General features: G+C 37.9%; 2 protein-coding genes and 1 long non-coding RNA gene across 3 annotated transcripts; 1 reads left to right on the top strand and 2 right to left on the bottom strand.

Annotated features, from left to right (window-relative positions):
* Positions 1-3,179: 3,179 nt before the first annotated feature.
* Positions 3,180-5,000, bottom strand: LOC145046114 (receptor-like protein kinase FERONIA). Its single transcript, XM_078994398.1, has 3 exons — positions 3,963-5,000; positions 3,622-3,684; positions 3,180-3,542 (listed from the first exon to the last, which is right to left on the bottom strand). Exons 1-3 carry the CDS (start codon positions 4,942-4,944, stop codon positions 3,304-3,306), a joined length of 1,284 nt encoding a protein of 427 aa, XP_078850524.1. The 5' UTR covers positions 4,945-5,000; the 3' UTR covers positions 3,180-3,303.
* A 13,893-nt stretch (positions 5,001-18,893) lies between these two features.
* Positions 18,894-20,007, bottom strand: LOC144997047 (uncharacterized). The gene is made up of 2 exons (XR_013659698.1): positions 19,870-20,007; positions 18,894-19,675 (listed from the first exon to the last, which is right to left on the bottom strand). It is a non-coding gene; the product is annotated as an uncharacterized LOC144997047 (long non-coding RNA).
* A 40-nt stretch (positions 20,008-20,047) lies between these two features.
* LOC144997046 (putative E3 ubiquitin-protein ligase LUL4) lies at positions 20,048-24,277 on the top strand. The gene is made up of 3 exons (XM_078956863.1): positions 20,048-20,517; positions 22,384-22,909; positions 23,885-24,277. The coding sequence occupies exons 1-3, from the start codon at positions 20,048-20,050 to the stop codon at positions 23,996-23,998; spliced, it is 1,110 nt and encodes a 369-aa protein (XP_078812989.1). The 3' UTR covers positions 23,999-24,277.
* Positions 24,278-60,948: the final 36,671 nt, after the last annotated feature.

The following is a 60,948-nucleotide window of genomic DNA, read 5'->3' as shown; positions in this document are numbered from 1 at the left end:
ATTCCTGATTCTATTTTGATTAATTTTTTGGTTTCTCCTAGTATCATTAAATCTACTATTAAAAGTAGACGATTGAGCTTTGAAGTGGAAGAAATAAGAGACCCATTCTTTTGACGAGATTCTTCTCTTGATTCAATAGAACAAGTAAATTTTACATTAGGTAAAGGATCCATTAAAAGAATATGACTTTTGACTTGATTAAAAGAATCATCAAGACCACTCAAGAACTGCATGAGTTTCATGAGTTTTTAGTGGTCACTGAATTTGGTTGCAGCCTCGTATTTACACTCAGTAAGATTAGCAACACCATTAAATTCCTTCCAAAGAGAGTAAAGTTTATTAACGTATTCAGACAAAAGAGAACCATTTTGAGTTAGTGAGTTAATGTGTTATGAATGTTGAAGAGAACATATCCACCAACCTTATTATATGTTTCAAATAGTTCATTCCAAATTTCTACTATAGACACAAAATAGGCATGGACAAAATATATTGATTAAGACAAAGAACCAAGTATCCAAGAAGACACACCATCATTAGCATGTTCCCATTTAGAAGATTTAGTTTCATCACTAGTATCTTTTAAAACATGTAACATTCCAACTCCTAGGTATAAACTTTAAAGCTTTTAAACTCACATTACAGAACCTACTCAACAAGTTGGTTGGCCCCAACTCGTCGTGTAGAGATTGATCAGGCCGTGTGATTTATGGAACCTACACGACGAGTTGGAGGACCCAACTCAACGAGTTGAGGATATTTATGAAAACCCTAATCTTTAGGGTTTGTAGACTATTTAAAGGACCTCAAGTCCTCCCCTCCAGCCTCCTTACCACCTTTCACATCCAGAGAGTAAACCCTAATCGAGCTAACCATATTTTATGTGTGTTTGAGGCTTAAAGTGTATATTTGGTGCATTTCTTGAAGATTTGGAGGCTTGGAACAGGAAGAAGCTTGTAGATCCAACATCTACATCGTGTTGGCATCCATTTGGAGGTAAAAAGTCTTTACCTTGGCTTTCAATTCCTTAGATCTCTTCTTATACAAGTTTATGGGCGTTTTGGTGCAAAATGGGGGTCATTCTTGGGTTTGAGCTTGTCACAAGGACATGGCTTCAGATCTGGACTCCTATAGGCCCTCTTTGACATAAAGTCTCAAGCTTTGGCCTTTCCCCATTCCCTAGACTTCTTTTAGACTAAGTTTTGGTGTTTTAAGCCTTTTGAGACCTTGCATGCACGTAAAGTTAGCAACCTTACGTGGTAACTTCACCCTAGAAAGCTTGATCTGGAGTTTGAAGCCATGAATTCGACTGGAATGAGTTGAATATGAAATAGCCGAAGGAACTCGACGAGTTGGACGAGGGCTTCCCGCTTTTTGGATTCTACATGAACTCGGCGAGTTAGCAAGGTGACTCGAAGAGTTGGTTAGGGTTTCCCGAAATTATGAATGTTGATGGACTCAATGAGTTACTTGGTAACTCAGTGAGTTGATAGGGGTTTTCGCGACTTTATGAGTTCTGGAGGAACTCGACTAGTCTGTAAGTTACACTCAATGAGTTGGGTCAACATGGACTGTTGACCTTGACCGATTGACTTTGACTTTGACTAATGGTTGACCAATTTGACTTCTGAGGGTATTTTGGTAATTGGGAATTTATGGACTGTGATCAATGGTGGTTGTAGGTGTTGGTGTTTGGAGTCGTGATTCAGGAGTTTGATATTTCAGTTCCGATCAACATTGTGAGGTGAGTTTTCCTCACTATACTGACAGGGACAAAGGCACCAATATCGTCCCTTCTTTTTGGATTGTTATCCTGGTTATTGCCTGATGATATGCTATGTTAGTGACCTGTTAGGTCGGTATCCTAGTATATAAGATGATGCTATGTTAGTGACTGGTTAGGTTAGTATCCTGGTATATAGGATAGTGTTATGATTAGTGATTGGTTAGATCGGTTTGACTGTTGTACATGCTAGCTAGCTTATGATTATGTGTTGATTGTGTATGTGGGGTTGGGTTGAGGCAGACTTGCTTTGTGCTGAAGGCCAACAAACCCAGGGCGGACTAAATAGACTGCAGAACCATTAGGGCATATCAGTCAGGCCGAAGGCCCAAAGAACGGTCCAGACAGGCTGAAGGCTCGGATGGGCGGACCAGACATGCTGAAGGTTTTGAGAGTGGGCCAGATAAACTGTACGCCCGGTGAGGGCAATCCAGTCTACTGTAGACTCTATATGAATGATGTTTACTTGCTATGATGTGGTTATGATTTGTATGGCGTTGGTATTTTGGGGGAACTCGCTAAGCTTCAGGCTTATAGTTTTGGATTTTGTTTCATGTACTTCGAATGATCGCGGGAAGGAAAAGGCTTGATCATGCACCTCTTCCATTTTTATGATTTGATTTCTGGGATACTCTGATATGACACTATTTTGAAAACATTTTGTTATAAATAATGGATTTTGAATGGTTGAAAAAGTTTTAAATTTCATGAATTTTATGGATGTTACAAAACAGACCCATCGACAAACCGTAATTTATTACGAGCCTTAAGACTCCTAATCATAGAACTACGCTACACATGACAATTTTCAGTACCAGTCAATTTAATAGTAACTATAGTGGTAACAATATATCAGATTGGTGAATATACAAAGGATCATCAAAATTAACAGTCTCATTTTTCGTTCCACTGTCATCTGATTCATTAGTTGGACCAGCCATTCAAGAAACACAAAGAATCAAGAAGCAATTACTCAAGACAACACATACAACTGTAACGACTATATAGTCCAGAAGGTCACCATAATATGTTGGGGCCCAAGACTAGTCAATCATAGAGTCGAGGAAAACAAAAAAAAAAAGTTAAGCAGATGAGAAATATATCACAAATAATTGGTTTACTCAAGAAAACCAGGATCTCGCACATCAAGAAAACAAGATCTCTTGGTTTTGTTCCCTACTAGAGTTAATTGGTGATAAAATTTGTTCTCTAGCGGACTTATTTAAGAACAATCCAGATATTAACCGATCGAAGAGCAACGATGTTAGATCCTCACACTGAGATATGGAATCCACATATCTAAAAAAAGTACAAACACTTTGCAGAGATCTTAAGAAGATAAGAACAGATCTTCCGATTTAGAGTTCACAAACAGAGAAACCATAAATTGACTCAAAGAACCCTAGATTTCAAACTAGTATGTAATAATGTGAATTTGGAAAGTAATTAATATATGGATGGAATGGCATTATTACATAATTTCTATTTTCACGCCTCCGAGCATAATATATGATTATCACTTATGAAGTGTCCTCTTCAATGTTTTGATCCTGGTACCACTGTGTCCTGTCCCTGACAATAGGGTGCTTTTCTTTGGTTCTCCTCAGTTTCTTAGATACCACCCCAAATGACTGTGTGAGTAAATTTGAATCCATCGTCTGTTCTTTTGCAATTTTGACGAGTTGGCTCTCATCATAAATTTGCTGTATTTGGTTGACAAACTTTTCTTTAATCATCTCAGACTTCAACTTTGATTTTTCTATACAGTGGAAACCAAACATTTTATTATTGTCAAAGAACTTTTCAGTTGCAGTTATGTTAATCGTTCCAAACCCAACCTGTATAATAGTTTCTGCTAGCATTCAAGATGGGACCCAGCTCTGCAACAACTTGCGCCCAACCTGCGTAATAGTTTTGTTTTATGAGTCCAAAGATTTTAACGTACTCTATGAATCTACGATCTGAGGTGGTACACAAGTAACACACACAACACAGTTGTTCAAAAAAAAAAAAAAAAAAAAGACTGAAAGCACATATGTTCTTCCAATAAATGTATGTATGCATAAATCCACCAGTTTGTGTGCTTCTTCATGAGATAAAACAAAGAAAACTAGAAGAAAAAACATAATACTAGATTTTTCCACGTTGGACTAAAATGAAAACGTTAGCGGTTTATTACCAAATTTTCTCATGCGTGCATGGTGCAACTTGTTACCGGCTTTCTCCTGTAACGCTAGCACAGACTCAAGACAAACCACAACTTCAGCCATTGAAGGCCGTTGCTTGGGATTTCTATCCAAACACCAATCTGCAATACGTGCAAACTCCTTTAAACATTTACGCATGATTTCGTCCTTTATATTTAAATCAACTATTTGCTCAAGCCTATCTTCTTTGACAGATTCTTGAGCCCATCTTGCTAAACCCCAATGCTCCTCTCCAAGACTTTTATCCACTGCTCGTTTTCCACTAAGGACTTCAAATAAAACTACCCCAAAGGCATACACATCAGACTTTCTAGTCAACCTACCTGTTGTGAAGTAGTCTGGATCTAGGTATCCAAAAGTTCCTTTCACAACAGTATTTACATAAGTGGAAGGTTGATTTATTGGACCTAGTTTGGACAAACCAAAATCTGAAATCTTAGCATTCCAGCTTTCATCTAACAATATATTAGAGCTCTTCACATCGCGATGTATAACTCCATGCTTTATACCCGTACCAGTGTGAAGGTAATCTAACCCACGAGCCACCCCTATACATATTTTGAGTCGTTGCACCCAAGATAAAGGAGTCTGCAAGTTGTGGAGATGATCTTCAAGTGTTCCATGGGGCATATATTCGTATGCGAGGATCATTTCTTCCCCATCGTTGCAATAACCAATCAGAGGCACTAAGTGGCAGTGTCTTAACTTAGTGAGAATCTCAACTTCAGCCCAAAACTCTGTTTCTCCTTGTTTAGAAGTTGAATCCAGCCGCTTGATGGCAGCAACTAAATGAGTTGCTCCATTTGTGATGGTTCCTTTGTAGACCATTCCAAAACCCCCACGCCCGATTACCAATGACTCATCGAAGTTTTTGGTTACAAAATGAATCTCGGAAATTGTAAGTTGACGGAATTCTTGATTCACGGCTAAGGATGAGGAGCATTCAGCTTCCATACCGGTAGGAAAGAAGATGTACTTACAAATATGAACTAGGACTAGGATTTGCAATGCATTTCCACATATATGATTATATACTGATAAGCATTAAGGTCATGTGTGAGTGTGAAAGCATTCTTGATTTTCAATCGCTGATAATAGTCAAAAAATACAAATTCAAATACATTCAATTCATTCAACTTTTTAAAATTAATTAATAGATTATTGAATCGAATTTTACTTTCTGTAGAATTTCATCGTTAAACATCTACAATATATTAACTTTTAGCGATATTCAATAAACTCATCCCACATCCTTTTTTAATCATTTCAAGTTTATTATTATATGTATATCATTTTATAATACATATATTACTATACATAAATTTCAAATATTACATTTTATAATACATATATCACCACAAAAACCATTTTTTTTCTAGAATCCCTATTCTAATAAATGAATAAGTTTATTCTCCTATTTACAAGTATCAAAATATTAGAAATCTTCATTAATATTATATGTCACGTATCATGTCATATGTCAATCTATTACTTCTTCTTTTCAAAATTTAAAATTTCTCATTCTAATTACATTAAATTAATAATTGATTTTTCATTTAAAATTTTATATTTTAAATTTTACATTCTAATTACATTAAATTAATATCAAAGGGCTTCTAGCCCAACGGTATTAGGTGGTGTCCTTTCTCCTTGAAATCGAGGGTTCAAGTCCCGTGGTGGACATAAGTGGAATTAGGTGTTAGTTTAAGAATAGATTATTATATTTGTATTTTCCGGTTCAAAAAAAATTACATTAAATTAATAACATTAGATTGAAAAATAAAATAAAATTAATATATATTATAAAGTTATATAATTTTATGTATTTATTTAAATCAACGATTATAATTTTATATAACTAAAAAAATATCTCTTAATTAATATTTTTGGAAATAATTAATTAATAATTTTGAGTTTAATATGAAAATTTAATTAATTTTATAATCGTGGTTTTCACGGGTTATAAACTAGTTTAAAATAAATGACCGCAAACATGATAAACATTAATATTATCATCTCTCATGCAGTCACTAATAATGGACATCACTTAAGACAAGCAGGATGAACATCATACTAATCTCTATTTAAGATAATTATGATGATAATCGAGGTGTTATCATTGAATAAAATTGATGAGTAAAATTTTAACTAGAAAATCTTACTAGGAAATCTACTAAGTGAGGTAGAGATGAACCTTGAAATCTACTAAGCGGGGTAGTGATGGACCTTCTAATTGTCTTTGTAATATATGCATGGAAGACCATCAGAGAGCCCATGACACCTGGATGTAAGACCATATAGAGAATCCATGGCTTTCCTATTAAAAGACCATGGGAGAGCCCATGGCAACCGAGTGTAAGACCATGGGGAGAGCCCATGGATTTCCTATTAAAGACCATGGGAGAGCCCATGACACTTAGGTGTAAGACCATATGGGGAGCCCATGGCATCCTGGAGTAAGACCATGGGGATGAGCCCACAACATCCTTATATGTTTATATGTAAGACTATGTGATTGATATGGATATGTGATTGACATGGTTTATGTAGCTGTTACAGCTAATATGATATGTGTTATGTGGATTGTGTGTGGGTATACTCTGGGGGACTCACTAAACTTTGTGCTTACGGTTTACATTTTTGGTTTCAAGTATCATCGATTTGGAAATAAAGAGCTCGAATTGATCGCAGTGCACACACCAATGATTTCCGCAATAAATGATTTTGGGATAAACTATGATAACTGTTTTGCTTGATGATGATTTGAAATGTTTGAAATAAATGGTATCAGTGTTTTAGCAATATTAAAAATGAAATTTTCACAGTTGATTTTTCGGTCGTTACAAGTTGGTATCAGAGCCTTGGTTTGAGGGATTTAGGGAAACCTCCGGGTGTGTCTAAACTCAAACTGAGGATCTGTAAAGCTTTCAAAAAAATTTAAAAGAAAATGCTTTCAAGGAAAAGGTTTTCTAAGACAAGAAAGGGTATGGTGCATGTAATCAATCAAGCTCAAGTAAGTTTCCCCAGAATACCCACATTTGCTACCTATTATGATTGATTATGAATATGTGAATCACATGCTAGTTAGGGCTATGGGAGATGCTAGTAAATGTTGTATGAGCTAGTAAACTTGTGTTCTAGTGTTGAGTATTCAAAAATAGTTTGGCCTGATATGTGGTGCTTGTAGCCATGAGAATATTCAATGCCATGCTGGAATGAGAATGATAAATGGTATTTGTAATTGCTATGTGTATGCTTTCAAAATTGTATACGGTTAGGATCTTATAGCCTTAGAATAATTGATTGACCTTATTTTCTGTTCCTTGTCTGGTTGTGGTTCTAGGGTAGAGTCTATTATTTGACAGTCTATTAGATCATGTTTTGTGTATAATTTGCATGCATAAGGCAGCCGACAACGAAGGTGGTTGTGGACAACATGGGTCGTGGTATATGGGCCGAGTGTTCTATGATATTTTGTGGATCAGAGATTACCCAAAGGTAAGCCAAGGATGAGATTAGTGACATGGGTTACCTGATTGTGAATTGGATGTATATATAGAATTGTTTGATTGGAATATGTTGGTTAGTTTTCCGTTGTCTGAATGCTGCTTGCTTTGTGATTTGTGGGACTTCTAGCAATGTGAGCTAGCTACCAAGTGAATATGCTAGGTCACATGTGGCACAGGCCGGATAATCTCAAAGTGATGGATTTGGCCATATTGCGCATCTCTTGTTTGAGTCTAACTGTTCTAGGATTAAGTCTGTTACTCAAAGGATTATCTAATCTCTGTTGCATGTGGCTATATTCATAAGGTAGCTAGTTGACATTATTAGGGATCTTTCAGCGGCTAAGCACTGGGTGGGTTGGGAACCTAGGAGAGCCTAGGATATGCTCCAGTAAGTTAGTGGGGTGATTCAGTGAGGTTGGGGAACCTATGAAAGCCTAGGAGGTGCTTCGAGGGATATTGTGTTGCCGTTTAGCAGGCATTTAGTATACCGGTGGAGTATGTGACTTAGAGGATTCATGAGGATTATTGAGGAAAGTATGGATAGGTGTGGAATGTACTATTGGGCCCGTACTACTGAAAGCACAGGATCCATACTCGAATCAGTGAGAGTCTTGGAGAAGTTGAGAAGCTTATGGGAAGGAGAATTATTGGTTATGCCTTATTCGTGGGAAAAGCTATTTTGTATATTGAGGATGTGCGCACATGGGTAGGACTGGGGCTTGGTCCCAGCTTTGGTGGTGACCAGTTAGTGGAATGACTGCCAGGATTTCGAGTTCGCCTTGGATCTCTTGTATTAGGTGGCAAGGGTTGATTGTGTGATTTATTGCGCCTTGGGATTGGAAACTATGTCTTGGGAATAGTTTATAGCCAGATTAGAGCAGAGATTTGTCCAACTACTATAGTTCAGCCGTTGGCGATTAAACCGGTGAGGGTGTCAGGGTGCGAGACCCTGAATGGTATGGATCTCAGAACCAAGGATGGGAGATTGATTAGGAGTACCTCAATGAGAGAGGTTCAGGTCAGGTGAATTTATTGGAGGGTCTCGGGCGGAGACCTAAGAGTTTGGATCAACATTTGAGAGGCCAGCAGGGTCAGATCCAGTGTAATGTTTGCAGAAACTGCATGGTGAAGTTTCGTTCCAAGGGTTTAGGTTGTCACTGGGATCGGAATAAGGTGTTTCATCAAGTTCTCAGGGTGGTCGAGGTATCACAGAAGGTGGTCAGGATTCCCTCGGATGTTGTGGATATGCTATCTTCGGCCATTTCCGGTGGATATCGAGTATTTTTATCGCTTGGGAATTGTGATAAGTTGGATTGCAGGTTGATTTTCTGCTTTTTTCTAGGTTAGCAAGGGTTGTCAGATGTCATTCAGCATGTTGATGAATCTTTGAGAGATCTTCAGACGGATGTACCTCGTGGAGCGGAATCCGTGTGTACCATGATTGCTCCGAGTCGTTGTTGGAATTTGTTCAGTGATTTGGGTTGCTATGGGTGTAGCAGGTTTTGACACGTTTTCAGGGATTACCCACAGGGGGAAGCCCGTTATATTTTTTTCGATCAGATGGGTGGAAAGGAGGTCGACCGTTCAAGAATTAGAGAGGAGCGGTAAGTGCATCCGCTCTGGCTATTTTGAGGATCACCATTGGACGAGAGGGTAGAGCCATAGCCTAGAAGAAAGGGACCCCACTTTGCAGGGTCAGATTGGGAGATTGGAACTCCTGCAGGCAAGGGTGCAAGGTATGTGCCTTTTGCCTCCCCACCAGCGCTGCCGGTATCTAGTAGTAGTCATTTTTCATCAGCATGCATAGGTGTATCCTTGGATGTTATCTCTGGTGGTGGTTGAGTTATACACACCTTCAAGAAGAGCTATATGCCATCTGCATATTGTGAATTTGGGTGGAATAGAACGGGATCATCTCCCGATATATCGTGGATTTTCCAGCATTCGAGTGTCATTTTGAGTATGGTCGGAGTTGGTTCAAGGGTTCGTACGAGGGGATTGTGACTAGGTTTCAGTAACCTTAGTAATTATATTAGCAAAACCCCTCAAATTTGCCAAAGGAGAGAGAGAGAGAGAGAGAGAGAGAGAGAGAGAGAAGTTTTCGTTGAAGTATTGTAGGAGCATCCGACCTTTGGACTCTGAGATCTGAAAGTGATATTAGTGTGAACAGCTAGAGTCATTGGCAGTGTTGGGACACAATATGTGTTAGTTGGTTTTTGAAAATTATGTTGTTTTGGAAGGGTTATTCATGGTGTTCTAGCTTTGGTAAGCACCGGCCGTCAGCAAGGTGAACATTGGGACGTAATGAGGATTGGAAATCCTTCAATTTTTGTGCGTCAGGCGGAATTAGTTGAATCTAGGTGGGGGAGAAACATCCAGGTATCCAGGACAGAAGCAAGGGTGAAAGTGTTGTAAGACTATAGGGGATCCGTAGCATTCACTAATGTTCACTTAGGGTGAAAGTAATGCAAGACTACGGGGTAGTCGTAGCATTCACTAATGGCCAGTTAGGGTATAGTGTTGTAAGACTCCGATCAGAGTTAGATTTTCTCGACACTTTTAATTTTTGAAATCATTTGGTCGCGTATTTTCTAAATACACTAACCATTTTAACTTTTTTGATTACCTTATTTTCGACTCAACTTTCCATATTATCCTTAAATATGGGAAGTTTTTGTTTTTATGAGTTGAACCTAACTACTATTAACAATTAATGACAACAAATTCTCAATTCTTACAAAGAAACATGCAATGTCTCTTGTTAAAGGTACCATAGTGGAAAATTATTCAAAGTTATGGTCCTATGAGGAGATAAAAAAAGTCTAATCCAAGGTCAACAGTCAAGTTTTCTGTGAACTCCATGCCAACTGGGAAAACTTACTTTAGCGGGATATATATGTTTTGATGCACTAAATTAGGGTTGCAGAAGTGGTTGTAGAGGGATTATAAACTTGGATGGGTGTTTTTTTTTAAAAGGAATGTGTATTGGTTAGTTATTATGTGATTTTGGGAGGGATGAAAACAATCATATATACCCAATAGCTTAGGTTGTGGTTTGTGTTGAAAATAAAGATAATTAGAAATGGTTTCTAGAAAATCTAAAAGAATATATGCATCTTGAAGGTGGGTATGGTAGGACATTGATGTCGAATCAACATAAGGTATGTTTGTGTTCATTATGCCACGCTTTATGTTTTAAAATTATGAATACTTTGAAACAAGAAACTTATAAGAGTCATATGGTGTTGATTTGGAAAAGAAAACATGTACTTGTAGGATATGACAACTAAATGAGTATGGTTGTGTACATTCAGTGACATCCATTTCTTATGTAAATAGAAATTTAAAGGAATTTGTTGATCCTTTATATCATGCTTGCATATATATGAACACCTACAAGTACTTAATAGGAAGCATGAATGGGTGTGTAATGTGGCCCCTAATAGACTACATAGAACCATTGCTACCACTAAAAAGGAAGATGCCATAGAGACCCACTATAAAGAGAAAGAGGGACAATACGAAGGTTAATGGATCACACATAGTATCAAAGACAGGAAAAAGGATTATATGTGGTGTTTTGTCACACCCCAAAACTGAGAACGGCGGAAACGTTCTGGGGCGGAGGACGTCATGTAATGTATCACAAGAATGTAAAGTAGTAAACAAGCAACAACATCATCCATTGCATTAATAGTATAAGTTTCAAGTACATGTGTGTTCTTTCATAATATACAACAATAAAATGAATAATCAGAAAATAAGACGAGTCTGGATTGCTCCGTCTTCACAAAACCTGGTCGTCGTACCTGTCTATTTGCGACCTGAGAATACAAGTTATTTTGAATGCGAGTATCAGCCAAAAAGCTGGTGAATTCATAAGTATTAATGTGTTTTTGATTTGTAAAAATTGTAATGAAAGACTTGATATTGTTCTAAAAGAAAGTTCGTATAAGTGTGGAAATGTTTGTAAGTAATCAAAACCGTTTGGTAAACCCTAGAAATCCCTATGATTCCTATTAGTATAGATGAAATCTTCTACCAAGACCTAGTTGTTTTGAAAGTAGTCTTCTACCAAGACCCGACTGTTTGACAATTATTATTAATATAAGAAATTGTATCCTTTGGTACTAGGATACTCAAATACGATTCACCTCATTGGTTATGTGGATGAGTCACAAGATAATGGTAATAATATAACTAACTTACGTATTATCCCTTTATACTAGGATAACTAACTTACGTATTATCCCTTTATACTAGGATAACTAAATTACGTATTATCCCTTTATACTAGGATAACTAACAGTGTTAACTTTAGACATCCATAGATGTATATTTACCTCTGTTGCTAACAGCTGGGTGTAGGAATAGTTAATCCCTTAAAGTATACCTGTAATGGTATCAACCGAAGACATCCGTGGATGTGCATTTACCTCTGTAGCTAATAGAGATTCTAGGAATGGTTAATCCCGTAAAGTATCCTTTGGTACTAGGATATAAAGTCCAATCTATCTCGTCGATGATGTGTTTGTATCACAAGGTAAAGATAGAAAGGAGAACTATATAACAGTATCTAGACATATAATATGTAATAGTAATTTGCCATATAATGTCTATCTAAAAGTATTCATGTGTAAGTATTCATGTAAGAGTATTCATGTAAACGTACTCATGTAAGCGTATCTATGTAAGAGTATACCTATAAATATATCCATGTAAGAGAAATCTCTGTAAGAGTATCCCTTCATATAGCAAGCAGTCTAGACTCATGAATGAACTGACTCTGGTGTAATTTCTTGTAATAGGAATAATGTTTTGTATCCCTTAAACTATTCCTATAATAGTTTACTAGAATGTAATTAATGAGTGTCCAAGTAGATTTATACACCCTTGCTACCCAAGAGCATCAGAATAGAATTAACTGACGGAACATTTATGACTATATATGTACACATGATATATAACTAATATTTAAACGACCTTCGGACGGGTACCTGATATCCCACCAGACCACATCCAAATCGAGGAAAAGGAAATAGGGTGGATAGTCTTCCTAAGTCTTTTAAACATTTCTTATATAACTATACATATAGAGGCATGCAATTTATAATATAAAAGCATAAAGAAGTTTTGTAAAACCGTTGAAAAGTCTAATAAAGAATTTGTGACTTGATGTTAGTTTATAAAACGATTGAAAGTATTTTGTTTGATAAGACAGTTTAAGTACACAGAAAACCACTGTTTGAAAACACCTTTGTAACCGAGTTTGAAAGGAAGCTTACAGTGTGTTAGACAGTTTGATAAAGAGCTTTAATCATGTAAAAACGTTTAAGAAAGTCATTTGAAGTAATATGTTTAGTAAAACTACTAAACTTGTAGTAAATCCATTTGTATACTAGTTATAAATCCCATATGATTGATTTATTAACAACAAGTATCCCAAAATATTGACGTTTTTCGTGCCAAAATAATCGTATATTTGTTGTACCAAAGATGGACACATATACATACAGTATAAGCAGAGTGTTTGATTCACATATATATATATATATATATATATATATATATATATATATATATATATATAACAACACTTTTCGTTTCAAAAGTTATGATGCTATCGTGATATATTTTTCATACGAAAGTTTCCCTATAATTGTTATCAATCACATATGATTCCGTTGATAAAAAGCATATAATGAACTTTATTATATAATACACGACAATAATCGAGTATTTTACTTGTATCCCCCCCCCCCCTTAAAAGCATATAAAAGTATTTATAAAACATTTAAAAGCGGAGTTTATAGGGGTATGAACTCACTTGATTGATTGAAGAAAGCGTGACGAAAACCGAGCAGAACTTCTACTCGAGAAAGCGGATCTCTCGAGATTCTAGGGAAATCTCGGGAGTCTCGGGAGTGTAAAACTTTCTTCCCACCTTGGATATGAAAACCGGGCCTTTGGGATGACTCCGAGGGTTGAAACGTAGAGCTTCGGCGCGAGAAAGGAATGAAATTAGCAAATATGGCCGGCACCCTCTCATCTCTATTTATAGGGGTCTGAGAGGTCTCGTTACGCGGGGCGTACGAGAGTACGCGCTGCATACTCATGCGTCATGCATGAGCGCATCCTTGGTCGAAACATCGGAGTGATGTGGACGAACCGAAACCTAGCATCCGAGTACGCTGGGCATACCGGGGATCGGACCGCTGACTCGTTCTTCGGATAATACCGAGCCTTAATTAAATTTATGTTTTAATTAATTAGTAAACTTCAAAAATTCATATCTTTCTCATACGAACTCCGTTTTCGACGTTCTTTATATCCACGTGAAGGCAAGACTACGATCTACAACTTTCGTTTAGACTCCGTCGGCTTGTTTTGACTTTATTTTTAATATTATATTTTTAATAGGTCGGGACAGGAAAAGTATGTTAAAGTTCCATAGCTTCTTCATCCGACGTCCGTTTTCGTCAGACTTTTTACCGTTGCGCTAGTATTGTTGAGCCTTTCGATTCTCATTTAGATTGTGTTGGCTAAAAGTCTCTCAATCTCTATTTCGAGTTTTTAGCTGTCTACTATTATACCTGTAACTTAGAAAAATCACAACTTCCTCATACGAAGTCAGATTTGGACGTTCTTTTTGTGTACGTTTACGGTTTGATGATATCTAAAACTTTCATTTGGATACCTAAGGCCAAAAACTATTGTATTGAAACTTCGCGTTTTACGTTTATCAGTATTGTCGGTTTTGCCGAGAATCTTCGATTGGCCATAACTTCTTCGTTATAACTCGGGTTTTAGGGTTCTTTATATGTATGAAAACCTTGACACGATTCCTACTACTTTATTTAACCCAAATAAGATTCTAGGAAAGTTCAATTTTTATCTATATTTGATTGGTGTTATATTTCATTGTCTCGAAATATCGGGTTATCACATCATCCCCCCGTTAGAGGGAATTTCGTCCCGAAATTAGAGTTTAAGCAGAATTGATACTACGCTACGGATAGAAGTTTTATTTGATCTTTGCGTTCCTAAGTGAATTCAGATTCCTCGCATGGCCTTCCAGCGAACCTTTCACTATCGGCGAACGACTTTGTTTCTTTCGTTGGCCTTACTGGTGTGATAACTCTTCTTGGTCGAATGCATGTTGGATGTTTTGTGGACTGTGAAATTAGTACACCTTGTACCCTACAAGTAGTGTGTCCAGATCTTCAGAGCAATTATCGTTGCTCCTGACTCGGAATCATGTGTTGTATAGTTAACTTCCTGTGTCTTAAGCTGTGTTGAGGTATAGGAAGTGACCTTTCCTCTTGCATAAGAACAAAACATATTCGTACTTTGTTTCATCTGTCTCTCTTGTCCCGATCGGCGGGAAGAGCATGTGTTTCGATTCTAAGTTTATTCGTATGGCAGCATGATCACTTGTAGTCTTAAGCAGTCTCCATCCTGAAGTTCTTAATAGAACTCATACCTGGTTCATCAATTACAGTTTCGCGTATACGAGTCGTATATAATTAAGGTTGAAAAGGTAGTTGAATAAATGATTCTTCTTTAAGCCCAAAAGAAGTTAAAGTGGAATCATCAATTCTAAACCTATAGAACCTTGATTATATACTACCCCTATGTATACATTCTTCAATGATAGATCAACAGTATGGGTCTTTGGATTGAACTTGACGTGCTGTACGAGTGGTAATTCGGGGAGGTTTGCTGAGTTTTTCTTCGGAAGGATAAGAAACATGAGGGACTCTATGCATGAGTACCTCGGAGTTCTGGAATGACGGCTTCACCGATTTCGGAGAAAGAGATGTGCGCACGAAACTGGTATTGTAAGGATTGAATTGAGTCAAGTTGTACGATGATCAGACTAACTTGGAAATAAGGGCATTAGATTTGATCATAAGGGTGTTACAGACAAAAGACAACAGTACAACTTTTAAAGGAGTTATAGTACTTTAGTTTTACTATAAGACTATTGCTGCGAACAAAGTATACTACAAAAGGCAAGTATACGCAACACGAGCATCCCTATACCGAAGGGATCCCACAAAAGATAAGAATCTAGTTGCACTAGTTTTAGACATGCTTTAAAAAGACATACATAATACTGACGATTGTAAGTGAACCTATACGATAGTAGGGACCTTCGTTGCTTCTTTCCATTCTGAGGTCAAACTCCTCCGGATTCGCCGTCGTCCTTCTCTGTTGGGTAGTCCCTCTTGAAGTGTCCCATTACACCACCTAGATGGCATATTCGAGAGATTTCGACATTGGTGTTTGAAGTAATGTGTTGGGTCCGAGTCCTGGAGCAATTTGTAGTATGTCCGTTCTTGTTGCATTTAAAGCAGTGTAATGGAAGACAACCACCCAGATGATGGAAGCTGCACTTATTGCATTTCGGTAGGTTTCCATCATACTGCCGAGCTGGTGTAGGGATAATTGGGATACCAGAAGAGATGGTAGTAGGAGGTACAGATGTCGTGGCTGCGAAGGTTGCCACATGTTGTTGTCTTTTGCTCGCCGCTTGGGGTGATTTTCCTTTACTTTAGCCCAAAACTTTCGTTTGTTATTCTTGGGCTTGGGATTCGGGGTTTTGTGGTATTTTGTTGCCCGTTGAGGTATTTTATTGTTACTTGGATTGGAGTTATTGTTAACAATCCCGCTAACATTCACGTTGTTAGCGTTAAGGTGCGTCAAAACAGCTGACACGGTAGCCGAGACTACAGCTTGAAAGGTAGCTGCATCAATCTGAAGAGTTAGTGTTTGGTTGATGGGTTGATCGTTTTTCTTCGGCAACATGATTCTGTTGCATGGAAAGAAAATGAATTTGTGAGTGAGAATGGTTGAACATGGATGTACTTTGATCGCTTAAGTAAAGAGTAGAAGTATGTTCTTGAAGTTTTGACCTACATCTCTATGATGCAGTCCTAGTACAAATTACAAGTATGTTCATGCTAGTTTGACCTACATCCCTATGATGCAGTCCTAGTTCAGAGTAGAAGTATGTTTGTAGAATGGTCTTTAAACGTTTATCGTTCAAGCCGAGGTATTATAGGTTGGTGGATAATATGATCCAACCTTTAAAAGAGGCTTGAAAATGATTTTGGAGTTAAATTACCATAGTCCAATAACTTGACTAGATGGGGTTTCAGATAGACTCCAACGGTAGTAAAAAGGAAGGTATTTGAACAATGAGTAACATGGAAGTTAGTCGACTTTCGATATCATTGATGTTTAAAATGTAATAGGTTTGGGGAAATTGACCTTGTTGTAGGTCATACATCATATTCGGAGTAGAAAAGTATTTGACAGCATAAAGACTTAACTAAAAGTACTTATAGTACAAGGTAGTCACATAAAAAGTACTACACAGAACATAGATAGGAACACGGTTCTTTAAAACAAAGAAGGAAGTAAGGTATCTCCTACTGGCGACGGTCACCCCTATGGTGAACCCTTAGTTTGGTTAGTTGATGTTTCATATCAAGCAGGTATCTCTCGTACACCCTCTGGCGTACTTGGAGCTCTATGATTTCGGCTCGGGTTTTAGCTAGTGCTTGCAGCAGGGTCTCATGGTTTCTCTCAGATCTCTTACTGGTGATCAAGGTGATTGGTGTGAATGGTATGCATTCTTGCATTGGCATTAACCTCTTTGATACGTTGAAAAGTCGTCCTGCCCTGAATTTCGTTTTGGGAAACTCTACGGATTATGATTTGTAGAACTCTATCTGCTGAGATTCCTTCACTTGAGTGGTAGAAGCTTCGGTATCCATTAAATGACATAGGTTGATTTTGCTCTTCACTCCATGTTTCCAAGCATTCTACCCAAGGAGGCGTCGGGTCATGAAGAGCTGGACAAGGGTTAGGGTTTGAATTGGGAGCTACTAGGGGTAGGTTCTCATCCTCGGGTTCGGAGTTCTCATCATCCGAAGGTCTTCAGCATGGTGATCATTCAAAAGGGAGTGGATGATCATTCTTTGGTTCTCCTCTGAACCATCTAGCACTGCCTTCGTTCGGGAAGTACGGGTTGTAGTGGGGATGGAGTCTAGCCATGTTATCTACACAGTTATATGAAATCAAAACATGATAGACTTTCGAATAAGTGAACTCAACTCCAAATTCACAAGGAACCGGGGTAAAGCAGAATTTCACAAATTCTAAGTCTATGACATTCTAGTTACAGATAACCTTAGTATATCCACTTAGCAACCATCAACTTAGTAATGAAGATCCTTTTTAGTTCTCAAGTAAGTAATTATAGTAACACAAAATACTCCTATAGTATTTTATACTTAGGTTCTGTTATAATGTTCTCATTGTGGTAGTGTTGGTAAGTTTTTAGACTTGTTGCCACATCACAACCATTCTTGGGCATATGCTAATCACTCCTCGGACCAGCATAGTTGATCAGGCTATGCCATTCCCAGGACTGACCATACATCCCCGAGCTTACCTGTGATATTCAACACTCATAATACTTTTGCTCTTGTCTTTGTGACACGGATTTTAGTATGAATGCAGGCACGTATACTTACTTAAATATTTTATTATTTAGAAGTATAAACTCTAAGTCAGAGTATTTTTAATCCCATTGTATTTATAGTTAGTATATCTTTTATGGGTTGATATACTCAATTCACTATATCTTTTATGGAAGAAATTTCGGGTTGTCACAAAAAGGGAAAAGGGTTGAAGGTGAAGGTGGAAGTGGAAGTGGTGTCAAAAAGGGAAAAGGTGAATGAGTGGTGTGAATAAGAAGAATGGTCAACAACAACAACGTACAATCAAGTTAATGAAAAAGTTAGAGAGGATAATAAAGAAGAAGTTGGCAAAAAGGGTTGAGGGCAAAAATGGTAAATGAGATATGTCATCTAAACCAATGGACTTGGATTAAAAGTGTTTTGTTTATGGAGTATGTTTGTTAGGGTTAGATGTCTTTCTTTCATGTTTGTTATGGTCTTGTTAAGTTTGTTAGTGTGTCCTTAAAACACTAAGTAATGACATGAATGAATGAATGTTTGTCGTTGTAAGACAAATATAACAACATACTTTGACATAACATGGATGCTTGTTTGTGATTGTAAAACATATATGGCAACGTACTTTAACATAACATGAATATTTGTTTGTGATTGTAAAACATATATGGCAAAGTACTTTGACATAACATGAATATTTGTTTGTGATTGTAAAACATATATGTCAAGGTATTTTGACATAACATGAATGTTTTTTTGTGATTGTAAAAACAAATACGACAAGGTACTTTGATTGTACAAACAATGGTACAATCCACATGAACAAATCAATCAACAGTTAACAAAACAGTTGGTACTACGACAACATTAGTAAATACTAGCGGACATCATATGAAAACATTGGTTAATAGCAACTAGATTTCATTTCCTTCATCAAAGTGACCATACATTACAAATGAGGTTATCGTGTTACCAAATCCTCCCAAAAGATGGTTCTGAAATCCCTAACATCGTCAAAACTCACCACTGATCCAAATAACCAATAAACATCGCCTAAAACGCATAATCACCAATAACAAAACATACCCTAATACATACATATTATACTAGCAGATGGAGAAGTTAAACAAAAACAAACAACCTTCGACAACCCCGAAAACGCTAAAATCGCCATCGTGCTACCTACCAACATAACTATACCCACCAAAATCCCTACCCATATCATTCGACGCAACCATGAACCCCAATCATTGACACCACTGCAACTCCAACAACAACTATTACGATCACGATCTTTTTCAAGTTCACATTTCCTCTGTAAACTCTCCTAGCTGTTGTCGCATGTCATCTCTCATTTCCTCAATCTGCACTTGTGTTTCCATGGCGTGAAGCTCGTCAGTTGGTATGTCCAGGTCCGATACATTGAAACCACCATAAGAGACGTTTTGTTCTAAGCCCAATAGTAGCCAAAAGCATAAAAGATCAAAATTAGCTGTATTAAGCAAATGATACGATTAGGGTAACAAAGTGGGTGGGGAACACTCGTTTAGGGTACCCTTCAATTTATAAGGAGGATCATCGAGGATGACTTGGCAAACTTGGAGACAAAGATTAGAACAGTACTAGTCGATTCACGTTCCACTGTTAAGACCACATCATCAAAATATCATTTAAACCTTTTACAATCTGTAAAAGAACATTATTAAACAATCATATCAAGAGTTAGTTTTGCTAATGTGCAAAAAAAAAAAAAAAAAAAACCAACCACAACAAGTTGAAGAGCTAACATGACATTAGCCCGAACTAAAATTAACATAATACGATCCAATTTGCTATGCAAAAGAGGTAGGAGGATAATCACAAGGGATAAAGGCAAAAACCTCTTGGAAATGTCGTCTCTAAACCGTGTCTGACAAAATCAACCCTGTTGCTGTCGTAAATCAGAACCTTCCATTCTCGTCAAACCAAAACCAGATCTGTTTTCTTCTCTAGACTTTCCTCCCTAAACGCCCCTTTAGATTTTCCATCCCAATCTCCCCCAGTTTTGCAGAAAGATCGATGGGTTTATCATTAAGCAGCAACAGAAGAAGAAACAACCATTATCCCCATCAACACCCACCTTCTGCCGACCCTTATTCTGCACCACAATATATTTACTCTGCTCCTCAACCGCCACTACCACCGCCACCGCCGCCACCACCGGCACTCCCACTGCCCACGCCCCCAGTGTTCCACCCCTACGATGCCAGTAGTTACCCTAATAACGCCTTGAATGTCAGGCCCAATTTTTGGTCTTATAGTCAACAGCAAGCAAATTACAATTACGGGTGGGCGCCACAAATGCGTCTACCTTCAATGATGCCGGCTCCACCACCTCAGCCTCCGCCAGCGTATGTCGAGCATCAGCAGGCAAAGAAAGTTAAGAGTCATGTTAACGTGCATAAGGATACATTGAAGGTTGAAATCGATGAGGAGAATCCTGATTGTCATTTAGTTTCCTTCGTGTTTGATGCGATGTTTGATGGGAGGTTAGTAATCCGTGTAAATTTGCTACTACTTTACTGTGTATTCTACATATAGCTTATGTATGCCAATGATCATGCATTATCTTTTACATTTGATGAACAATTGTGTTAGAAACTTCGATGCAACCAATAACAGGATCGTATCACTGTTAGGCCTAATTTGGGTTGTCAGTGTAGAATTGTGCAATTGTCTAAATAATCTGTAATGGTGAATAATCCACTCTCTAGATATTTATATTAGAAATTAAATTATTCAACTGTCTAGATATGATATAATCATGTTATCTACCTCTTGAAATTAGATCAATGTCAAGTTGTTGTCTCATTTCATGCATTTTAGTATCTCAGTTTAGGTCTACCTTACACTACACTGAACTAAACTAGGGATCTGTTTCTTCTTTTCTTAGATAAATGATGTTTAAGAAAAAGTTAAGTTGTGCCCAACACACTAATGGAAATGAAAGGAGAAAATAGACAAGGGTAAATTTGTAAAATATTAAGACTCTCTCAAGTCTCAAGGGGACAAAAAGTGTAAGTATCTTGAGATAGAGTTTCAAGACAATTATATGCTAACAAAATTTTATCATAATAGGTTGTTTTTCGTGCATTCAATTATAAGAGTAACTTGGGTTTATGTATTATTTGGATAGATATATATACTATATCTAACAAATAACACTAGGGATAATCCACTATGCAACAATATGGTTTGCTTAGATTCAGCCTTTTCAACTATTTAGTGCACGAGTCATCATTGTTTTATTTTGTAATTCTTTTCAAATGGATAAAGATTTTCATACTTTGTTATCTTTTATGAATTTTTCAAGAACTAGTTATAACAGATATGTTGATGTTAGGATTCTACAACTAGGTTTACAAACATGATTGAATATTATATGAATCATAGTGTGCACATAGAGAATCCTCTTTGAAGTGAAATTGTTCATCATAAAAATGGACATCTGTTAGTTTTGTGATTATATATTTGCCAAATTTAACAAATATCTTCATACTTTATTGGATTTTTGGATTCAACAAGATTAATGTGAAATGTACAAAAACACACATTTTTTTTGTCCCACCTAAAAAGGTGGGATAGGGACTTGCTATTGATCTCTTGTCTATCCAAAAAGACGTGAATGCCCTCATCCTCAACATGGAAAATAATCCTGTAAAACAGGTTTAATGACTTGTAAATAATCTAATCCTTACAAAATTGAGTATGCATTCTGATTTCAGATGATAGATTTCACATAAATGCTTATCAACATAAATTTCAATCCAAAAATATAAGGATATAAAAAACAACCTTATATTTTGTGGTTTTTCCGGATTACACCTCAAATTTATTTTTTGCCTGAAAAAGCCTTGTATTTTTTCATCTTTCCCGATTTGGCCCTTTGTCATTTTTTGCCAAAAAAAATGTAAAATGTAAGGTTTTTTTTCGAGAAAAACTAAAAAAGTTGAGGGTTTATTTGGAAGCATTTAGAAGGTTGAAGGTTTTAAAAAAATACAAAGTTGAGGGCTTTTTCGGAAAAAATGAAAAAATACAAGGTTTGTTTCACGCTAAAAGTAAATTTGAGGTTTAATCCGAAAGAAACACAAAATATAAGGTTTTTTTGAGACTAACCCAAAATAAAATATTCAAATGTCCGAGTAAAAATGACTAAAATACCCTCATGTAAAATCTAAGCAAACAGCCTTCAGTTAGCAACATCCATTCTAGGGACCATAAACTTGCATTCTTTTCTTGGATGATCTGTGTTATCGAATCTTTATGAACATTTTCTATAATAATTTAAAGACTTCAACTTCATCTCTTTCCTTAACTAATTTTTTTTCTTCCTTTTTTGCCCTTGATGTCTACAGCATGACAATCTACTACTTTGCAAAAGAAGAGTCCGAATGCAAGTTTTCCCCATTATACCCCGAAGCATTTCTACCTGTAAAAGTCCCATTTTCAAAGGGCCCCGGACAAAAATTCAGACAACCACCAGGGACTGGAATTGACTTTGGATTCTTTGAATTGGATTCCCTTTCAAAACCATCATCCGGGGAATCCATATTTCCACTTGTAATATGTGCAGAGACGATTTTACCCTTGTTATCTCCCAATCAACATCTTTATGATCCCTTACCAACTACAACCCCTACCCCTACCCCTCACATGCAAATCACACAAGCTGTTTTGGAGAAGAACAATGGGGATGGTTTTAAAGTTAAAGTGATAAGACAGATTTTGTGGATTGATGGAATTCGTTATGAGTTGCGTGAAATCTACGGAATCGGAATTGGACATTCCGATGAGAGTTTTGATAATACGGGGTCTGGAGAAGAATGTGTTATATGTATGACAGAACCTAAGGATACTGCTGTTCTTCCATGTAGGCATATGGTAAGTTCTTGTTGGATTAATTCCCAAAATAATACGACTTTTTTGTTCAAAAAAAAAAAAAAAAAATAGGACTTTATCAAAAAATTTCCCAGTATAATGAATTAATGCGACTTTTCTGCATAAAACCATACAATCAATTTGGATATGATTAAATTTTACGTACTTTCTATATTGCTTTGATGATGAGAGTAGATAGATGAAGCGTATGACTCTTAATGGCTAATAAAGGATATGCATACACAATGTATATTTATTCTTTCTAAATACAAGAAATAACAAAATAATTTGATTTGTTTTAGTATAGCATCCTACTTCCGTTTATTTCTATTAAAATGTTCCACTTTCAGTTTATTCTAATTAGCGCATCCCACTTAAAAAATCAACCAATTATGACATTAAACGCAGAATTTTTTTTTTAATTAAAACATTTAGTTTAAAAAGTCAACCTTATATAAAGAATAATGTTATAATATAAAAAAATGAAGGTTGTATGCTATAATAAAGAAATCACGGAATGTATGTTGCTATTTTCTGCATATGACCTTATAAATTATGCTTCTGTTACATATAATCAAATATGCATATCCTTGTTATCAAATCATGTTATTATAGTCTATAAATAGGGTGGGATACGAACTTGCTCTTGAATCTTGATCTCTCAGTGCAAAAGACATGAATGCCCTCCTCACTTTCATCATTGAAAATCCCCCTAGAAAGTTTGGAGAAATCGAAGAAAAATTAAGGGCAAATTTGTGAACAATTAGGACTTAATGATTACTTGACTTTCTCTATTAAGTCATTCTTTCTGAACTAAATAAAAAAGAAACACTCATATATAGCTTACCAGATTAAGTCCATTAAGTAAAAAATAACCAGTCTGTAAGAATCGAGGGGTCACTTGTTGAAGAATCTACGTTATGTTTTCTTGACCTTTTATTTATTTATTTTGATTTTAATCGTTTTGTATGATTTCAGTGTCTATGTAGCGAGTGTGCTAAGGCATTGCGAGTTCAATCAAACAAGTGTCCAATTTGTCGTCAACCTATCGAAGAACTAATGGAGATCAAAATTAGTACAGTTGATCGTTGATATATCTTTTTTTTTTTTCTTATTAATGAATCAAGAATCACATGTTACAAAGTATATTCTTTTCCTCTTGTCCAATCTTGTGATGTAGTTAATGTTATAATATTTGTGTAAAAGCTGTTATTTTTCTCCTTGGGTAATAATTCATGTATAGATATCAAACCATGGTTTCTTCCTTTTCTTCTTGGGCTTGCTTTTCTTTTTCTTTTTCTTTTCCTTTGATGATGTAACACAATTGATTTAAGTTTGGTATCTTTTTTAAAAACAAGGGTTCAATTGTCAGCCAACTTTGTATGAGTTTTAATTTCAATACGTTTTTTTTACCTGATTTACACATGATACTCATTAGGGATTATTGGAAAAATAACCATTTTTGTGTGTTTTAAAGTCGAGTAAATGAATCTGACCTTCGAAGAACTGCTTATCACATGCATTTGATTGTGATTATTGATTGGATTGTGATTATTGATATCAATGAAACACATTGCAATTTGGGTCCCACACTTAAAAAGTTTGACAAGGACTTATCAGAATTTGTTTTTTTGGGAAAGGACGTGAATAACGCTTTTTATAACAATGAACCTTCAAGTGAGCTTAATCAACAAAAACGTTGCAAGATTCAATAAGACAAATTACGTTTTCTGTCTTATACAAAAATGTGTGACATGAAGCGTATATTGATATATTGTTTGCATAAAAGACATAAATGACATCCTCTCTTTCACAAAACATAGTCTTAAAAAACTTACCAAGTGTCTTAAGGAAGTAAAGTAGTTCACATGACAAGTTTCTTTCTTTTTTTTTTTTTTTTTTTTTTTTTTTTTTTCTTGTTTTTGATTGTGAAAGACTAGTTGTCGCGTTTATGTCAGATCTTAGGAGTTACCAGTTTAACACCACTATACTTTTCATCTTTAAGATTGGAATTTAACCTTTGCTTTATCCTCTCTTTACTCTGTTTGTCTTCTTTACTTTGTAGCCTTTTAGTAATATGTCTATCCTTGTCTGGAGATATTTCAAGTTCATGGGAGAAAGCATGAGTATTGAGTAGTTGAACTTTTATACTTTACACCCCTTAGTACTAGCTATTATCACTTTTACCCCCCCTAGATTTACATTTCAAAAGATGAGGCAATGAATGAGAATATTTAGGGAATCGGGAAACCCATGGGGGCTGACCTAGTAGTCAATCTGTGGGCCCTTGTGTCCAATGTGTCATACTTTTCATGTTCGACTCCGTGATAGGTGCTAAAAGTTTTTTTTAAAGCCATATTTACTGATTAAAAGACATAAATCGTCCCATACTTGTTGTATTTGGCATATTTTCAGTAAGACTTTATTATATGGGTCATGATAATAAATAGGGTCAAACATTATTCAATGATAAGGGAGGGGATTTAAGTGTCAAAGACTTTGTTCCATGGACACCAGTCTTGTTATATGTATCACAATATACGTCAAACACAATAAGTGAAGAGGTGTGGTGGTGAGTTGGTACAAAACAAAATGGGGTGAAAAAGAAAAAAAAATATAAAGAATATCACATGGGGCTATGTCTCCAATGTGTAGGGTATAGAATGTTGGATTGATGAATATTGTAGCGATAAGAATGGGGGGTTATTTTATAATTTAAAATTTGAAAGACAGAAATGAAGGAGAGAATATTTGGCATGGAAGTTAGCACTGGGAGAGGGCATCTGCAGAGCTTTTTACAGAGGTGAGGACAATACAAGATACAAAATTGGTGCAGTAATAATATTGACTTTCTGAGCTTCTTGTTAATCTTGTTCTGCGTATAATTGTAGATTGGGGACCATCACTTGTCTCATTCTTGCCTGCTACATTTTTAGCTTAAAACCACTTCATAACTTCAAAAAAAAAACATGCTTTTCTAAACTATATATATATATATATATATATATATATATATATATATATATATATATATATATATATATATATATATATATATATATATATATACTATTCTCATTCTTATTTCTTTTTTTTTCCAAATTTAATGCAGTTATGTTTTAACTTGGATTATTTGATAATTTGCTATTTATGCATTTTTTGTATATATATATATATATATATATATATATATATATATATATATATATATATATATATATATATATATATATATATATATAGAGTGGGATTTAACCATTCCATTAGAGGTTCATGTGAGTGATTTGAACAACCCAAACTGTTTTCCTGATTTCTTAATTCCACTAAAAGAGCTTTGTGTTTGCCACATTTCTTAATCCACTAAAAGAGATTATTATAATAGAGAATCAATGGTCAACAGTACAAATTTGAAAAAGTAGTATATATATATATATATATATATATATATATATATATATATATATATATATATATATATATATCCAATCATTAACTAGTGATAATTCATAACTAAACATAAATATGTTCATAGTTGAACAAATGTATGTAATTATAATAATTGATAATTTTCATATGTTTCTATGGTTTTATAGTTAATATTGGATTATATATATATATATATATATATATATATATATATATATATATATATATATATATATATATATCCAATCATTAACTAGTGAAATAATTCATAACTAAAAATAAATATGTTCATAGTTGAACAAATGTATGTAATTATAATAATTGATAATTTTCATATGTTTCTATGGTTTTATAGTTAATATTGGATTATATATATATATATATATATATATATATATATATATATATATATATATATATATATATATATATATATATATATATATATAAAGCTAATTAAAACATGATTTGAGGGAGAGTATATATATATTATGTGCAACTAGTGGAATAACATCAACCTCGATAAAAATCACATGCATAAGACGATGAGTCAAAGGTTACGGTTTTAAATTAACAAATAATAAAGAAATAATTGCTGAAATGTCGTTTCTATGGACAAAATAAACACTTATTAATAGGCCAATGGGGTCGATCCTCCTCATTTATTGCTTTCTCCCATAAAGGGATTGGACCTACAGATTGCTTTTTCCAACGTTTTCTAATTCTTGTTTAATTTATATAATTATTACTTTTAACTATTAATCTAATTTATTAACAAAATCTTTTTTAGAAATTTCAACACTTCCCCACTCCATATTTCGGTTTGGCAATAGAAACTACATGAACTAGAATGATACAAGAAATGATGCTTACTTTCATCACAAACTGCTTCACCTTAAAGCCATTGTAAGATCAGTTTACCATGGCCTACAAATCATAAGTGTTTTACACGAGCATCCCTGATCTCTTTGCTTGGGCATGTTGATGTTGTCTCATTGGTGAGCATGCATATTTCCATTCACATTCTCTTCCATATTCATAAGTATGCTACTTGTGGATTTGGCACTCCATCGTTAGGTTCCATGCATGTTACTAGCCTCTTGGTTATCCATTCCACGTGCATTCTCAGTTCTTGTATACACCATTATCATAGCAAAAGAAATTAGTGCATCAATATGCAAGAAGCTGCCAAAAAATACTCCAAATAGATAAAGATTATGTGAACTATTAAAAATTAGCATATCTATTTCTTGGTTTCTCACTCTCGAGTTCGCATCATAGATCAACTAAAGCTTGCTTTCCAACCAAAATAGTTTCTTAAGACTATGTTTTTGGTGATTTGGAGTGATCAAATTAGCAATAAAACAAAAATATTCTGCACAAAAGAAGAATAAAAATCAGCCAATCTCCCCCAAACTAGATCGTGCTATCCCTCCTAAAACATTTAAAGACAAACATTCAATTAAGTCCTATATTTTGATATCATATTGAATTACGTTATTATTATTATTTTTTTTATTAGGATTTGTATTCAGTTAAGTCCTAAATATTGAAAATTTTATTCACTTTGTTCATTTTTACTCGCTCAACAAGTCATCCATTTTAAAAATTTACACTTTTGGCCATGATTTTAAATTTTATTATAAATTTGATCCAAAATTTATATTTTTTGTCCAAAATTTAAAATTTCTTACAAATTCATCCTAAATTTAGTATTTTTACAAAGATTTTAAAAGATTTTTGTTAAAAAATATTCTTAAATGTGAAAAATATGTTAAAATATTAAGAAAAAACACAAGAAAGAAACAGTGGTCACATACTATTTTATTAACATCAATATATTTGTTATTATTTTTCTCAAAACTTATAAATATCACAACCTCTTCGTAACAATTCGACTTTATGGGTATGTTCCTTTTAACCCCTATGTGTAAAAATTCCTTTCATTATTGGTCCCTAAAAGAGTACGCTGGGCATACTGGCTCGAAGAATGAATGTGGAGGCACCCACGTACGCTGAACGTACGTGGGAGTATGAAGGGCGTACGCTAAGCAGGGACAAACCCTAATTTTTAGGGTTTGTGCCCTATTTAAACAACTTATTTTGTCTTGGTTGCATCTTATAGTCAGCCTCCACTCCTTCGAACCCTAAGAACGAGACCCTAATTTTCATTGAGTGTTTGTGAGCCTTTGTGTGAACTTTTGTGGTGTTTTTGTGCCCATTGAAGGAAGCGAAACTTGGTGGACTCAGAGCTTGAAGATCATGGACCTTCATCAAGTTTGCAAGCTATTTGAGGTATAAATCTCCTAACTTGATGTTTTCTTATGCTAGATCTAGTTTAGGGCCTTGTTTATGGATTTTTGGGTCAGTTAAGCCTTATTTGGGAGTATGGGCTACTCCAACAACTTGAGATGATAGATCTAGAATTTTCTAGAGGTCCCTTGTACATAAAAATGATAACTTGATGGGTTTAGTTAAACCATGCAAAGTTGATGTTCTTCTTAATGGAGTTAAGATGCTAGAATTGGTCTTTGGAGTGTTTTTAGCCATGCAAAGGCTTAAAGTCTTAGACTTTATGGTTTAGGACTTTAATACGATGTTAGTTTGTAGGTTGGATGATAAGTTCTTAAATGGTTAAGACGTTTGGCTAAGGACTTGAAATCAGGCCAGTACGCAAGGCGTACTCCTAGGTACGCTGAGCGTACTGGGTGTGAGCCCCGTCTCTGGAATCGATCGCGTACGCATGGCGTATTAGTTTGGTACGCTAAGCATACACTAGTTAGTGGGCCGCAGGAATCTGGTCTTGGTTTATTTTGGGCTATGTTTTGATTGGGCTTGGACCCTTAACTTATATGGATCATTTTTGGACTTTGGGCATTCTTGGATTGGGCAATAATGTGCTTTGGGTACCATTTAGGATTTTGGGCTATACTGGGCTTTGGAGTTTTGGGTTGGGCCGTAGTTATTAGGGTAAGTGAGGAAATGGTAAAATATTCTTTTACCCTGGAAGTTGGACTGATGAATGAGATTCACAGCTTTGGTTTATGGCCCAATTTATCAATTAGGTTTTATTTGATTGGTTAGCGCAAGGATTTTTTGGATCAGCAACCCGAACTTTTATCTGAGATATTCATCAGCTTGAATTGAGTTTCCTCACTGTACTTAGCGGGTCAAAGGCACCAATGCTGGCCCATGGTTTATTATGCTTAGGATGCTAGTTGTCTGCATAACTCTTGCATGTATGATATTGATATGTATACCAGGCAGGGCCCGATGCCAAGCAGGGCCTGATAAGTATATAGTATGTTATTTATCTTTGTGATTTCTTGCATGTACTTATGTGATTATATGTATACCAGGCAGGGCCCAATTCCAGGTGGGGCCTGATGAATAAGATGAGGTAGGACCCATCTTATATTTTTGACAAATCTGTTCTGAGCAGGGCCTGATGCCGAGCGGTGGCCGTTGTATGCTTGCTATGTATGGTATGTGGAATTTTAGGGAATTTAATAAACTTTGTGCTCACGGTTTTCAGTTTATGTTTCAATTACTTCCGGATTCAAAGGGTAGAGTTCGGGGTGACTGCATCGCACACACCATCTTATTCCGCATCTTATTTGACTATGATTTATTTGGATGTATTGATTAGACTTTGATTCTATTATGGTTATGTGAACATGTTTTGAAAGATGGTTTTATTAATTGAAAAATTAAAATGTTAGGTCTTGATTTTTGGGACATTACAAGGTTGTATCAGAGCCTTGGTTTGAGGGATTCAGACATACTCTTGTGTGTGTCTAAACTTAAACTGAGGGTTTGGTATATTTTTCAAAAATAAATATTTATAAAAGAGTTTTCTAATAAAGAAAAGGGGTGTGGTGCATGCAATCGACCGAGCTCAAGTAAGCATTCCCAAAATACCCATAAATGTTTTTATGATACGCTTTGATTTGTGAATCTATGAATCGTAAGCTAGTTTAAGGCGAAGGATCTACTCAGGATTTGCATTATAGAATGCTAGGAGAGATACCTTTGTATGCCTACTATATGACCTTGTAGACTTGCATGCTAGTACTGATCAGTTAGTAATAGGATGACCTATTTAGGTTATGCTTGTTCCGATTACTCAATGCTCGAATGTTGCTTTCTTTGTGCTTTTTAGGATCTTCCATTAACTTCAAATAACTAGTAAGTGAATATGATAAGTTACATATTATCGAGAATAAATAATTTTAGAAGGTTAGGTTTTAACTCTATTGCATAGCTCTTGTTTGAGTCTAATCGTTGTAGTGTAAGACTGTTCATTCAAAGAATTATCTAGTATCAGTGATATATAATTATATTAGTGATCTAGTTAGATGGTGTTAAGGGGAGTTCCTTCTACATATGATGGCGGGAAGTAGTGTTGTTGTTGCCCCAGGAAGGCCTAGGAAGATATTTAGTGTTGCGAGCCTTGTCTTTTTGAGGATTGTATGTATGGATAAAGGAGTGACTTGGAGGACTCGAAACAGCCCTTGAGGAAAGTATAGATAAATGTGGAAGGTACTATGGACCCGTACTACTGAAAGCAAAGGATCCTTACTCGAGTAAGGAAAGTTACGATGATACCGCAAAGCTTGTAGGGTATGTGATCATTCGATGTATATATATTTTCGTGTGTTCTGATGGTGGTCACTCGAGGAAGAGCTGGTAGTGGTTCTGGTGCTGGTGAGGGTTCATGTTCAGGTTTTGGAGCAAGACAGCTGGATGATCAGATGTGGGAGTTCATTTCGTTAGAGATTACCCACAACATACTCGAACAGACTCCTATAATCTTTGGTACAATCAAGGAGGGTATCATGGAGGTTTTAGAGGAGTGCTTCCACTCATTCTGTTCTGAGATGGTAGCGATGATGGGAGCTCGCACTTTGACTGTGCGTGAGTTCTGGGCATGTAGAGCCCCGAAAATTTTCAGGAATAAGGACCTAATTGTGAGCAGATGTTGGTTAGCGGATGTTTCTAATTGTGAGCAATTGGCATAGGAGTTTCAAGATCTCCACTAGACTACTGAGACGGTGGCTGATATCACCACTATGTTCCGTGAGAGGGTGTTGATAGTTCCGTAGTATGTGGCGAATAAGGAGATGAAGAAGGCGAGATGCCATGAGATGTTGAGGAGTAATATCCGAGAGTTTGTGAGCCAATCCAGTTTCAGGACACTAGATGATATGTGTGTGTGTGTGAGAGAGAGAGAGAGAGAGAGAGAGAGAGATTTAGAGATGGAGAGGAAGAGGAAGCTATATCAGGTTCAGGGTTCAGAGGGTTTGGGCAATAGGCCTAAGGTTTTTGACTCGAGATTAAGAGGCCAACAGGTCCAGGGTCATTAGGGCAAGTACAGAAAGGTGCACGATGGGAAGTGAATGGTGGGTTGTTCTGGCTGCTTCAAGTACGATAGGATGGGTAAAATTACCAGGGATTTAACTGCTACGACGACGACCACCACCCAAACATCTGATGTATTTTGCTTCCACTTCAATCATAGGGTCCATAAGAAGGCCAATTTCTTGAGTTTGGCAGTAGCGGGACCAATGGTAGTACTTGTTGTAGTGACTCTACGGATTACTGATGGCTGCCTGGGCAAGGCGAATGCGCTTGTTGTGAGGAGCAAGGCTTTTCAGCTTACAACCGAGGAGGCCTGCGAAGCACCTGATGTGGTGATTGGTATGTATCTTCTCCTTATCTATTTATTTATGTAGAATTATTTTGCTTATATTTGTGTGTTTCGTTTTAGGTTCGTTCCTCGTGAACGGTATCTTTGCCTTGGTATTGTTTGATTCGGGGGATACCTTATCTTTTGTATATCTTGTGCTCATTAAGAGGTTTGTTTGTGCTCTGGGGGAGCTGGATTGTCCATTAGAGGTTGAGATTGCAGATAATCAATCTATACGCGTATCGAGGGTTCATCAGAGTTATATTTTAGAGATGTTCAACGATCAGTATCTGATTGATTTGGTTCTTATTCCTTTCCGTGGGAACAAGGTTACCTTGTGTAGGAGCTTGCTAGTCTTTGAACTTTAGGATCCTGGCAACTCAAGTGTGACGCCTCAAATGTCTTATAACAAACCAAGAACAAGAGAATAGACTTGAGTGAGAGGTTTGGGAGATCAAAATCGGCTAGCTACAATTCTAGTGTGCATGGGGGGGGGGACGATTTTAGGGTGTTAGGGACTTCTTTTATAGCTTAGGATTACAATCATGAAAACCCTAATGACTCTTCATATTTCTTAGATCTTTTGAGCTAAACCTTCTTGGAGTCTCACATAGGTTTAGTCCAACTCTAATCAACATGAGTCATGAATCCAACTAGAAGTATTATTGATTTACCTAATCAGTCTTGTATTTTTAATCAGTTTCTTTTGATCACTAAATTAATATCAAATTAATTCTTGATCAATACTAATTAAATAATGTGATCTCTCAACTAATATATTATACTTATAATATATAAATAAATCACAATAACTTCTTCCTCAAATATCCATCCTATCAAATTGTTCCAGAGTGTTACAACCCAAATGGACCATGCTATTATCGGTTCAAGTACATATCAATTATAGTTATGGGCTTAGACACCTAATCCAACAGTCTTCCACTTGGATAAGTCTAATAACTATATTTGCCAATGTAGCTTCAAAATACGAGTAGCAATCGTAGCTCTCTAAAAGCCAATGTCGAATCCTGATGCGCCATTTAGATAAGGGTGATGGATTTTATACAAACAATCTTATGTGTACATGCAACCCTAGCATTGGATCTATGTCTTCACTATTAGATATACAACATTATGAACACATAATAAAACCCTAAAGATGATTGCTATTTTCGAAATTAACCAAGAAAGTTAGATTACATACCTCTTGTTGTTATATTGTAATAATAACTTGAATCTTCAAACCTTAAGTCTTGAAAGCAAGCACCAAAAGTGTAGTGCCTCTAATGGCTCACAAACACCAAGAGCAAATGGAGAGGTAATAGATAGAGAGAAGAGGTATAGAATTTCGTCCCTAGGAACCCTTGGGAAGGCATGGACGAATTCATGAGCCTTAGGGGTCTTTATATAGGTGTATAGATTAGGGTTTCAGTACTTATCCTTATCTAGTTGGTTGCCCACCAAGTAACAATAAGATAAACCTTGAAAGCCCATATCTTTGGACGATTTCAAGGATACATATCCTTTAGATTTCGTCCACCCATATTCTAGGATAATCCTTACCCTATTTTGCAACTATCATATAATTACAATTCAGCCCCTCTAGTTTAATTAATTACATTTGATCACAAAATTAATTCTTAATTAATTATTGACCAATATTAATTAAACAAATATGATTTCTCCTTTAATATATTTTTCTTATAAAATATTAATAAATCATAATAACCTCTTTCTCTATTATTTCTCCAGTCAAGTTGCTTTGGTGAAGGCAACCCAAAAGGACCATGCACAATCGGGTCAAGTATTTACCAAATATAGTTACTGGCTTAGACACTAATCCAACAGTCTCCCACTTGGATAAGTCTAGTAACTACAAATGTAAGTACACCTCGATTTGCAATCGTAGCTCTCAAAGACGCTGTCTAACTCTGATCTTATCAGTAACCTGTCCTTCAGATAAGGGATCATATATTCCTCCATTCTAGATATCGTATAGACACGAGACATGGATTGAAATTATTCACTCAGTCTATGTGTTGTTTCTCGATTTTCGATTTACGACGACCGACTAATTGAACAAATCAAATTATCCCTAGCCCGTCCGAGCATTTACGTTTGTCATCACTAAATCATCGAGGGGCCCAAAGATATCGCTTTTATCCTACTTTGGATAAAAGGAACGGATAAACTTTGATACAATGCTCGCTTGCAATCACTCACCGAATCACACACAACAATATGTTTTATAACACCAAGTTACTAGTGTGTTTACATATTATCAATTTGCAACCAATTTGCAAGATACAACTCACACATCTTGGTTTCAAGAATATAAGATGTTATCGTCTCAGCAATCACTCGTGATACAATTCATGGAGTGATCCAAGTGAGCATGGGTTTGATCCAATGCTCAAATTCATATTCATAAGCACTCATGAACGTTACATCAAACATTTGCTTATGTCTAACACTCTTTAGACAATCCACAAACCAATTCATGACAGTCTTCATTCATACCTACTTCCAACATATGAACGACTGTGGCCCGTTCGAATAATTTGACTGTTCTTAATCAATCAAGTTATTCAGGAAGTCAAAACATGCAAAGTGAAACACAAGAATAATACTAATCCCATATGGCCTCAACCCTTTGAGCATAAATAAAACACCTTTTATTTATCACCATATCGATTACTCATTATTTTTCGTTTCGGGTAATCAACTTCTTACTTAAATTATTACACTTGTCCCATGCTCTTCCGCATGCACACAATGTTTACCTATGGTTCTTACTTTGTGAAATAGATCAAATTGGACACATTTCCAGTCATTCTCATTTCACAACTCCTAATCCTTTTTCATAAGTGTAAGAACATCAAATTCCTGCTACTTATAGAATATGCTAGATTCTAACACTTTATGCAATGATCCTTTTGTAATGTCGCTGCACCAAAGTCACAAAGACTATTGTCAATGAAATTACAAAGTCCTATATCGAAAATTGTTACAAGACAATTCCTTAGATATGATGTCTCTCACTCAAAGTACATTCCTTTGAACATCCTTTTGCATAAAAGTTTCTAATCTAGACATAGATTTTAAATATTCAATTCCCAATATGGACACGTTTCCATATTTTCCATATGACAACTCATTCTTAATAGAATCTTATCTATTCATAATAATGTCGATATGGTCCATCCATTATGGAAACATTTCCATATTTTCCAATACTATACTTCCAACTACTCAAAAGCGATCAATCCTCGGCGAACTTTGGATTGTCCTTTTGATAGTTATTTAATTATTTTGGTCAAAAACGGATTCTAGTCCTTTTTCCCTCTAAATGCGCTAAACATTTGGAAAATTTTAGAATGGTCAAATATTATAGCATTTGCAATCGATCCTGTACCCGAAGCGTATGGGACATGATGCAAAATGTCTTACATAAAGATTTGATACTTTATCAATCTTTTGCCATAATGTTTTATGTAACAACGCAAATTTTCAAACAAAATTTTCATTTAAAATAAAGTGATTTATTTCAACCAAATATAATTATTCCAAATTTCATATCAAAATACAATCATAAAATCCCCAAGATCTCAAAACATCAACAGTGTGTACGCGTCATGCCGGCGCCTTCCCACGGTCCTCGCTAGTACCTGAAACACATACATAACAACTGTAAGCATAAATGCTTAGTGAGTTCCCCAGTATACTACTTACGCATATATGCCTTTCCAGGCCCTGACCTTCCGGTCTACAACGCAACGCCTTCCGGCCCATAACGTGTTCGCCTTCCGGCCCATAACATATTGCCTTCCGGCCCATGAACATACACAACACATAATACGTTTAACTTACCACATATAGCACATATATCATATAACAAATCTGACCTTTCGGTCATATAACATATTGCCTTCCGGCCCATATAAACATACATAGCATGCATAGCAATTAACTTTCCATTTATAGCACTTATAACACATATCATATCCGACCTTCCGGTCACAGAGTCAAACCCTTCCGGGTACAGTATAGTGAGAGGACTCACCTCGTGGGTAATGAAAGCTAGCGACTCCTGAAATCACTCGCACTCGATCCGCCGAGATACAGACTCCCTGAATAATATCATATATCCCTTATTAATACTTTTATCTTTCAAGACACTGACCCTAAGAAATCACATGTAGGTCAACTCTGGTCAACGGTCAACTTGACCGGACTCGGCGAGTGCTAAGGCGACTCGGCGAGTGCTAAGGTGACTCGGCGAGTCTAGACGTCCTCACCAAATCCTGATGTTCCCTTTCTACTCGTCGAGTATCCCTCTTGACTCGACGAGTTCCTCGTGGAAGAATCGCGGGGCCACCCCGACTCCACTCGCCGAGTCTGAAGAACAGCTCGACGAGTCCCATTTAATCTTCAAGCTACTCGCCGAGTCTGTTCATCGGACTCGGCGAGTCCATGCCATGCAGTCGATCAAACTGCTTCCTGAGATCAGTATTGTCCCAACCATTCATAGGTTTGGTCCTCCTAAGTTGGTACAACACATAAGACCTTCATTTAGGTGCTCATGCTACACCCCAAGACTTGTAATTTACCTTTTGACTTAAGGCATAAGGATTCCAATCCAAAACCTCTCTTAATTCCCGAAATACACAGGCATGGGACCTTCTGGACCTCTAAAGGTCCTAATACAGGGTTATAATCGTTTGGGGAACAAGGGTAATAATCAATCTAGTCACAAAAGGGTTCCATAAACCCTAAATCCATGCACACATCAACATAGCAGAATATAATCCGAAATATTACCTGAATAATGCACTCTCTGTGTCCCCAATCCTCAGAACTTGATTCCCTTGCTGTTCCTTTAGCCAAACTCTTCTCTTCCTTGCACAATAACTTCTTCAAGATCACCAATGGCCTTCAATCCTTGCTCTAGATGCCCACAACCGATTTAGGGTTCTTCTCAGTCGCTAAAAACGGACAATGACGGCCTATAAGTCCGTTATATACGTTCCAAAACTGAACGGCTAGGGTTTCCGCTGAACAGCGCAGACTCACCGAGTCCATAATGGACTCGTCGAGTCCAGTCGCGAACCCGCGACCAATTCTGTGGTCCTACTCGGCGAGTCTGGCTCCAACTCGCCGAGTCCCCTCTTAAAACACCCCAAAAACATAATAGAACAATACCTGAAATTCCAGGCTGTTACAACTCTCCCCCACTAAGACTAGACTTCGCCCTCGAAGTCTCACTCTGCAAATAACTCTGGATGTTGCTCCCGCATCTCACGCTCCGGCTCCCAAGTCATCTCCGATCCTTTCCGGTGTTGCCACTGAACCAACACCAGAGGTACCTCCTTGTTCCTCAGAACCTTGATCTTCCGATCCCTGATGGCTACTGGTCTCTCGGCGTAATTCAGGCTCGCATCCACCTGAATATCCTCTAATGGAACCACTGCCGATTCATCGGCTATACACTTCCTCAACTGCGATATGTGAAAGGTGTTGTGGATCTGTCCCAACTCTGCTGGCAATTCCAACCGATAAGCTACCCGGCCTACCCTTGCAATCACACGAAATGGACCTATGAACAGGGGCCCCAACTTGCCCCTCTTCCTGAACCGGATCACTCCCTTCCAAGGAGAAACCTTCAGGAGAACGAAGTCGCCAACCTGAAATTCAAGCTCGGACCGGCGTCTGTCCGCATAACTCTTCTGTCGGCTCTAGGCGGTCAATAACCTCTGTCTAACCTGCTGAATCTGCTCTGTCGTCTGAAGTACAATCTCTGTACTGCCCATCACTCTCTGTCCCACCTCTCCCCAGCAAATGGGGGTCCGACACCTCCTACCATACAATAACTCAAAAGGTGGCATACCAATGCTCGAATGATGGCTGTTGTTGTAGGAAAACTCTGCCAAGGGTAAATGCACATCCCAGCTACCCCCGAAGTCTAACACACACGCTCGAAGCATGTCCTCCAATGTCTGAATCGTCCGCTCGCTCTGGCCGTCTGTCTGGGGATGGTATGCGGTACTAAAATGCAGTTTAGTACCCAGCTCCTCATGGAATTTCTTCCAGAACCTGGAAGTGAAGCGTACATCACGGTCCGAAACAATCGAGATCGACACTCCATGCCGAGATACTACTTCCCTCACGTATATCTCTGCCAACTTCTCCGCTGATGAACTCTCGCTGATGGCAAGGAAATGTGCACTCTTCGTCAACCTATCCACAATCACCCAAATTGCATTGACTCCTCTGGCAGTTCTCAGCAATTTGGTGATGAAATCCATCGTAATCTGTTCCCACTTCCACTCAGGAATCTCCAAAGGCTGCAACTTGCCATGCGGTCTCTGGTGCTCGGCCTTAACTCTACGGCAGGTCAAGCACCTCTCAACGAACCAGGCGACGTCTCTCTTCATACAGGGCCACCAGTATTCCTTCCTCAAGTCCAAATACATCTTCGTAGCACCGGGATGGATCGAGAATTTCGATCTGTGAGCCTCCTCCATCAAAGTAGCACGCGTACCGCCCACGAACGGTACCCAAATCCGACCCTGAAACGTCAGAAGTCCTCGTCCATCCTTAACGAACTCTGAAATTAACCCAACGACCCATTCTTTCTTCTGCATCTCGGATCTCACAGCCTCGGCCTGTGCCCCACGAATAGCATCTAATACCGGAGTCATCACCGTCAGTCTCAGACATACATCTCGCAATGGAGTGCTCTCCGCCCTGCGGCTCAATGCATCGGCTACCACATTAGCCTTGCCCGGGTGGTATAGGATTTCACAGTCATAATCCTTGACCACATCCAACCATCTCCTCTGACGCATATTTAGGTTGGGTTGATCCATCAAATACTTCAAACTCTTATGGTCCGTATATATCGTACATCGAACCCCATACAGGTAGTGACGCCAAATCTTGAGGGCGAACACTACTGCCCCCAATTCTAAGTCATGCATGGGATATCTCGCCTCGTGAGGCTTTAGCTGCCTCAAGAATAAGCTATCACATGACCTCTCTGCATCAACATTGCACCCAGTCCCGAAATCGATGCGTCGCAATATACGACAAAATCTTCCATCCCTTCCGGGAGAGCTAATACCGGGGCTTCGCACAATCTCTGGCGAAGTGTCTCGAAAGAAATCTGTTGCTCGGGTCCCCATGAAAATGCAACACCCTTCCGGGTTAGTCTGGTGAGCGGTATTGCGATCTTGGAGAAGTCTCTAATAAACCTCCGATAGTACCATGCCAACCCAAGGAAACTCCTGATCTTGGAAGGTGACTTCGGTACCTCCCAACTCATCACTGCCTCAACCTTGGCCGGATCGACCAATATCCCTGCCTGATTAACAACATGTCCAGGAAATTGGACCTCCCGCAACCAGAAGTCACATTTGGAGAATTTTGCATATAGCTTCTCCGACCTCAGTACCCCAAGGACCTCCCTCAAATGTCCCTCATGCTGCTCTCTAGATCGCGAATACACCAGGATGTCATCGATAAATATAATCACAGACCGATCCAGCATCGGCCTGCATACCCTGTTCATGAGGTCCATGAACACTGCTGGGGCATTGGTGAGCCCGAAAGGTATCACCACGAACTCATAATGCCCATATCGCGTCCTAAATGCTGTCTTCTGGACGTCCTCATCCCGCACTCTTACCTGATGGTACCCTGATCTTAGATCGATCTTGGAAAACCAAGATGCCCCTTGCAACTGATCGAATAAATCATCGATCCTCGATAACGGATAGCGGTTCTTGACTGTCACTTTGTTCAACTCCCGGTAATCAATGCACATCCGGTGTGAACCATCCTTCTTCTTGACGAACAAAATAGGTGCTCCCCATGGCGAGCTGCTCGGCCGAATAAATCCCTTCCCTAGCAACTCCTGGAGTTGCGAGGACAACTCTTGCATCTCTGGAGGTGCGAGACGATAAGGCACCTTCGCAATAGGCGCAGCCCCCGGAATCAGATCGATACCAAACTCTACTTGCCTCGCAGGAGGTACTCCCGGCAGTTCCTCGGGAAAAATATATGGAAACTCACACACCACTGGGACCTCTTCCACTGACCTTGGTCTCTCGGAAGCCTCCCGCGTATCCATCACATACGCCACAAAACCCTTACATCCCTGCTGTAGACATTGCCTCGCCTTAGCGGCCGAACAAAAAGCTGATCCCGAACGGGTACCCTCGCCGTACACCGTAAGAACTCCCCCACTAGGGTCTCGTATAGTCACCAGCTAACGCTCACAGTCGATGACAACGCTGAATCGACTCAACCAGTCCATGCCCACGATGACACAGACATCACCCATCGCAATAGGAATTAGGTCAATCGGAAACTCAACCCCGAAAATCTCTAGTACGCACCCCAGAAGAACCTCCGTGGCACAAACCACCCTCTCGGCCGCTATAGAAATGCTCAGGGGCCGACTTAACGGCTCACGACTAATGCTGATATGCTGACTAAAAGCTACATATACAAAGGACCTACTCGCACCCGAATCAAATAACACTAGAGCAGGCATAGAGTTCACAAGAAAAGTACCTACACATATATTAACATAAGCATAACATCTCGACTTTAAATAAATACGTGAATTACAGCATACCTGCCACAACATCGGGCGCAGTGCGGACCTCCTCCGCAGTCAGCTGAAAGGCTCTCCCGCGAGCCCTCGGGGCCTCGACCTTCGCCGGTCGAGTCTCAGTAGTCCTGGTAGTAGGTGTAGATCCCTGACGAAGCTGCGGGCACTCGGCCTTCCGATGGCCTGTCTGGTTGCAATGAAAACAAACCATAAACCCCTTAGGACAATCCCTGGCAATGTGTCCTTCCTTGCCACACTTGTAGCAACCACCAGCTCGGCACGCCCCCTCATGACCCTTGCCGCACTTCCCGAAAGTGCGGCCCTTCTGACCTCCCGTCCTCAAATCAGCGGACTTGATCCGCTTGGCTGCCGGTTGAGACTGAGCCGGCCGCCGGTCCACCTGCCGAGACTCGGCCTTCTCCCTGGCCTGGGTCTCCAACTCGATCTCGCACTTCCTGGCATTCGCCTGAAGCTCAGTAAAAGTACGATAGGTTGAGTTTGACACAAACTCCCGGATATCCCTCCTCAAAACGCCTAAGTACCGGCTCATCCGCGACTGCTCTGTAGACACCAGCTCAGGGCAGAACATCGCCCTCTCATGAAACTTCCGCGTAACCACCGCAACCGAATCAGTACCCTGCTTAAGGGTCAAGAACTCCTGAATCAATCATTCCCTCTCCACTGGGGGAACGTACTCGTCCCTGAACATGTCAGTAACCCTCTCCCATGTCACTGTTGTAATCTCTGCCAAAGTGAAGTTCGCCGTCACGAACTTCCACCAATCCTTCGCTCCCAGACGGAGCTGATTCAAAGCGAACCGCACCCTCAGGTGCTCCGGGCATGAGCAAGTGTAGAAGCACCCTTCAATGTCAGCGATCCACCGCATTGCAGCAATCGGATCCTGCATCCCATCGAACTCAGGGGGTTTCGTGTTGCTGAATTCCCGGAATAGCAACGAATCGCCCCCTTGCGGTCTGGCAGCAGCCACGGCTGCGGTAACGGCAGCGACTGCAGTCTCAATCAGTGCGGCGTACCACTCTTCGAACGTGTCACACCCCGAAAACCAAAGGCGGAAACGTCTCCGAGGTTGACTACCATGTTGTGTATTAATTCCAATGTACATAGTAATCACAGTAAACAAACATTACATTACATATATATGAAAGTTTACATTTGTTTCAAAAGTAAAGTTTTACAAGATATACATAAGCATCATATTAACAAAAGTTGAGACGAGTCTTCTACGCACTCCGTCTTCACCAAAAGTGATCACTGGGTACCTGTCTAACTTGGACCTGAGAATACAAGCGGTTTGAAAATCAGCATAAAGCTGGTGAGTTCATAAGCGGTTCTGTTTTATGAAAATGCATCGATTTCCTTTAGTTTCTGAAAAGATATGTTATCCAAGAAAATCCCATATTTTCTTATGTAAAGTTGGTTAAGTTATCATTGGTTATCAATTCGGTTATGTATTGTATTCTACCCCAGGAAAATCCCGTATTTTCCTAATTGTAAGATCGGTTGTATAACACAAAGTATAGTTTAACATTCAAAACTATATAATGAAAAATCTTGGGATCACTATCCTGAAAGACATATATAAGATAGTTTAACACATCCGAAAGTACAGGTTTAAGATCATGGGACTATCATCCCGGACTAGACACTAGATAGTTTAATGTATATATGTAAATATAGATTGAAACCATGGGATCACTATCCCGAATAAGATACAAATTTAGAAAACCATGGGATCACTATCCCGTATAAGATATAGTTAATGACCATGGGGAAAGACATCCCGTACAAGATATAGACATAAAGCCATGGGATCACTATCCCGAACTAGATACCAAATAGTTTAGTCAATACCATGGGATCACTATCCCGAAAGAGATATAAGAATAAACCATGGGATCATTATCCCGTATAGGACATAGATATAGAATAGTTTGATAATACCATGGGATCCTTATCCCGAAAGAGACATAGAAACAATACCATGGGATCACAATCCCGAAAGAGACATAGAATATAGATACAAAACCATGGGATCACTATCCCGAACGAGATAAAGATTCTGAACCCAAACTGTGAATAAGCTGGTATTAATACATATTGTGAGTCGGGTAACCATGCTAACACGACAACGTGACCTCCTCGACGTTTGTCAGACATCGAACGATATCCAGAAATTTGTCACCCTAGGCGTGCCCGCCTAACTGTAGCTAGCAGTTAAGGTGTGGGATTGTCAGTCCCGAATAGATCTATTCACAAATTCCGCGCTCTCCCTCCAGGAGACTCTGGTTACACTTCCGGAGAGGATTTACTGATCATCCATAAAGGGTAGTGACTATCTCACAAGCTAGTACTAAACTATTCACAGGGTTCTTATAAGATATCGACATACAGAAAGTTATGAAACATAGTACAGTAAAGGATAGATACATACATGAAATTATCGGATAATACATTCAAATGATACGGAGATAAACTGAAATAGACATAGTTTATCTAATAACTTAGTATAGACATTAGTATACGATAGAAATACAGTAAAGACCCCCAAATTATTCCCATAATAATTTGATTAGTTTGGTTGTTTCCTTAACTAAAATCCATTTAGTTGAAATCGAGTAGTCATTCCTTATGCTCAGCATAATACATAAGGAGTAAAAGAGTTTATAGGTTTATCAAAGATTGTTTGAAACACATCAATGTTATGATTGGAAAACAGTTATAATTTGCTTGTATTCCCCCCTTGAAAACATTGAAAAAGCAGTGAAAAAGCCGTAGGGGTATGAACTCACCGAACGAGGTACGAGACGGTTTGGATGCTAAGAGTTGAGCCGGGACTTGTAAACGCACGAGGTTCCTAATTATGAAGTAAAGATACACATTTGTATCTAATTAGGACTTAGATTGATTGTCGGATAGGGACAATTGCTTCAGGTCGCGATAACACTCCGATACAAGTGTTTGGTGGGACCCGGGTGGCGTTTAGGGACACGAATGGCACAAGGGACTTAGGAAATGAGTTGGGACATCAAAGGAACACTCCCATTAAGGGATTTTACGGCCAAAACACCCTTCCCCATGAGTTTACGGCCGTAAACTCATGATGGGTGATTTATGGTGCCTTTTGGACTTCCAACACTTAGGGGATAATTTCTAGACTTGTTTTAAGGACTTGGAATGATTTAAAACATCAATTTGACCCTCTTTTAAGGGAGTTTACGGCCTAGCAAGGCTCCAAGGCCGTAAACACTTGTTTGTCCAAGAAAATGATGTTAAATGGTTCCAAAACAAATCACATGTGATTGGTAGAATTAATCCAAGGCCTAACATGAGTTTGCATGTGATTTTTGAGGTGTTTGTGGAGTTTACGGCCCATGAAGCTCCCTTCATGGCCGTAAACTCTATTATATGAGGCTACAATGTGATTCAAGGTCTAGAACTTGCATGAAAGGACTTCTAAAATTCGTCTAAGGGCCTTAGGGGTGTGTAGTTTGCATTCTAACACCAAAAATTTTGGAGTTTACGGCCCAAGAACATGTCTTGGCCGTAAACCCTTAGAAACCCCATAAATGTTGTGTTTTAGGCCCTCAAAGTATTTTTGGTTGGTCCCTTGATTTATTCCAAGGCTTTTGGTGGTGTTGGATGGCTTTCTAACACCTTAGAATGAGATTTATGCCAAGTTTTGTGGAGTTTACGGCCCAAGAATATGCCTTGGCCGCAAAATCATCTAAGTCCCTCAAAATTAATGTTTCAAGTGTCCAAATGCAAGAATCAAAGTCCTATAATTCATATCTAAGCTATAGGGGTGATTTGGAAGGGTTTAAGGGCATGAAAACCCTCATTATGTGAGTTTACGGCCCAAGAATGTTCCTTGGCCGTAAACTCCTCCAAACATCACAAAATGCAAGTATTACATGTTTAGATTACATATTTTAAAGTCTCATAGCGATATCCAAGGTCCAAACTAGTCAATGAAGGGTTTAAATGCTCAAAACCCCTTATCTTTGGTGTTTACGGCCTAAGCATCTTCTTAGGCCGTAAACTCACATACATTGTCCAATTTCATGTTTAAATCTCGAATTTGAAGGTTAAAGATGTTATAGATTAAGGCTAGGGAGGTACGTTAAGGATTTGGAGCCTTAAAATTGAGTTTTGGACACTAAATCTTTGGATTTTGGAGAGAGGTTAGAGAGAGAGTAGAGAGAGAAGGAAAAGCTTCAAATGAAAGCTGAAACATGTTTATATAGTTCCTAAAATTTGCACACGGTGGAATTCTACCCGATACCGGCGCTAAACGCGGCTTTTGGTCGCACCCGATTGAGTTTCCGTCACCCGACGGGAACATTTTTAAAACTTATAAAATAATGATTTTGGGCGAATAACATAAGTCCCTGAGTGCTTTAGACACTCATTAGGATAAAATAAACGTATAAGTTTATACAAATAATTTCTAAAGAGAAATCGGAACGAATCCGATAACGGCGACTTTCCGGGTAGAACGGGTTTTGGCGACGAACAAATTTCGGGTTGTTACATTATCCCCCCGTTAGAGGGAATTTCGTCCCGAAATTCAAAGAATAGGATATAGATCATGAGTTTGAAATGAAACTCGAATGGATTCGATATTTTGGATGATCACTTTCTCAAGTGGAATCGGGTCTCTACGAAGATTTCGAAACATACGATGTGGAATTAAACTTTAGACGTTCGAATGAAATTCCCGGAAACTCTTCGGGACAGACATTTAGTAGAAAGAGCTATTAACTTCTCGTTTCTTGATGATCACAGAAACGAGGAATGTGGTAATTCGTACCAGAAAAACTCTTGAGTTTTAAAGTATGACATAATACGAAAGTTGATGCCGGAGATCATGAGAGTTAGGTCGAGGAAGAGATATAGACGGGCGACCCTCTCGAAACCAGGATAACAACATGAATGAGACTCCGTCATTCCATGTTAAACGTAGCATCAAGGTATTATCGTGAAAGGTTTCCCATTTAACCAAATGGAACAGAATAGTCCTCTGGACTGAGGATTCAATCTATAGGTACGAAGTTAGGGTTCTCCACCTCATTGGTTAGTCGTCTCGATGATGCACATCTCGATCACACACGAGGAATCGGGCTTAGAAAACGTTCGAATAACTAGATAACGGGTTTCCCTCCAAACACGGGAATCGAAAAGAGTTGCAGGTATAAGAGTTATCAAAGAGAAGTATACCTGCGGCGACAGAGGGATCAGTGGTGGTGGTTGTCTTGGGGCAATTCCTTTTGAAATGCCCTGCTTCACCACAATTGTAGCAGGCTGGACTGATTCCTGCTCCCGATGATTGGTTCGTTGACTTGGCCGGTTTCCTGTAGGTTCGAGACAGATGGCCCTTCCTGCCACAGTTGTCGCAGCTCTTTTCACGACATGGACCAGGGATGCGGTGATGGTAGTTGCACTTACCACACCAAGGAAGATTGCCAGTGTATCCACTGGTGGGAGTTTGGGCTGTAGATCCAATAGCTGAGACAGCAATAGGGGTAGTAGCAGCATGGACTGCTACCGTTTGCTGTTTCTTCGAAGACCCCCTCGTACTCTGGGCCTTTCTCTTGTTCCGAGATTTCTTTCTATTTTCACCTCCACTTGTGTCCGACTCAGGAGTGGTAGTTTCCTCATCATAGCTGTCTTCGTGATCGATCAAGATTTTCGCAAGGCATTTAGCACTGTCGTACGTGTCTGGCTTTGCAGCTAAGACATTCCCTTTAGTTGGCTGGGTCAATCCCCAGATGAATCTTTCGATCTTTTTACTCTCCGGGGTAACCATTCCCGGACAGAGTAACACCAGGTCATCGAATCTTGAAGTATAAGCAGCTATGTTAGAACCCTTCATCTTCAGGTTCCAGAGTTCGTGTTCCAGTTTCTGAATTTCGCCTCGAGGGCAGTATTCTGCAAGTAGAAGCTCCTTCATAGCTTCCCAACCCATGGAATTCGCTACAGGTAGAGTTAAGGATTTGACTCGGCCGTTCCACCAAGTCAGGGCTTTGTCAAGGAAAGTACAGGCAGCAAACTTGACTTTGTCAGACTCCGAACAGGCACATATTTCGAATATTGACTTGATTTTCTCGAACCATCGAGTCAGGGAAATGACACCTCCAGTGCCATCAAAGGTTGTGGGTTTTGCGTTCATGAAATCTTTGTAGGAACCCCCTCTTCGGTGTTCCTGGCTGCCTTCTGGGTTTTGAGGTTGGGGACCACCTCCGGAGCCACCGGGATTCATTTGAGACATAGCTACCACCATTGCAGCAGTCAGAATTGTTTGAAGTGATGCGAGATCAAATTGAGGAGAAGGTGATGTCGGAGGAGGATTATTGTTGTTCTTCGAGCTGGGTCTCTTTCTTGGAGGCATCTTGATCTAAAAAGATCAGGAAAGAGAGGATTATAAGTCCTCTGGATTGAATTAAGAGATATTGAACCAGAGATATCTCATCAAGGCAGATATAGCATCATACTAAGCGATAAAGCAGGAAGGAGTTATCAAAATAGAACATTTTATCTCTAGTGAAATGACCAACTAACATCGCGTATACGAGGGTTTTCTACGAAGGATTTGCTCGAGAAATACTCCCATAGTATTTCATGGTTGCGCTGCAGCAGCAATTCGTTGTTTGAGATATTAGGTAAGTTTTAGGCATGCTGCGTACCACAGTCACTCCCAAGCACATGTTGGTCGTGTCTCGAATGAATATAGTTGGCCAGGCTATATTGACCCTAGACACGACTACATAACTGCTCAGGTTTAACCACAGTGTACAACACCCATTTACTTATGTTTTGTTCTACTTGAAGTTACGGATTTCGACGATTCGGTATACTTGTATACTTTTGAAAATACTTATAGTTTTGAAGATACTTTTAATTCAGAGCACTGAGGCCCTTTAGTGTTTATAGTTTTATACCATGTAAGGTTTGGTATACTCTGATCACTATAAACAAGGGCTCTGATACCAATCTGTCACACCCCAAAAACCAAAGGCGGAAACGTCTCCGGGGTTGACTACCATCTTGTGTATCAATTCCAATGTACATAGTAATCACAGTAAACAAACATTACATTACATATATATGAAAGTTTACATTTGTTTCAAAAGTAAAGTTTTACAAGATATACATAAGCATCATATTAACAAAAGTTGAGACGAGTCTTCTACGCACTCCGTCTTCACCAAAAGTGATCACTGGGTACCTGTCTAACTTGGACCTGAGAATACAAGCGGTTTGAAAATCAGCGTAAAGCTGGTGAGTTCATAAGCGGTTCTGTTTTATGAAAATGCATCGATTTCCTTTAGTTTCTGAAAAGATATGTTATCCAAGAAAATCCCATATTTTCTTATGTAAAGATGGTTAAGTTATCATTGGTTATCAATTCGGTTATGTATTGTATTCTACCCCAGGAAAATCCCGTATTTTCCTAATTGTAAGATCGGTTGTATAACACAAAGTATAGTTTAACATTCAAAACTATATAATGAAAAATCTTGGGATCACTATCCCGAAAGACATATATAAGATAGTTTAACACATCCATCATCCCGGACTAGACACTAGATAGTTTAATGTATATATGTAAATATAGATTGAAACCATGGGATCACTATCCCGAATAAGATACAAATTTAGAAAACCATGGGATCACTATCCCGTATAAGATATAGTTAATGACCATGGGGAAAGACATCCCGTACAAGATATAGACATAAAACCATGGGATCACTATCCCGAACTAGATACCAAATAGTTTAGTTAATACCATGGGATCACTATCCCGAAAGAGATATACGAATAAACCATGGGATCATTATCCCGTATAAGACATAGATATAGAATAGTTTGATAATACCATGGGATCCTTATCCCGAAAGAGACATAGAAACAATACCATGGGATCACAATCCCGAAAGAGACATAGAATATAGATACAAAACCATGGGATCACTATCCCGAACGAGATAAAGATTCTGAACCCAAACTGTGAATAAGCTGGTATTAATACATATTGTGAGTCGGGTAACCATGCTAACACGACAACGTGACCTCCTCGACGTTTGTCAGACGTCGAACGATATCCAGAAATTTGTCACCCTAGGCGTGCCCGCCTAACTGTAGCTAGCAGTTAAGGTGTGGGATTGTCAGTCCCGAATAGATCTATTCACAAATTCCGCGCTCTCCCTCCAGGAGACTCTTGTTACACTTCCGGAGAGGATTTACTGATCATCCATAAAGGGTAGTGACTATCTCACAAGCTAGTACTAAACTATTCACAGGGTTCTTATAAGATATCGACATACAGAAAGTTATGAAACATAGTACAGTAAAGGATAGATACATACATGAAATTATCGGATAATACATTCAAATGATACGGAGATAAACTGAAATAGACATAGTTTATCTAATAACTTAGTATAGACATTAGTATACGATAGAAATATAGTAAAGACCCCCAAATTATTCCCATAATAATTTGATTAGTTTGGTTGTTTCCTTAACTAAAATCCATTTAGTTGAAATCGAGTAGTCATTCCTTATGCTCAGCATAATACATAAGGAGTAAAAGAGTTTATAGGTTTATCAAAGATTGTTTGAAACACATCAATGTTATGATTGGAAAACAGTTATAATTTGCTTGTATTCCCCCCTTGAAAACATTGAAAAAGCAGTGAAAAAGCCGTAGGGGTATGAACTCACCGAACGAGGTACGAGACGGTTTGGATGCTAAGAGTTGAGCCGGGACTTGTAAACGCACGAGGTTCCTAATTATGAAGTAAAGATACACATTTGTATCTAATTAGGACTTAGATTGATTGTCGGATAGGGACAATTGCTTCAGGTCGCGATAACACTCCGATACAAGTGTTTGGTGGGACCCGGGTGGCGTTTAGGGACACGAATGGCACAAGGGACTTAGGAAATGAGTTGGGACATCAAAGGAACACTCCCATTAAGGGAGTTTACGGCCAAAACACCCTTCCCCATGAGTTTACGGCCGTAAACTCATGATGGGTGATTTATGGTGCCTTTTGGACTTCCAACACTTAGGGGATAATTTCTAGACTTGTTTTAAGGACTTGGAATGATTTAAAACATCAATTTGACCCTCTTTTAAGGGAGTTTACGGCCTAGCAAGGCTCCAAGGCTGTAAACACTTGTTTGTCCAAGAAAATGATGTTAAATGGTTCCAAAACAAATCACATGTGATTGGTAGAATTAATCCAAGGCCTAACATGAGTTTGCATGTGATTTTTGAGGTGTTTGTGGAGTTTACGGCCCATGAAGCTCCCTTCATGGCCGTAAACTCTATTATATGAGGCTACAATGTGATTCAAGGTCTAGAACTTGCATGAAAGGACTTCTAAAATTCGTCTAAGGGCCTTAGGGGTGTGTAGTTTGCATTCTAACACCAAAAATTTTGGAGTTTACGGCCCAAGAGCATGTCTTGGCCGTAAACCCTTAGAAACCCCATAAATGTTGTGTTTTAGGCCCTCAAAGTATTTTTGGTTGGTCCCTTGATTTATTCCAAGGCTTTTGGTGGTGTTGGATGGCTTTCTAACACCTTAGAATGAGATTTATGCCAAGTTTTGTGGAGTTTACGGCCCAAGAATATGCCTTGGCCGTAAAATCATCTAAGTCCCTTAAAATTAATGTTTCAAGTGTCCAAATGCAAGAATCAAAGTCCTATAATTCATATCTAAGCTATAGGGGTGATTTGGAAGGGTTTAAGGGCATGAAAACCCTCATTATGTGAGTTTACGGCCCAAGAATGTTCCTTGGCCGTAAAATCCTCCAAACATCACAAAATGCAAGTATTACATGTTTAGATTACATATTTTAAAGTCTCATAGCGATATCCAAGGTCCAAACTAGTCAAGGAAGGGTTTAAATGCTCAAAACCCCTTATCTTTGGTGTTTACGGCCTAAGCATATTCTTAGGCCGTAAACTCACATACATTGTCCAATTTCATGTTTAAATATCGAATTTGAAGGTTAAAGATGTTATAGATTAAGGCTAGGGAGGTACCTTAAGGATTTGGAGCCTTAAAATTGAGTTTTGGACACTAAATCTTTGGATTTTGGAGAGAGGTTAGAGAGAGAGTAGAGAGAGAAGGAAAAGCTTCAAATGAAAGCTGAAACATGTTTATATAGTTCCTAAAATTTGCACACGGTGGAATTCTACCCGATACCGGCGCTAAACGCGGCTTTTGGTCGCACCCGATTGAGTTTCCGTCACCCGACGGGAACATTTTTAAAAATTATAAAATAATGATTTTGGGCGAATAACATAAGTCCCTGAGTGCTTTGGACACTCATTAGGATAAAATAAACGTATAAGTTTATACAAATAATTTCTAAAGAGAAATCGGAACGAATCCGATAACGGCGACTTTCCGGGTAGAACGGGTTTTGGCGACGAACAAATTTCGGGTTGTTACAGAACGTCTCCATCAGAGTGGTCTTAATAGACCCAAACATCTTCGGGATCTCAGCCCGGATTGCTGCAGCTACCTCCTCCTGAATCATCTGACGAATATCCTCGTCGCTCACACCGCTCGAACTCGCCCCGTGGCGTGTGGTAACCATGATGTCTCTGAAATACAACATAAAATTATCAGAGACTCCATCAAGTACAATTGTACTCGATAACGCAACCCTACTCTGTCTCCGATATCCAGGGAGTCTTACTTGGGTCTTCCACCGACCCGGTGTCTTCGGTAGTACGGGCCCAATACTACCGACCACACCGTATCAGCATTCGTCCCAAATCTTCCACCCCAAACCCCGAAAAGTGAGTATTCTACTTTGGATATGCACTATCTACCTGCACGCTATCAAATATCTCATATCGGCAAACTCCTTAGACTAAGGCATCACAAATCAGGCCACTCTAGTCGTATCATGAATACCTAGTCTTCTAGCATGCATAAAAATTCATAATTCTTTGCATAACATAACATTGTAAGGTATTCTGGGGATGTTTACCGTTCGGGCGCTGGCTGATCGTACACACGGCTTCTTTCTTGTTTACCACTTTACCATTTATAAAAGTTTATGCCTTTATTATCTTTTTAAAAGATTTTCCTCAAATCCTCGGTTTGAGTTCAGTTACACCCGAAGGTACACCCGAATCCCTCAAACCAAGGCTCTGATACCAATTGTAACATCGCAAATTTTCAAACAAAATTTTCATTTAAAATAAAGTGATTTATTTCAACCAAATATAATTATTCCAAATTTCATATCAAAATACAATCATAAAATCCCCAAGATCTCAAAACATCAACAGTGTGTACGCGTCATGTCGGCGCCTTCCCACGGTCCTCGCTAGTACCTGAAACACATACATAACAACTGTAAGCATAAATGCTTAGTGAGTTCCCCAGTATACTACTTATGCATATACGCCTTTCCAGGACCTGACCTTCCGGTCTACAACGCAACGCCTTCCGACCCATAACGTGTTCGCCTTCCGACCCATAACATATTGCCTTCCGGCCCATGAACATACACAACACATAATACGTTTAACTTACCACATATAGCACATAATCATATAACAAATCTGACCTTTCGGTCATATAACATATTGCCTTCCGGCCCATATAAACATACATAGCACGCATAGCAATTACCTTTCCATTTATAGCACTTATAACACATATCATATCCGACCTTCCGGTCACACAGTCAAACCCTTCCGGGTACAGTATAGTGAGAAGACTCATCTCGTGGGTAATGAAAGCTAGCGACTCCTGAAATCACTTGCACTCGATTCGCCGAGCTACAGAATCCCTAAATAATATCATATATCCCTTATTAATACTTTTATCTTTCAAGACACTGACCCTAAGAAATCACATGTAGGTCAACTCTGGTCAACGGTCAACTTGACCGGACTCGGCGAGTGCTAAGGCGACTCGGCGAGTCTAGACGTCCTCACCAAATCCTGATGTTCCCTTTCTACTCGTTGAGTATCCCTCTTGACTCGACGAGTTCCTCGTGGAAGAATCGCGGGGCCACCCCGACTCCACTCGCCGAGTCTGAAGAACAGCTCGACGAGTCCCAGTTAATCTTCAAGCTACTCGCCGAGTCTGTTCATCGGACTCGGCGAGTCCATGCCATGTAGTCGATCAAACTGCTTCCTGAGATCAGTATTGTCCCGACCATTCATAGGTTTGGTCCTCCTAAGTTGGTACAACACATAAGACCTTCATTTAGGTGCTCATGCTACACCCCAAGACTTGTAATTTACCTTTTGACTTAAGGCATAAGGATTCCAATCCAAAACCTCTCTTAATTCCCGAAATACACAGGCATGGGACCTTCTGGACCTCTAAAGGTCCTAATACAGGGTTATAATCGTTTGGGGAACAAGGGTAATAATCAATCTAGTCACAAAAGGGTTCCATAAACCCTAATCCATGCACACATCAACATAGCAGAATATAATCCGAAATATTACCTGAATAATGCACTCTCTGTGTCCCCAATCCTCAGAACTTGATTCCCTTGCTGTTCCTTTAGCCAAACTCTTCTCTTCCTTGCACAATAACTTCTTCAAGATCACCAATGGCCTTCAATCCTTGCTCTAGATGCCCATAACCGATTTAGGGTTCTTCTCAGTCGCTAAAAACGGACAATGACGGCCTATAAGTCCGTTATATACGTTCCAAAACCGAACGGCTAGGGTTTCAACTGAACAGCGCAGACTCGCCGAGTCCATAATGGACTCGTCGAGTCCAGTCGCGAACCCGCGACCAATTCTGTGGTCCTACTCGGTGAGTCTGGCTCCAACTCGCCGAGTCCCCTCTTAAAACACCCCAAAAACATAATATAACAATACCTGAAATTCCGGGCTGTTACATTTTATTTGCTATGTTCTCAAACTTCGAATTGTGAAGAGGAATGCCATAATCATAATCAAAATTTTAAGAACACACTATGTACTTTTGACTAAATTTATAAACATTCCACAACCTAAGCCTTTAGATTTGAAATGAAGCATAATATTTTCTCCCTTAATTATAGCAAAACAACTATTCCATCGTTACAACTTTGCAAAGAATGACTCTTGTTTTCTATAATTAGTATTGCCAACTTGCAATACTTTCCTTAATAATCATACAATCATAACATTTATGCTCCCACTATCATGATGATTAACATAACACTTATGCTCCCACTAGCTTCGACATGTATTCATAAACATCTTAACTTTCAGAAAAACAATACCTATTGAATTTCTTAAGTCCATGTTTCTAATACTTAGTGATTTGATAATCTTTTATCAATGCTTCTTGAACGTATACACCTTTTCCTTAGATAGTTTATATGTGTGTCTAAACAATTAATACTAATTGCCAAACCTGACAATTCAAATCATGGAAAGAGATACCGTAACCATAATCGAATTCGAGAATGTAATTTTACAATCACTATCTTCTTAAAATCTTTCTTAGTGAAAGCATTTTCTCACAATCATTTTCATGAAGGAGGAAATCGTATGACACTTAGATTTAAACGGTGTATGTGTTCCTATCCATGTGAATTTGTTAAAACAAAGGTTTACGACAAATTCAAACTCATATGGACCGAACATTCTTAATCTTGATTTCTTGCCTTATGGTAGCACGACTGCCCACCATGTCTTCCAAGTAGTTAAGCAACTCACCTTTTCCTATCAATGTACTTTCCGTTGATCAAGGTCCTTGCCTTTTATGCATTCAAATGAGAACTCATAGGACTCACATGCATAATTAACTCAATTGGAACAACACATGAACAAAATAATGTCAACACGATAGGTTGTTAACCTCAACTCGTGTGCTAGTGATGATCGATAAGGTTTATTTTATTTTTTCTTGAAACCTTTCAAGACCATTAAGACTCCCACTGACTCCTTGACATATAAGATTCTCTTGTTAATAAACATTTCTTGACAAACAAATATTCAAGAGTTAGTGTAGTTTTTATCAAAACACTTCATAAATTGGTCCTTGTTGGTCTTTTTCTTATCCAAGACATCACAACTTTCCACATTTGATGAACGTTATAAACCTTTTAATACTTTTCAATCATTGTCACAATCTTAACTCTAAGACTTGTTTTGGAACGAAGTATGATTGACTTCTTGATTTAACCATTTCTTCAATTCTTGATTCCTCTTCTTAAACATACAATTGTACTAAGACTCACTTAGAGGATCATTTGAGATATGGTTCTTAATCATTAAGACATATCATAAAACATAAAAGGTACTCTCCTTTCTTCTTAGAATGGAGAGCCTTTTATCTTTCTACCTACTTGATTCTTCTTATTCGTTCTGCCATTGATTTAAACCGTTTTAATCAATTCCGAATTACACTTAATCTTATCATATTTACTAAACCTTTAGTAAATCATGACTAATATCTTTGATACTCTTATGGTGGACTTGATCAACACACAACTTTGTGTGCTCTATCTCCTAGTCCTTCACTTGACACTTTGTCAAGATATTAGTCTAATTTCCAAATATGAAATTTCTCATTCATCATGCAACCAAGTTGTGTGATTCCAAATTTCTGTCCAATTAAAATCTGGGCGATGAGAAACTCTCCCTATTTGGTAAATTCTCGACATTTCCATAAATAAGAATCATATCCATTCGTTGTAGAAATATGTAAACATCAATTTTCATAACGATTTCATTGCAAGGAAATAAAAAAATAGATAAATAAGTCAAACAAAATTTATTTTATTTATAAAAGCAGCGGAAAACATTTGTCCTTACAATGCAAAATCCATTAAAAACTATGTAGTCGAATATTCCTAACAATTCGATCATAAATATATAAGCTCAAAATCTAATCTTCAAGTCCATGTGATCGAGATCCATTTCTTTGTGATTAGACTCATCTTGCTCTTTCATCAAGCTTCCTTTCTTTTTCACCGATCCTGCAAAACATTCAAATGCAATCTTATCACATCATGTAATAAGAATCAATGAATAGGAACTTAATGGAGTTAGATAGTGGATTTTTACCTGAAGCACAACCATACTCTTTGACTCTCCCATATTTGGAATCTTCAGGCTCTTGGGGCAGACTTCTATCCAACGCCCTTTCTCTTGGCAGCAAACGTAGGTCGCTTCTCTTAGAACGTCCTCGGAAGCATGGTCAGATGACTTTCCTAACAAATACGATCCATTGCTTCACCAAATCATTTCTGATTCTGCAACAATGAGCACGTAAGTTAGGTCAATGATGTTATCATCATGATCCATCATATAATACTTTCTTTTGAACTCATTATATGATTGAGTGACTGCAGAACCCAATTCACAACCAACTCATCGAGAAATGACACACCCAACATAATCAACCTATCGATGAGTGATTTCATTCCTAGAATGTGGGCACACACGAATTTACCATCTTCATGTCTCAATTCCAATAGGGCCTTAGTGATATTGAACCTTTCACTTCTTCGATCTTGTGGGTTAGAGAGAACAATTGGAGGAGGTGGAGGAAGTGAAGCATGATTTCTTGTTCCTCGATCGAATCGTGGAATACCATCTTCATGTGGAATGCTTGTTCCACGGGATTTGGGAAGACCATAGTTATTGAACTTTGACATCTACAAAACGGGAGAAACAAATTCAAGTTGGTTGATTGATTGAGTCCTTAGTAAATCACCCAAATGAAATACTAAGGATAGGACCCAACACAATATTCCACAACTCGGGAGAGGGATGCTGTAACCCTAATTGCAGAATATTTAAAGGTAAGTGAATGACGATTCACTAATTTCCACCACGAAAAACGAAAAAGAAATTTAAGTTTTAAATTTATGAAAACTTCTATATTCTTTGAGATTCATTGAACATTTCAATGACATGTTTAAATCTCGATATGCCCCTCTAGTTTGTGACTGAGATGCCGAGGATCACAAAGCGGGTGTGAATAACCATGCAAACTTACATGGTGCCCCCACATGTTACAGTCATCTATTCGATGTGCTGGTAAACCACACACGCTCCACCGAACTATGACAAACATTAAGTCACCCTTTGCTACCTTCGCTTAGAACCATTTAGTGTGCCGGTAAACCACACACGCTCCACTAACGTCTTCGCAAGGGTACAAAGTGTAATTTCATGGAATTGCATCAATTCACTTTTGCCTAAGTAACTAAGATTGGGAATTTGTAAAACATTTAGTTACTTTTGCACTTCATTATACTTATAATGGAAGGTTTTGTCCTATCCTACCCGTTCGGCTAACGACCCTCCACTAGTCAAGAGTGCGCTGAGTAAGAGTGGATACCCATTCAATCACCATTTTATAGGCAATTTCCTTAAACAGCCCTTATAGACCAGCTTCGTGAATGAGGCCTACTAACGGTAAGACTGAGTTTTTCTTATACATATATATAATGTTAGACTTTTAATGTTATATATAGTATAGGGTGTGTTTTACACTTTTAAAATACCAGGTGGTCAAATATAACAATTATACTTTTAATTGTAAACCAAAACTTTTATGGATTTATTAAATTTCTTTTAATTATACACCTTAATTAATTAATAAAACCATAAGGGTATGATTTGAACTTTTCAAAACAATACTAGGGTTTTAGAATTTAACATTCCTAAATTAAACTTCTAATCAACTTTTAAATTCCACAACTTGAGGGCAAGTTTTGAAACATTTCAAAACATTAGGGTTTAGAATTTAAATATGCATCAAAATTAAACTTTTAATCAAAATTTAAATTCCAAAACTTGAGGGAAAGTTTCAAAACTTTTCAAAACAATTTAGTTTTAATTTCTCTTAATTTTTTTTTTAGAATTTATGACATGTAAATTAAAATTTTAAATATTAAAACTCTTGATTTAATAATTATCTTGAATTAGACTATTAATTTAATTATTAAATCATGAGGGATTATCTAAATCATGAGGATAATTACCATTTATACATTTAAGATATCCTAATCCCTTAATTATCTCTCTAGATTTCGAAATTATGGTTAGGATAATGCAAAACTATAATTACCATATAAAACAATTAGAGGATAATTACAAGATATGGGATAATCCAAATCGCTAAGATTTAGGATCTTATCTTGGGGAGGAGGATAATTTCGAAAATCAAGGGATTAAAACAAACCCTAGATTTCGAAATTTAAGGGTTTAAGGAAAGGATTTGAAGATCTTATTCAAACTCTTGCAAATTAGGGTTTGCAAACCCTAATCTCGAAAAACCCTAGCCTCCTAGGGTTTATTGGCAATAAACCCTAAAATGTCAAGTTCATAAAATTGAATATACTAATTGAAAACAAGTTAACCAAAGGCTCTGATACCACTGATGGATTTTATACAAACAATCATATGTGTACATGCAACCCTAGCATTGGATCTATGTCTTCACTATTAGATATACAACATTATGAACACAGAATAAAAGCCTAAAGATGATTGTTATTTTCGAAATTAACCAAGAAAGTTAGATTACGTGCCTCTTGTTGTTATATTGTAATAACAACTTGAATCTTCAAACCCTAAGTGTTGAAAGCAAGCACCACAAGTGTAGTGCCTCTAATGGCTCACAAACACCAAGAGCAAATGGAGAGGTAATAGAGAGAGAGAAGAGTTATAGAATTTCGTCCCTAGGAACCCTTGGGAAGGCATGGAAGAATTCATGAGCCTTAGGGGTCTTTATATAGGTGTATAGATTCGGGTTTCAGCCGTTATCCTTATCTAGTTGGTTGCCCACCAAGTAACAATAAGATAAACCTTGAAAGCCCATATCTTTGGACGATTTCAAGGATACATATCCTTTAGATTTCGTCCACCCATATTCTAGGATAATCCTTACCCTATTTTGCAACTATCATATAATTACAATTCAACCCCTCTAGTTTAATTAATTACATTTGATCACAAAATTAATTCTTAATTAATTATTGACCAATATTAATTAAACAAATATGATTTCTCCTTTAATATATTATTCTTATAACATATTAATAAATCATAATAACCTCTTTCTCTATTATTTCTCCAGTCAAGTTGCTTTGGTGAAGGCAACCCAAAAGGACCATACACAATCGGGTCAAGTATTTACCAAATATGGTAACTGGCTTAGACACTAATCCAACAAAGGGATCATATAATTCTTTGTTCTTCAAGATATCATGCGGAAAAATACATGGAACAGAGCCATACTTATCATCTAGCAGTTTGTTTCTCGATTTCTGATTTGTTTGACATAAAACTTAATTGAACACATCAATTTAGTCCTGACTGGGCCCGACACATAAGTCAAAAAAAAATCATTGAGGGGTCCAAGATATCACTTTTAATCCTCTTAGGATAAAAGGAACATATAAAATTCGACTTATATACTTGTACTAACTACTTGTTAAATCATACACAACAACATGTTTTATAACATCAAGTTACTGATGCGGTTTTGCACTCTCAATGTGCAACCATATCATAATCAACAACTCATATACCTCGGTCTGAAAGTTGTATGATATTATCATCTCACAATCACTCGTGATAAATTACATGAAGTGATTCATGTGAGTGTGGGTTTAGTCTAATGCTAAAATCTTATTTCAAGAGAACTCATGAATACTTGTAGCAAACCGTTGCAATGTCTAACTCCTTAGACAATCTTACAATACCCATTCACGACAGTCTACTAACATAAACTACTCCCAAATTATGATCGACTGTGGATAGTTTGAATAATCTTATTATCCTGGAAGTCAAAATATGCAAAATGAAACAATGGTAAATAATTGACACAAGATAGTAACTTTACTTATAAATAAAATTTATTTTATTCAATCATCAAATTTCAATTACATTTTAGCTATTACAAGTTTCTAAATATCTATCTAATCATTAAAACTAATAGCATCCTTCAGCCCCATACTTCATGCATGCAACAAGTGCTTATCGCTGCTGAGTCCCTTTGTAAGGGGATCTGCTGGGTTCTTCTCCGACAATATCCTCTTCACTACGAGTGATCCTTCTTCTACTTGATGTCTTATAAAGTGATATTTTTTGTCGATGTGCCTAGATGTGCCATGGTCCATTGGTTGCTTGGCTAAGGCAACTGCACTTTCATTGTCATAGAAAATATCCATTGGCTCATTTACAGCTGGTACAACTCCAAGGTCTCCAATGAAGTTCTTCAGCCATATTGCCTCCTTTGTTGCTTCGCTTGAGGCTATGTACTCTGATTCACACGTTGAATCAACCGCAGTTTCCTATTTGGAACTTTTCCATGTTACTACTCCTCCACTAACGGTAAATACCCAACCCGAATGAGAGAGGAAATTATCTCTGTGGGTCTGAAAACTGGTGTCACTATACCCTGTCACTCTTAAGTCATCACTCCCACCGAGGGTAAGGACCCAATCGTTAGTCCTCTACAGGTACTTCAGAATATTCTTTATTGCACTCCAGTGAGCTTTACCAAGGTTCCCTTGATATCTTCTGACCATGCTCAAAGCAAAGGCCACATCAGGACGAGTACATGTCATAACATACATGATCCAGCCAACTGCAGAAGCATATGTTATTCGACTTATTTCTACTATCTCAACCTCTGTACTCGGACTTTGAGTCTTACTCAGTTTGGTATTCCTTTGGATTGATATGTCTCCTTTCTTGGAATTCTCCATGCTGAAATGTTTCAACACCTTGTCCAAGTAGGTGCTTTGACTAAGTCCTATTAGTCTTTTACTCCTATTTCTCAATATCCTTATCCCTAGAATATAAGCACCTTCTCCAAGGTCCTTCATAGCGAAACACTTCCCAAGACAGGACTTAACCTCCTATAAGGTTGGAATGTCATTTCCTATGAGTAGTATGTCATCCACATACAACACCAAAAATCTAACTATACTCCCACTAGCTTTGGCATTTACACATGACTCATCTTCGCTTCTTGAAAAGCCAAAATCTTTGACTTTCTCATTGAAACAAAGATTCCATCTGTGAGATGCTTGTTTCAATCCATAAATGGATTTATGAAGCTTACACACTCTCTTAGGGTAATTTGCATTGACAAAACCCACTGGCTGACTCATTTAAACATCTTTAGCCAACTTCCCATTAAGGAAATCGATTTTGACATCCATTTGACATATTTCATAGTCATGAAATGTAGCTATGGCTAGCATAACGCTTATAGATTTAATCTTCGCTACTGGTGAGAATGCCTCATCATAGTCAACTCCAAGAATTTGAGT

Source organism: Lactuca saligna, chromosome 5 (genome assembly GCF_052625555.1).
Source record: "Lactuca saligna cultivar CGN05327 chromosome 5, ASM5262555v1, whole genome shotgun sequence".
NCBI classification, from domain to species: domain Eukaryota; kingdom Viridiplantae; phylum Streptophyta; class Magnoliopsida; order Asterales; family Asteraceae; genus Lactuca; species Lactuca saligna.
This window is presented reverse-complemented; position numbering and strand designations above follow the sequence as displayed.

What these genes read in the sequence shown, in the direction of transcription:
- LOC144997046 (XM_078956863.1), top strand. Translation starts at nt 20,048, where the DNA reads ATGGGTTTATCATTAAGCAGCAACAGAAGAAGAAACAACCATTATCCC. An exon ending in GATGCGATGTTTGATGGGAG is followed by an intron (nt 20,518 to 22,383) that starts GTTAGTAATCCG and finishes TGATGTCTACAG; the next exon opens with CATGACAATCTACTACTTTG. An exon ending in TTCTTCCATGTAGGCATATG is followed by an intron (nt 22,910 to 23,884) that starts GTAAGTTCTTGT and finishes GTATGATTTCAG; the next exon opens with TGTCTATGTAGCGAGTGTGC.
- LOC145046114 (XM_078994398.1), bottom strand. Translation starts at nt 4,944, where the DNA reads ATGGAAGCTGAATGCTCCTCATCCTTAGCCGTGAATCAAGAATTCCGT. An exon ending in TGCACGCATGAGAAAATTTG is followed by an intron (nt 3,685 to 3,962) that starts GTAATAAACCGC and finishes ACTATTACGCAG; the next exon opens with GTTGGGCGCAAGTTGTTGCA. An exon ending in TAGCAGAAACTATTATACAG is followed by an intron (nt 3,543 to 3,621) that starts GTTGGGTTTGGA and finishes TCCACTGTATAG; the next exon opens with AAAAATCAAAGTTGAAGTCT.